General features: G+C 35.0%; 3 protein-coding genes across 5 annotated transcripts in view; all 3 read right to left on the bottom strand.

The window, feature by feature from the left end:
- The window catches only part of LOC127858713 (kelch-like protein 1), a 17,081-nt gene extending 3,277 nt beyond the window's left edge, over nucleotides 1–13,804 (bottom strand). The window contains exons 1-7 of one of the 2 annotated variants that reach the window (XM_052395946.1): nucleotides 13,782–13,804; nucleotides 12,940–13,420; nucleotides 9,258–9,763; nucleotides 7,530–7,758; nucleotides 5,285–5,425; nucleotides 3,195–3,387; nucleotides 1–413 (exon numbers count right to left, since the gene is read on the bottom strand). The exon at nucleotides 1–413 is cut by the window's left edge and continues 3,277 nt beyond it. In XM_052395946.1, the coding sequence (XP_052251906.1) occupies nucleotides 191–413; nucleotides 3,195–3,387; nucleotides 5,285–5,425; nucleotides 7,530–7,758; nucleotides 9,258–9,763; nucleotides 12,940–13,339 (1,692 nt within the window). In that variant the 5' untranslated portion in view covers nucleotides 13,340–13,420; nucleotides 13,782–13,804 and the 3' untranslated portion in view covers nucleotides 1–190. Of the gene's footprint in view, nucleotides 414–3,194; nucleotides 3,388–5,284; nucleotides 5,426–7,529; nucleotides 7,759–9,257; nucleotides 9,764–12,939; nucleotides 13,421–13,681 lie in introns of both variants that reach the window. The other variant, XM_052395945.1, reaches the window with a different exon arrangement.
- A 10,868-nt stretch (nucleotides 13,805–24,672) lies between these two features.
- Nucleotides 24,673–37,703, bottom strand: LOC127858601 (uncharacterized). 2 transcript variants are annotated; one of them, XM_052395800.1, is made up of 3 exons: nucleotides 37,561–37,703; nucleotides 32,150–32,302; nucleotides 24,673–25,457 (listed from the first exon to the last, which is right to left on the bottom strand). In XM_052395800.1, exons 2-3 carry the CDS (start codon nucleotides 32,285–32,287, stop codon nucleotides 24,837–24,839), a joined length of 759 nt encoding a protein of 252 aa, XP_052251760.1. In that variant the 5' UTR covers nucleotides 32,288–32,302; nucleotides 37,561–37,703; the 3' UTR covers nucleotides 24,673–24,836. The 2 variants fall into 2 exon arrangements, with proteins under 2 accessions (XP_052251760.1, XP_052251761.1); XM_052395801.1 differs by having other exon boundaries at nucleotides 32,150–32,299; nucleotides 37,561–37,693.
- A 28,265-nt stretch (nucleotides 37,704–65,968) lies between these two features.
- Nucleotides 65,969–72,089, bottom strand: part of LOC127858235 (D(2) dopamine receptor A-like) — a 210,249-nt gene continuing 204,128 nt past the window's right edge. Inside the window, exon 3 of the mRNA XM_052395220.1 lies at nucleotides 65,969–67,448. Within this exon, the coding sequence (XP_052251180.1) occupies nucleotides 67,004–67,448 (445 nt within the window). The 3' untranslated portion in view covers nucleotides 65,969–67,003. The remainder of the gene's footprint in view (nucleotides 67,449–72,089) is intronic.

Genomic DNA, 72,089 nt, shown 5'->3' with positions numbered 1-72,089 from the left:
TCACACCAATTAACATGATCACACCAATTAAAATGATCACACCAATTAACATGATCACACCAATTAACATGATCACACCAATTAACATGATCACACCGATTAACATGATCACACCGATTAACATGATCACACCAATTAACATGATCACACCAATTTTTAGCATAATAATAACACATAGGATAAATCATAATCACACAACTGCCGCTCCACAGCCAGCCCTGGGGACCAGCATGTTGTTAATGAAGGTCCAGAGGTTGGTCTCTATATCATAGCACTCTCCGCTGCGTAACCGATATCCCCCATCAAAACCCCCCAGCAGGTATATACGTCCATCAAACAAGGCCACACCAGCCCAGGCCCGAGGCGTGTTCATCGGTGTCAAGGTCGTCCATTGACGAGTTAACACGTTGAATCTGTAAGTATTTGAAAAAGCTTAAAAATACGGTTTAGAAATTTTAACATACCGTAAGGAAGGTCCCTTTTGCAAAAATATGACTGAATGGCCAGTTTCGGCTTAACTATGGTGAGTTGGTCATGTTTGAATATTAATTTTGTGATAAATTATATAAAAGCACATTTTTTTTCATATGAATTGCAACTAAATTAAAATTATGCTGCTATAAATATTAAGGCTAGTCAATATCTGATGATTTAAACAAAGAAAATGTTGTTCTTGGTCTGTTGATAAGTAAGAGCTTTGTCAAAGATAAAAAAGCATTTCTCACACTGATTAATTCTATCTGAGTATGAAAAGAACCCCCATAAGTTTCATGACTTAAGATACTTTTTAGTTCAGGCAGGATGCAGATTGTAATCTTTAACTATTTCTAGGTAGACAGACTGATGGACAGGCTAATAAAACGTGGACTTTTTTTACATTCAATATTGACCTGGACCTTTAAGGTTCCGGTAGGTAGACAAGTGTTACTTATAACACAAATCTTTAAACGCAGAACATTTTGGTAAATTATTTTAAACTGCATGATGAATGGCAAAGTTCTAGTGTCCTTTGACAAATCAGTCTGACCTTTACCTTTAGGTTGAGAAACTGATAAGACATGCAACACATCTTCTGATTGTGGATATGTGTTGTTAGTTATTTCAAAATCGCATGATAAATGACAGAGTTACAGTCAACACAAGCTGTTGTATAGCTAGAGTGGACTTTTGACCCTTAAGTAAGACCTTAAAAATTGAGGTAAGGAGAAAGGTGTTAAATGACAAACTTACAATCTGAAAGTTTTATTGCAAAATTTGATCTTTAAGAGTGACACTGAGTTATGGAGACACGCTCGGAAGCACCCACACACACGCATTCTTGTACATACGCTCAACCATTATAACTGCTATATGCAGCTTTTCTGACGCTGGCTGGACGAAAATAGTGTACAATTTCTTCAGAAAATTAAGCAATAATACTTGAAATTAACAATACATTTTTATTTTTTGAATGTTTGAAATTCTAATTACACATGTATATCCTATAGCATAATATTGTGTATACAAATAAACCTTTTTAACATTGAAAACAAGAGCTGTGTTCGTGAAACACAATGCCCCCTACTGCGTCGCTTTGAAGCCATAACTTTTACCTTTGACCTTGAAGGATGACTTTGACCTTTCACTACTCAAAATGTGCAGCTCCATGAGATACGCATGCATGCCAAATATGGAGTTGCTATCTTCAATATTGCAAAATTTGACCTTTGACCTTGAAGGATGACCTTGACCTTTCACCACTCAAAATGTGCAGTTCCATGAGATATGCATGCATGCCAAATATCGAGTTGCTATCTTTAATATTGCAAAATTTGACCTTTGAACTTGAAGGATGACCTTGACCTTTCACCACTCAAAATGTGCAATTCCATGAGATACACATGCATGCCAAATATCAAGTTGCTATCTTCAATATTGCAAAATTTTGACCTTTGACCTTGACGGATGACCTTGACTTTGACCTTTCACCACTCAAAATGTGCAGCTCCATGTGATACGCATGCATGCCAAATATCAAGTTGATATCTTCAATATTTCAAAATTTGACCTTTGACCTTGAAGGATGACCTTGACCTTTTACCACTCAAAATGTGCAGCTCTATGAGATACGCATACATGCACAACATCGAGTTGCTATCTTCAATATTGCAAAATTTGACCTTTGACCTTGAAGGATGACCTTGACCTTTCACCACTCAAAATGTGCAGCTCAATGAGATATGCATGAATGCCAAATATCAAGTTGCTATCTTCAATATAGCAAAATTTGACCTTGAAGGATGACCTTGACCTTTCACCACTCAAAATGTGCAGCTCCATCTTCAATATTGCAAAATTTGAGCTTTGACCTTGATCTTTCACCTTGAAAGGTGACCTTAACCTTTCACCACTCAAAATGTGCAGCTCCATGAGATGCACATGCATGCCAAATATCAAGTTGCTATCTTCAATATTGCAAAAGTTATGGGCAATGTTAATGTTTTTGGATGGGCAGACGGACGGACGGACAAATGGACGGACTGACTGACAAACAGAAAGACGGACAGTTAAAAAACTATATGCCACCCTTCAGGGGCATAAAAAAGTTATGGTGAAAGTTAAAGTTTTTGGACGGACAGACAGATGCCCTATATATTTGACCTTTGACCTTCAAGGATGACCTTGACCTTTCACCTTTCAAAATGTGCAGCTCCATGAGATACACATGCATGCCAAATATCAAGTTGCTATCTTTAATATTGAAAAAGTGGTGGCCAATGTTAAAGTTTTTGGACGGACGGACAGACGCCATATATTTGACATTTGACCTTGAAGGATGACATTGACCTTCACTTTTCACTTCTCAAAATGTGCAGCTCTTTGAGATACACATGCATGCAAAATATCAAGTTGCTATCTTAAATATTAAAAAAGTTATGGCCAATGTTAAAGTTTTCGGACGGACGGACAAACGCCATATATTTTACATTTGACCTTGAAGGATGACCTTGACCTTTCACCCCTCAAAATGTGCAGCTCCATAAGATGCACATGTATGCCAAATATCAAGTTGCGTTGTTCAATATTGAAAAAGTTATGGCCATTAAAGTTTTCGGACGGACGGACAGCCTGACACACTGACTGACTGACTGACGGACAGTTCAACTGCTATATGCCACCCTACCGGGGGCATAAAAAACTAAACTACTCAGTACCTCTCAACAAGTGCATAATACTCGTCTGAATGTCGGTATCGCCCACCAAAGGCATACACGTTCTGATCTATGGTGGCCAACAGCAGTCCGGAGCGAGCCTTCTCCATTTCTGAGACAAAGGTCCATTCATCCGTCACGGGGTCGTAGCACTCCATGCTGGCCCGGTCCATGTGCAGAGTACGATCATGGCCCCCTAGAATGGTTCAGTTTCATTAGTTCAGACCTATTTATTTAAGCTCTTTTGCATTGAAAGCCTATGGCTTATCAAAACACTCTCTATTGCATTTCCTGGGTAGAAATAGCACATGGTGTCTTTGAGATCTGCCAAAGGCTCCCACAGTGGGGATTAAACCTGTGACCTCCCAGTTGCTATTTGGACACCATATGCACTTCACCACTGCAAAATCAAAGTTTAATATTAGTTGAGGATAGGATATTTTATCAAAATATTCAGAGTCAAATTTGGAATTTCAAAGTATTTAAAGTGTCGAAAGAACAAGGGCATTCAACCAAAACGTTTCTAACCTTGTGTCCTAATTATGCTTTTTAAACAACAGTAAAGTGACTTATACAAGAATATCACTGCTTTTATATCCCTTGTAGTTTGTATGTGAAGCTTTCAGATACATTGTCCTTATTTTGGGGTAAAAAAGCAAATAGAAGATTTTATGTTAGTTTGGGTAGAAAATAAATATCAATTCATAATTGATCATAGACATTAACACTTACACAAGCTGTAGACACAAGTGAACATTTTTAGTTTCCGAATGTGTTTTCATTTATAAATAGACAATTGATTTTGTACACCATACGAAACTAATTGTACATGTATAAAGACTTATCCCAGATTGTGTTTCCGGTCAACATTGTAAAACCCCACCAATTCCTAGGTTCAAACAATGCTGACAAATTAAGTCCACCAAAGGTAGTTTCATTCAATTAATTAAGGTTGAAATGGCAACATTTTTAAAGGATTATAAATGGGCCAGATTTTTCCATGCTGCAAATTTATTTGATTATCAAAACTCTAGCGCATTCAGGGATACATCTATTGATTGTTTTTTTTTCACCAGTTTGAACAAAGCAGTTTTGATTCACTGATATCTCCCTACATTCAATACCAAAACATATAGAATACAAGGGCGTACTCACCCTTTTGTGATATATTTTTACCAACCAATTACCAATATCTTTTCATTCATATATTTCGACATGAACCAATTGAAAACATTTAATGAAACGCTTTATCTGCCTCATAAATCCTACTTTCAAACACTGAGAGATTTTTTACAGTTCTCACTATATCCATTTACAGAAAACAAGTAACCAAAGAGTTTGTGTCAATTTTGACCCCATGGGCATGATTAGAAAAAACTTATGACCTTCATACCATGTTACACACCTATTTTATTGAACTCTTGACCCATGTGGTTTTATAGATTATTTATATTTAGAAATGTAGTATATAAGTCTGTATAACACTTGTGACCTCTGTTTGCGGCTAAATTTGACCCCATGGAGATGATTGGAACAAACTTGGTAGAGGACCAACATTTGAGTATACATGCACAAGTGACAATACAAGCCTCTCATTCTTGCCTTTATATTTATAATATTGTATACCTTATCACTATAACCATATAAGGAAAACAAAGAAACCCCAGGGCAAATGTTTACCACACTGAGTCAGTCACGTTAATTCAACAAACTTTGAGGCGGACCAACAAAGGATGTAAAATAATAAATATTGAACCCCTGATTCTTGCGATTTTGAAGAAGATGTTCAAAATGTTTTTGACTATTATATATAAGTTTGTTTAAATCATTAGAGCCCTTAGGCTTGTCCACTTTTGACCCAAGCAAGACGCATGATTTGAACAAACTAAGTTAACAACCAATTAGTTCACACCAAATATTAAACCCTGACCCTTGTGATTTCAAAGAAACAAAAATAATTTGTTATCTATTATTAGCTCCATTGAATTACATACTTAACAGACCACAACAATTTGAAAATCTTAAAAGACAGACACCAAATAGTCATTCACGTGAAATTTAGATAAATTTAGCTGAAACTGCAACACATGTACCTGCCACATATATCTTCCCTTCACACACTGTGATACCGGCCCCAGCTCTCCGTCTCTTCATGCTGCCTACAAAAACCCACTGGTCTGTCCTGGGGTCAAACCTCTCCACCAGGTTATACCCGCATGATTTATCCTCGCCACCTATTACATGGAGACATACACAAATACATATATATATATATTTATATATATATATATTACAACAGAAAGCAATATTATGTTAAAAATGGAAATACAAAACTCTTCAATGGGCAACATTTTTACATATGGTATATATACATGTTGTAGCCTCAGCATTTGCTGGGACAATGCATAAGCACATAAACACATACAATACTACACCTGGGGACTTTTCTAATGCATCACTTTTCAAACTTGAATATCTCAGTTTTGAGTAAAGATATTGATTAAAAATTTTACATACAATCATTTGAGTACATTCTATGCAAGCTCACGATAAATCATTCATCCATGCCGATTGGACGCTTTAGCACGTGGGGTAGGTGTGGTTCCAAATTTTGCATGTGGAAATCCTGAAACGCGATTTAATTCTAGTTTTATTTCAAATTAATTAGTTTAGGTGGGTTCTTACACAAGGAAAACAAACAATTAATTGACAAAACAATATAGCTAGTATGAATATTCAGGAGCGCAATCGCGCACTTTGCATTTTACAGGCTACCTTTCCCACTTGCTAAAGCGTCCGATCGTCACGGATGAATGATATTATAGTTAGCTCGCACATATTGTAGTCAAATGATCACATGTGCAATTTTAAATAAAAATATTTACTCATTACTGAGATATGTAAGTTTTAATAGTGTTGGGTTAGAAAAATCACCAAGTGTAGTAAAAGGCGATATACATGTTATTCCAATTTAATTTCAATTTCATAATTCTAGGTAAGTTTTTACACAAGAATACATAACATTAATTAAAGAAAAACAATATGGCTCGTATGAATATTCAGAAGCGAAACGGCTCAATCGGCATGTTGCAAGCTGGTCAGTTATTAAGACGTGTAAGTTTATGTGGTTCACTGTTCACATTGTTATTATTTAACGTTGTACGAGTTTGCAAATTTGACTTTTGAAGTGACGTTTTAATTTGTTAAGTTTTATATTTTGTTGTTTTTCAATTTCAATTAAATTTTCAGGAATTATCAGATATGTTTTGAATTATTCTTGGTCAAAATTTCAACACGAGCCGTTCAAAAATAAGGGAGCTATATTGATATGATTAAGTGATGCGTTAGAAAAGTCTCCAAGTGGATAAAAGTAGACTGTGTTGAAATCTTTCCACCAAGTAATACCTGCATGATTTATCCTCGCCATCTGTTACATGGAGACAAAATAGAGCATATATTAAAGTAGCCATCAATATTAAGTTAAAATGAAAGGAAATCATACAAAATTATCCCAAAGGCAACAGTATTCCACATAGCCATAGCTACCTGAACACCCTCAACACATCAAAAACTATCAAATCTTTCCATTAGGTTTTACTAGCATGATCTTTCATTTCTCTGTAGCATGACTGCATCTATAATTATACAATCAATGCAAAAGTCTGTGGGTCAAGCCTTTCCAAAGAGTTACTGGAAGACATATAGGATTCATCAGCAGAAGAAATAATATATAATTCAACATACATGTAGTAAGGAGGATAATTAAGTAGGGATTCAGTCAGACTGAAAAAAAGGGAAGGGTGACCTTTTTGTCTTCACATGAATTCGTCAGAAGGTAAGATGTGTACATTCTAAGTGCTTAAATTGAGCTTTGAATCATTGCAAGTGCTAAAATTGAGCTTTGAATCATACATGACTAGGATCCACTCTTTTTATGGCAGTATGACTATCACTTTAACACTAAACTGCTTAAATTGAGCTTTGAATCATAAATGACCAGGATCCACTCTTTTTATGGCAGTATGACTATCACTTCAACACTAAACTAAATTAGCGTATCAAGTTCAACTGCTGGTAAATATTAATCAGGCTTATGCTGATTCTGAGATTTAAATAGGCAGGTCAAAAAGAATTATATTTTAATTGAATATAAATATAATTGTATTGGACCTGGCCATATAAATCTTTTGTAAACTGGACGTAAGACTGCCATGTTTGGGCGTAATTTATGCCAGGACATCCACTAATGAAAGCGCTGGTATTTCCAAGTGCTTAGACAAATTGCAAATTTCAATTACTGCCAATAACAAACAAAAGTATGATGAAATAAGGCTGTACCTATTGCATAAAGAAAGCCGTTCAATGCTGCAACAGCCACAAATGAACGCGCAATCTTCATCTCTGGTTTTGGGAGCCACTGTCGCTGAACGGGATCAAAGCACTCCATGCATCGCAGGTACAGGGTGTTCTCCTGCGTGTCAATGAGAGCACACTCCCCACCCACTGTGTACAGCATGCCGTCAAGTGTTGCCGACCCAATGGCAGTACGAGCAATGTTCATTGATGGCTGTCAAAGGGTGGACATAATTGGAGTTAAACTTAAATCCGCTTTATAAAATGATTCATACATACAAAATGTATATACAGCAAAATGTATATACAGCAAAGTAACTAGGATTAATGTTTCTTAATGATATTAACTAAGCTGCCAGCATACAAGTCAGCTAAAACATGTTATCACTAAAATATATTATTACATTGATTAAAGACATTTGGAGGTTAAAACGCATATATTAATGATGATATAGTAAAAAAACAACACATTATAATGTTATAGCTGTAATGTCAAATTGCAATTGCTTTATCCCTTTCCCACTCAGAAGCAAAGTGAAAATGTGCAAACAACATAAAACCAGAATAGCCTGCGAGTAACCCTCAGTCTGTTCAGGTTAAATGCTGTTTGCTGCTCACCAGAATCTAAGGGTTGGACATGAAGCCTTTAAATCTTGAATCCAGTAAGAAAATTGTTTAATTAAATGTAACTTTCTAAGGGACTACAAAAATGAAATGCGTCAAAATAAGTATCTAAGTGGTAAAGGGTTATGGTAGTAAATTTGCTGCATCATATTTTTCAAATATTAAATGATTTGGATTAAATATGAATCCATTTTTGATATAAAAATGTGCCATTCTGTATTAACATATGAAGAGAGACAGACACTTAAAGAAAGGGCTATTTTAAGACAAAAAAACTCCAGTCCAAGCTGACCCATAGACTCACATCTCTGAAATTGAAAACTGAATTGAGTCAAAGAAAAGCTTTAAACTTTAGTTTGAACAGTAATGCAGTTCTAAGCACCTTGCAACACTACAAGAAATTATTTAATTTACAGTATTTCATAATATAAATTGTTAATTGACGGGCGAGACATGGTGATATGCAATTTTTATGAAAAAAAAACAACAGCAATATTTTAGCCAAATCAGACTTACTGCATAAATATAGTGTCATACTCATACCATATGTATCAGAACACTTGACAAATTTTCAAGGAATTCTCTGCTTTGAGGAAGTTTTCAGGGTAGGCGAAAGGTAGTCTACTGAGGTAGTCCAAATAATTGATGTATATTGACCTCATTTTTATAGGAGTAGCGAAATGTGCTGTCCTGAATCAGGGGACTGCACAGGCTGATCTAGCTGAGCCTAGTATCAGAAACATACTAATGACACTAAGGTCAATATTTTCACTCAACTTTGAGTTTGTTCTCAATCTTTCAGCTGAGTTTAACCATCATGCTCACATTGGTGTAAAGTAAACAGATGTGTTTTTTTTAGTCTGATTAAAACCTGAGTTTGATGAAGAATGTAACCATGAATTAAGTCTGGTAGCCCATGAGACCCCTCATTTACAGCAACAGGTTTCATAAGGTTTTCAAACAGACTAGGATAACAATATACCATAGAGCTCCATATTTCATAAGGTTTTCAAACAGAAAAGGATAACTCTGTACCATACAGCTCCTGATTTCATAAGGTTTTCAAACAGAAAAAAGATAACTATGTACCATAGAACTCCAGGTGTCTGTGAGGAAATCATATCGCTCCATACTCCTCAACTGACAATCCTGGCTGTTCCTTCCTCCAACGACATAGATACAAGGGGGATGGGCCCTAGGCGTCAACAGGTCCATATTCTTTCTCTCGTATTGGCATCGAATGGCAGAACTTATAAGTGACTGACACTTATGGCAAGTTCGGAAGAAATCAGATTTTATCACAACATTTTCCAGCATAGGTAACTCCAGAAGCCCTAGTTTTATGTGTTTCAATACTGTACATGCACTCTCTGTTCGAGCAATATCATAATTGAGCCACGTGAAAGCTGCATCAAAGACCTGGGATTCAGACATCACATGAAGCTGGTCACTTCTCAAGAGATCCACGAGTCGCTCCTCGGAGAGCTGTAGGAATTCCTCAGTGTGAACCACTTCAAGAAAGTTCTGATAAATGAACTGCCTTGCTGCCTTTTCAAGTTCATTGCACATGTAAACGTCAGCAAAGTGTTGAATACCTGAAAAGAATGCTTTCTATATGAAGCAAATAAACTTGGGTTAATTTTGTGAATGATATTAATTTAGTAAGCCAGCATATATGTAAGCTGACCTATAATCACATACATTTACTGAAACAATGATTTTAAAATTTTGCTAGTTAAAAGCCATATATTTAAGATGATATAGATCCATAAAATATTTTTACTATTAGTAAAAGTAGTTTGCCTTTGAAGGTAGGAAATCTGCTGACAAGAGAAGAAATCACATCCCTGTATATCCCTGTATATATCACACAACTTAATATTTTTATAACATGTAATTACATGTGTCATAATTTCAATTCTTTTTTTCCAAAATACCCGGTAAAGAAATTTTGTATGAAGTAATGATACTGAAGTGTTAAAAGGCTAGAAATAACTTTTATAAATTGGGAGTAATAGCACATGTATAAACTTTATGGCCCCTGAATTTTGAAGTTTTTGCTCATATTGATTTAAGTTGCATTGGTGTGTTGACACCATGACTGTAATTTTGGAAGTCATGCACCATTCTTCGGTAAAATTTTAGAATTGCTGTTGTCAATTACTCCCACACACAATTCAAATCAAACCCTTGTTTTATAAAAATTAGTAAAAAAGGGTTAGATATAGAACTTCTTTCCCTCTGGACTGTCAAAACAAACCTTATATGTTCAATTATTTAAATTTGGGTATATTTTTGCATGTATTAAATGGCCAATGAATTAATAATCAGATTATTGGATTCAGCTTACATGTTATAACTATATTACAGTGCTTACCACAGGATTTTTTTCAGACGCCCAAGGCAAATGGGGTGGGTTAGGGAGGACTGTATATTTGAAACTAGACTTTGTTAAAGTCGTTTTAACATTAACATTCGGAAGTTTGTTTTGGATTACTGTAACACACTAATTACATTGTACTATTAACATTCTGGAGTGGGTTTCTGATTACAAATTTCATTATGCTAATTTGAGATTTAAACAATTATTAATTTTGTTAAAACGCATTACGAGTAGAATTAATGTTTTGACAGTATAATGAATGAAATGCACAATTTCCACTAAGGATTTATCATTACAGCCGGTTGCCATCATCAGTCTTCTTAAATTACTGGCCAAGATTTCTGTGGCAATTTAAGTCACGAGTCGTCTGCATGATTTTACTGCAGGTATTGCATGCTTTAGAGAGCTGTGGCTCATAAAGCGTGCGCTATCATTGGTCAATATTGATTGTCCATTACAATGACACTCCGCCTTTAGGCAAACTTACGTTGGGTAAAGCGATACATGTAATTGACAGAGGATCATAAATCGGCTTTCAAAATTGTCAGCAAAGAAAATACACTTTATTGTTTAGAATGGCTAATTGCAGTCACTGCAAAACTAAACTGATCTTGAAATTCAAGCGCCCCGGGGAGGGACCATTAAATGGACTGTAGAAGGCAATGCTATACTTACAGCTATTTGGTTAGTAAATTCCCTCGCTTTTAACCCTAGCCGTAGGGCTTTTTAGCAGTGCCTTTTGTGAGCCTTTATCTTTATAATTAGTGCTAAAAAATACTAATACTAATGATGCTGAAAGCAACAGCAACCGGAATTTTTGCTTCGATGTAACGGCTCATTTGGGAAAAAATTGTGAATTAATCATGCTTAAATAATTCAGTGGTTTAACAAATAAATTTGTTTTCATTTGTTATTTTGTCTTCTTTATGTAAACAGATGCAATATTGGGCATGTTCAACGTTAATTCAAGTACTGCAGTTTTGTTTTTCAGTTACAGTTACACTCTGTGATAAGAACTGAACAGTCAAAACCTTATAGCAAATATTTTTGACCAAAACAAACACTGGTTAGCAGAGCTACAGATAAGCTTTTTGGGGTAATTGGGTAATACCCTTCAAAATACATGTAAGAATGAATTGGGTAATGGAAAACGTGATTGGGTATCCAAAAGTATGATGCCCGCTCATATAAAAAATAATTGGGTATTTGTACCAAAACAAACAAGTGAATTGGGTATTTGCAATAAAACGTGAATGAAGCTTCTCAAAACCGTACCTATATAAAGTCACTGTTATGTATTCAATCGCAGTATAGGTTGTTCCATCTTTCCAAAGATCTATTAAAATATCTTTCTTCTAAGTTCTATCAGATTCAACAATCTGAAGACAAGGGAATTTCTCAACCCACTCATCGAACGTGTTTCTACTTGATTTTGTTCCAAAAATATGGGCCAGTACTTTTGTTTTAGAAACCCAACACACCCCATCATAGGGGTTTGGAACGGTATTGTGGTAGTATAATATAGTGTATTTTGACCGAAAATGCCCCAAACAAAATTCATTATAGTTATCAACTATGCCCTTTGCAATTGTTTTATATTTAGATTGATTTACCACGACAAAGGAATCTAAATGTTTTTGTATTTTTTTGCGAAACTGTTCATCTGCCTCGAGACGCCATTTTGTTTGACTCGCATTTGTTATCATCTAAACGAATGGTAAATACCTTACCAGATAAAAACAAGCGCTTGTCGATTAAGACTTGATTCAAGACAGCCAAAACAAAACGGGATTTTTCATTACACATAGAAGGCAGCTCGAATTGGGTATCGGCGATTTGTTTTGCGTACCGGTACGCACAGATTTTGAAAAAATTGCGTATCCACCTATTTTTTATAGTGTATTTACGCAAATACGCAGCTTATCTGTAGCTCTGCTGGTTAGTCAAACAAGTTATAAGACACTTCATTCTTAAAAAAAAAAAAAAAATTTTTTTTTTTTTGGAAATTGGTCATTTTTTTTATAATTTCGGTTTGGGATCGGGTCCGTTTGCTTTGGGAGTGCCTCCGTTTTCCGGAGGCGCAGACAGTGCTGAAAAACCCCTGTTATAGCAGATATATTTGACAAAAAAAAAAAATGGTTAGTCACACAAGTTATGAGACACTTCATTCTAAAAAAAAAGAAAAGAAAAAAATATTTTTTTTTGTTTTTGTTTTGGAAATTGGGATTTTTTTTATAATTTCTGTTTGGGATCGGGTCCGTTTGCTTTGGGAGTGCCTCCGTTTTCCGGAGGCGCAGACAGTGCTGAAAAACCCCTGTCACTCGACCCGGTCGACGGTCGAGCGGGTTACGGCCAAGACTGATCTAAGCAATTAAAACAAAGGTTTACCTAAGCAATTGGTTGCAGTCAACTGCAGCTGTAGAAACTGAGCACTCAGCACTCTCAACTGATGAAGGCCAAACAGGGAAGCACCTTGAAGAATGCTCTGAACATTGTTCACTGTAATTTCAATGGTACTGGTGTACATAAAATCGAGAAGATTCTGCATAGTTGCTGCATCAATTTCTCTGATCTCAACTACATCTTGATCTGTCTCTAACATGCCATTGGTAAACATTGCTTTAAGATATGGGCTCGATCCTGCCAGCACGATCTTATGGGCTGGAAACTGTTTACCATCAACACTCAATGTTACATCGCAGAGCTTTTCCTCTTTACGAAGCTCAAACATGGACTGCAAGGCACTTCTCCCATGGTTAGGTATTGAGCATGTTCTGGACTCAATCATCGTGCATTCCACCTTTTTCTGTATGTGCTTTTAAATGGGGTTTCAAATTTTGGCAAGAGACTTAGAAGTTCTGTAGAAGTTCTGTAATTGTTAGTAATGTTCAAGTTACTTAATTTCTATCAATCATGTTTTTGATGATCACAAAAATGTCTGGAATTAATTCAAGACAAAAATGTTTTATAGCGAACTGTTACAAAATTTGAAGGACCTTTTCACCAAGACACAAAATGTAAACAAACGTGAAACGATTGCGTAATGACTCATTCAGTAACTTTCTGAGAAACTATATGGAAAATAGCGGTTTAACAGGTCATTGTAAATTGAAAACGATTTTCCACTTACACATTTATACGTTTAATATTGATCAGTAGCACACTATTTTTATTTAAACAGGCGATTCAACGAAAAATTATTAATTACAAAAATACGAGTTTGTTGCAACCTTTAAAGTTAGAGTAGCCTCCCTGGTTTTATTACAAGTGTACGAAGGGAACTATCGTTATCGACGCACCCTCAAAAGTCGAGTACCGCCTAACCATGTATTAATGGAATCCCAAAGATGCCATATATCTTCCAAAAGATAGAGTGAGTAAGTGTGTGTAGATATTTGTGCAAATATTTCACATTAACAACACTTCATGTAAAGTAAAATAGTGACATTATCCATGTTCGACCAATGTTTACCACCAAATTCAATCTACAGACAAGACAACACGATAGACATTTCTTCTTCTTCTTCTTTTTCTTTTTTCTTCTTTTATGATAATAGCTATGTTCAATACTGATACATTATGGCCATGTGTGGGCAATTTAAAAAGAAATAGTTTGATAGGTTTCACGAGTTACTCAATCCACTCTGGATAATCCTAACAGTGATAAAAAAGGTGCAAAACCTAACACCTTAAGCCCTTGAGACTTAAATATATACATACACAATTGTGCATGTGGTGAGAATATTAGTAGAGTTAAAAACAGGATAAAAGCAGAATCATGTGAATTAAGGAAGGAACACTTATGTAGACAGCACTGATTTAAATCCAGGGATCGTATCAGCGCTGACTACATAAGATGGAAGTGTGTTCCATTGTACAACTGTTTTTGGAAAGAAAGAAAATTTGTGGTAATCAGCTGTACTTGGTGGTATTTGGTATGCCATGTGATGGTGATGGCGTGAGTGTCTAATGTATGGAGTGAGATAGTGAAGGGGATTGACATCAACATGATTATATACTATTTTATAGAACAAAATGAGTCTAGCTTGTTGTCTTCTTGATTGCAAGGTATTCCAATTCAAATCCTTAATTATATTTGTGACCGTGCCCGGTGTCTTGCTGTAATTATTTGTTACAATTCTGGCAGCTTGACGCTCATTGTGTCACACCGGTCTTACTGACAATAACGTAGTGACGTCACCATTTATGTATAGAATGCTTGACGCTGCACATTTTCAAATTTATCAATATCTCTCTGATGGTAAGGTTCCCACACACTAGAGCAATATTCCAAGGATGGTCTAACAATGCTGTTATATGCCGCTGCCTTAGTTTCCATTTTAGAAGAATGAATGTTTCGTTTTGAGAAACCTAAGCTCTGGCTTGCTTTACTACTAATTTTATTTACGTGAGGTGACCAGTTTAAAGTTGAGCTTACTTCAACGCAAAGATAGGTGGCTTGGTTTACTTAGTTTATTGTTGTTTACTGTCTTCATGTGAGGCCCAACATTAAAATTATGCTTTTTTGTTAACAAATTACATAAGTCAAATATAAAAGCATGTAATTGAATTAGAAACCAGAGAAACCACTATCAAATTGTTCAATAAACCTTTACTTCTGTCTGTAAAAATAATGACAAAACATACGTTTATTTCATCAACCATTTACGCCGGTTATAATCAATGCATTGGTAGACGGCCCATGAATTCACTTTCAATAAAATGATGGCTGTCCATAAGTATGTACGCAGTCGATGCTTGAAATAATGCAAAATACACCCATAAACTGAATTTTTATTTATGCACACAAACTGGAAAGGTAGTCACAAACTGGCGAATTTTCTTTCATTTATTAACTAAAATTAAATAATGGACGACAAAAGTACACTTCAAGCTACCAGGCTACACGTACCTGCACTCGAAGCCATGATTTTGCCAACAAGAGAAATACGAATCACCCACACAGATTATCATACAAAATATGCCTTTTGAAAGATCATTTAAAAAGATATTGAAATGATCTTGGTGGTGGATATGGGCCTAAAATAAATAATGTCATTATTTAACTTTACATGTTGTAAATGGCTCTTATGCCATTTGCGACCAGCGTAGTTTCAGACCAGCGTTCGCATCCACGCAGACTGTTTTCGAGCTACATTGTCCACTAAAGAGAGAAAACGTTGCGTGACTTTATATCGGACAGCGTAGCACTTGACCAGTGTGCTTCAATGAAGTCAATTAAGTAAAAGTGGTGGGTCACATTCCGGGTCCTCACATAAACCTTTTGTGCGGTTGTACCTGATAAATTTTGAACACCAGCACAAAAACAGTGCAGACAACTATTTCTTATGATGCTGAGAGAACAGGTGGCAGAAAATGGGCCAGACATTTCCTTCAACAAGGCCTTCAGCGTACGAACAATCGAACAGACAAACACTCAAACGGCTTAATTTAGTTTCGATCCATGTGTATGAATGAATGATTTAACATACGAATGAATGGATAAATGTACACTAATGAAAAAAATGAGTACTTAAATACAAAATAAATGCATAACCGAAAGATCGGATATATTTCTAAACGGATATGAATAAATTACTAATGCAAAATATACCAATGAATGAAAGAAAGAAAAAATGAATATCTATCTATATCTATCTACATATGTATATCTATCTCTCTCTATATATATTTATATCAATTTAATGAATAAAGGCATGATATTATAAATATACATATGAATACACTAAAAAATAAATCAAGCTTTTCGCACCATTGTTTTAGTTCTTTTTGAATGCTTTGAGATTTTATGATTCCATACGTACGCATACGACCCGGACGGTGTAGTAGCTGGAAGTTGGACTATTGCAAGTAACCATTGTTTCTGCCATATCACGCGACATTTATTTCCATCTGCACGATTGAAAAGCAATTGTTGTTTAAATGGACATTTTTACCGTTTGCAAAGTTTGATTAAAGTTATGTATTAAATAAGGAAGATTTGTTGCAGGCAGTATAATATAAATAGTCTTTCTGATATCGATTGCATCTTGTCAAACCCTGGTACATGTATTTATTTACGTTAAAACGCCTACCACATGGATTGTTTTAAATTTCGTGAAAAATATGTTTTACTGGCCTATTCTGTCCCTTTAAAATATTCAAAGAGCACGATTCTGGTACTTAAAATGTGTTTGCTCAACGTTCTAGAACAGGAAACAAAACATTAAGGAGGTGGTTATAATCAATACATTGGTAGACAGCCCATTAATCCACAACCAATTAAATGGTGGATGTCCAGAAGTATAACGCAGCCGATGTTTGAAATACTAGTAATGCAAACTACACCAATAAACTGAACTTTTATTTCCGCTCACAAACTGGAAAAGAAATCACAAACTGGCGAAGTGTCTGTATTATCAAAAAAAAAGTTAATATTGGACGACAAAAGCTTAATACACTTCATGTTAACAGGCTACATGTATCTGCACTCGTAGCCATGTTTTTGCCAACAAAAGACTGATAAATGAATCACCAACAGAGATTGTCATCCAAAATATGTCTTTTGAAAGAATGTTGGTCATATCATCATCACAAAAACGACTAGCGTCATTCGAACATGGGCCTAATACCATTTGCGACCAGCGCAGTTCCCGACCGGCGCGCGCATCCAAACAGATTGGTCTGGAGTTAAGCTGTTCAACTAAAGAGACAGAGAGTGTGTGATTGTATGAGTTTATATAAAGGTCATCGCTGAGTCTTCACGACTACCTTATGTGCTGTCCTGCTCCTGTGACCTATCAGGGGAAATATTTAATTTTGAGCCAAAGTAGGTCAAATTTACCCCGGCTGCCCGGATTTTCGCCGAAAAAATATTTCTTTTAAATACAAATACACCAGTGCACGGTGGCCAATAGGACCTTAATGTTCACTGGTAGTCATCATTATCATCACCATCATCGTCACCGCCATTATCATCAGTATTATAATGATTACCACTATCATTATTTTTATTCCTGATTGGTTAATGTTAGTTTGTTTATTAAATTGTGTGTGTTGGTATTGTGCTCTCCGCCCTTAGAGAGGTGTTAGTGGGGGTTCGAGCGGTATACAAGAAACGTCGCGATTCCACAGGCGTCCCTGGTTATTTTAAGTGCCCGGTGTAGAGCACCGATACAACCCCGTTTAATGTCCCTCGCGAAAATCTTTTTTGTCAGTTAACATACTATTTGCAGTATTAGTTAAACCAATGCACACAAAAGCTAACAACCATATATATTCATCAGTGAACGAAAACATAGCAATACATACTAGCATGATGAGACTAAGATGTCACGGTTTCTAAGTAATAAGAGGATGAGATTGAATTGAGTATTATTTCTGTCAGTGTCCGTCAATATAATTGAATACTCGTACAAGGATACAAATATGCAATCACATATTTCAAAAGGAGCATTTTTCCTGTTAGGTACTGACATGTAATTATATTAAACTAGTCCCGCTTTATGTCTTTTAAGAGAAAATTGCAATACGGGTATACTGTTTCTTTCATAAATTATACTGCTTACTCGTCGCCCATATAACAAATAGCATGAAGTGTAAACCAAAAATAATAAGAAAAATACGAGACAGCATTACTAGAAAAAAACAAAACCGCCCCTTTCCTTTTTTTTTGTAATATTAAGTAGGTCATGTCATCAGGGCCAAGCGCGAGTTTGATGGAAATTCGCCATGTGCGCCACTAGCGCCGCCGACATGCTATAGCGGATAAATTATAGAATATGTACCTACATTTGGAATCTAACATATAACATTCATATTTAGATGAAACACTGTGGGTAGGTTAGGGGGCGACATGTTCGCACTTATTGCACTTATTGCATCTTCAAACGATGGGTGGAAGTGTATTATACGCGCGCTTGTCCCCTATCACGTAGTCGGCAGCCGGTTACAGCTTAAGAGAGGAAAAGTTAGAGGGTCTCGCGGAACCCCGGTTTTCTTACATAAAGTGTTTTTATTAAAGTTTGACCATAGTGGTCATTCGGCCTAATGATATGCGTATTGTGAGTACCCTTCCGTCGTTTTAGTGTGTGCGTTTTGCTGTGCGTTATATCAGCCTGTCCCCGCTGTTACCATTGGTGTGTAAGCAGGGCAACGACATAAGGGCTTATGGGTAATCTCTATCAGCCCGTCATCGATGCCCTGCTCAGTTGTAATCGTAAGAAGTATTGAGTATTATAGACAACTGGGCTTATGGGTATTCCCTTTCAGCCCGTCATCACCGTCTTGTTAAATGGTTATTACAGTGAGAGAATAGTAGGGGTTATTTACAGGTCATGGTCCGGGGTACGTAAGCAAAGCACAGACACGTATGGTTATTCGTATGACTCGTTTTCAGCAAATTATCGTTGCACATATTTTTTCCTCCACGATAATTTTAGATATGTACTCATTGGTTTAATGAAGTCCTTATGGTACGAGCGGCACAGGCATATCGTACGTACGTAATAGCGATATAGAGGGAACGGTAGGGGGAATTTCCGAAGAGCTCACCGGCAGATATTATAGAGTGAATGGTGTTTAAACAGGACCCGCTAGTATCGCTATTACTACCAAAGGCAGTGCACGCGATCTCAAGAGACGAAAACCTTGCGTGACTTTATATCGGACAGCGTAGCAATTGACAAGTGTACAAGTGCGGATGCACGGTCCGTTAATGGTATAAGATCCATTTTAGCATGACGCGGGTCATATTATGAGTGCGGTTTATTTGTACTGGTACCTGGATTGTTTATGTACTTCTTTACTATGTTATTGCATCAACATCTGTCTCTGCATATCAGTAAATAAAAAATATACATCGCACAAGTTATAAGGCACCAAATTCGACATAATCATGCGATGTGAATGTTCAATTATGTTTTCAGCTACGCCTTGCTTAACGGTAAAATTTATTGTTTCATAAACAGAAAATGTGGTATATATATACAGAATCCAGTTCAGTTTCGAATAAGGAATTATTGGCGTCGCACTGAAGTGCGGCGACTCGTATGTAATACGTTTTTTTTCGCTTATGGGAGGAGAAGTTACTTTACGGATCAATGTATATCTTTTTGTTGTCAGAATACCTTGCAAAGTGGTGATTTTTTTGTGTAAATTATTGTAAATAAATACTGCATTTGTGCCTATTACATTTACTACAACATTTATTGCCAATAATGCAAAGCTAATTCTTTTAATTAATAACTGATCACAGGGACTGGGCAATAATAAAAGATCACAGGGACTGGGCAAATACGCGAACCGGTGAAACTTTCTGGTTTTGTATCAACAAAACATAATAAAAATATATTTATTTTGTGGTTTTTCTAACAATAGCGCAGACTTTTGCTGTTCGAGTTTTGGTTAACGCGTATTTTCTTCAATTTAACAAGAAGACAGCGATTACACGGTTTATTGCTTTATTGATAACCGTTACACTACAGTCACTTATTAATATCTTAGTTAGAAGGTGATTTTTCAAGCGGTTCCGTAGTGTAGTGGTTACACGCTCGCTTCACATGTGAGAGGCCCAAGGTTCGAGTCCCAGTAGAATCAAATTATTTTATTTGTGTTCTATGTTAACTTTTTGTTTTGATGTCTACATTTTTGTTCAAATAAATATGCTGTTTTATTGTAACCATTTTTGTTTTTATTATGCCCATGAAATATATGTGTGAGAGGATGGGGGGGGAGGGGGGGGGGGGGTTCGTAAACACATTAAAACTTTAACAGTGTTTTCATATCAATGAGTACTCAACCCCTATCGTAAATGAGCAACGTAAGAATAAGTTCAGAATCATCTCCCCTTGAAGTTGAGAATAATATGAAATTACGCTTACAAGATGAAGCAGATTCTTTAAAACCTACACAGTTCTGTTCCATTAATGAAAACTGCACACGTATGAAATATTTGGGGGTTACAACATAAAATCATAGATAATGGTTATTTGGGGATTATAACACAACATCATAGATATTGGTTATTTGGGGGTTATAATAAAAAATCATAGATAATGGTTATACCAGTACCTTTTTCTATTTTGTTTAAAATAATCGGCCAATATATTAATATTAACAGTAGTAAAAAAATCGTTCCATGTAACTTCATTGAGTGCCTTTTACACTGAAATTCCCGACGCACTTTGATGCTTTGCATCAATACTTATCTTGTATTATGTTGTGATTTAGATGACTGTTTATACTGTGTCGACGCTTCGTAATAACAATGTGGTCAGCATGCAGATCCAGCAATTTAGGTTATATATTATATATATTTTAAGAAAACTGCCTCATCCCCTGACTGTCAATTTTTTTAAGGAACTCGGTCGAGATATCTTTGATTGAACTGTTCTGGCAAGCTTAATGAATATTGGACTTAAAATGTGAATTATAGTGTTCAATATAGCCCCCCCCCCCCCATACCACCCAAGGCCATGTTTTTCAAAGGACCGACTGAAACCATATCCGAACTCAGATGAAAAACCGTTAGAATAAACATCAGAGACAGGAGATTATTTTTTATTTCCGACTATCCGTCCAACACTACTGATACCAATGAAACTCGTTATACAAAAATAAGTGTAACCATTTTGACGATTAAAAAACGTCAGAAAACATTTTTGATATATAAATAACGTTTGGCAAGCGAGATGAACTTGATGTACATTTACCAAAAACTAACTGCATCTATAGTTCATTAATACATCAGTGCCAAACGTGATTATTTTGCAATAACAGCGATATACTTTGGCAGTGTATAAACATATAAAAACCCGCTGGTTCAAAGCGTCTGCAGTATTGTCAGACAGATAGATATTTAACATGTATGTTTGGTCCAACATTGTACTGTATACATTTATATATGTATCAAATTCCTCATCCTCGTCAATTATTCGATCCTGGTAAGATTAAGTTGGCAACATGCACACTGGAATTGTAATAAAATAGTCTCCTTCATGTTCAAGAGTTTATGAATAAGACGTTGAAGTAACCAAGTTTGGCTTCTTTTCAACAGGGAGTGCGCATTAAGTTAATATGAGCTAGGCAAATGTCCCACTGTTGCCGATATTGCGGATTTAAACACTCAATAGATGTTGAGTTCGCAGTGCTTTCATCGAGTAAGTTTCAGTCAATAATAGTTCGCGGAAAGATACAGTATTTAAATTTATCACCGTTTTGTGTGAAATGGTCGGTAGCACTTATTGTTGACTGATTCGTGTATATTAAGTTGGATGTAATCTTTCAACTTCTTAGCCGTTATAGTGCGTTTCGGTCTTAGACGATGCAATGTTGATAGCCGGTACATTCCCTTCCACTACCTTGTACAAGAACGTCAATCTCTGGTTGCGCCAATCTATGAAGAACCTAACATAGTCAACCTATTTAAATACATAACCGAGAATACAGCGCTTATGCATTTTCACGTAAGTTAACATTAAATTACTTTCCCAAGAATCGAACCCGAAACAAGGTTAACAAACCCAATACTATCCTGATTAATCCGTAGTGTGCCACAACCAATCGACCATAAAGACTAACAAACAATAGGCCAAGATGAGCGTACATCGCTCGACTGTTCATGACCAGTTTCGCCTCAGGGGCATTATTACATTCTTTGTAGAGAAACTAAATATGATGCCACATGCCAAATGTTAATGCTGTGTGCTTTGTGAGGAAATACCTTTTAAAATTAACAGGCATTAATAGCACATGTGTCTCTCATAAAAAATTCACGCTACAATCCCAAACACAGCCAATTTTGACGCTATGGACATGGTTTGAAAAGCGTAGTAAAGAATCACTTTGTGTTGTGTTTTTTAATTCCAAAAATTACACCAGATCGCCTTGTTTTTTTATATAGATATTTAAGTTTTCACTACATTAGTCAGTATATATTATGTGACCCAGTTTTACCATGGTTGAATTAATTGAACGTACTTTATAGAGGCTAATTACCTACGTGTACCTAGTGTTTTTAAGATTTCATTATTAGTGCATGCTACATGTTTATAATAGATTATACTATATAAATCATGTGACCCCCGGATCGTCGCCAATTTGGACCGCGTGGCATGATTTGAAAAACCTTTGTATAGGGCCTATATCTGATGTCACATTCCAACTATCAATGCTCTGGGACTTGTATTCTCAGAGATATTTAAAGTTATTTTGCTAAATAAAAATCATGTGACCACTGGGGCGTGGCAAGTTTAAACACCTGGGTCATGATTTTAACAAACTTAACAGAGCACCACTTTTAAATGTTACCCACACAATATTAAACCCCTAACCTTACTATTTCAGAGATTTTTAATTATTTTGTGAGATACCTGAAAACAAATGGAGTGATCCAGGCAAGATTTTACCAATGGTAAAAATTTGAATTAATTTAGAAGAGGAACACTGACTATTTCAATACCAACAAGGGCTGTTTGTAAAACATGCATGCCCCCCATATGGGCTGTCAGTTGTAGTGGCAGCCATTGTGTGAATACGTTTTTTGTCACTGTGATCATGACCTTTGACCTAGTGACCTGAAAATCAATAGGGGTCATCTGCGAGTATTGATCAATGTACCTATGAAGTTTCATGATCCTAAGAATAAGCGTTCTTAAGTTATCATCCGGAAACCATTTTACTGGTTCGAGTCACCATGATCTTGGACCTAGTGACCTGAAAATCAATAGGGGTCATCTGCGAGTCATGATCAATGTACCTATGAAGTTTCATGATCCTAGGCGTAAGCGTTCTTGAATTATCATCCGGAAACCATTTTTTTGTGTCTAGTCACCGTGACCTTTGACCTAGTGACCTGAAAATCAATAGGGGTCATCTGCCAGTCATGATCAATGTACCTATCAAGTTTCATGATCCTAGGCGTAAGCATTCTTGAGTTATCATCCGGAAACCATTTTACTATTTCTAGTCACTGTGACCTTGACCTTTGACCTGAAAATCAATAAGGGTCATCTGCCAGTCATGATCAATGTACCAAGGAAGTTTCATGATCCTAGGCCTAAGCATTCTTGAGTTATAATCCGGAAACCATTTTACCATTTCAAGTCACTGTGACCTTGACCTTTGACCTAGTGACCTGAAAATCTATAGGGGTCATCTGCCAGTCATGATCAATGTACCTATGAAGTTTCATTATCCTAGGCCTAAGCATTCTTGAGTTATCATCCGGAAACCATCTGGTGGACGGACCGACCGACTGACCGACGGACATGTGAAAACAATATAGGGGGGCATAAAAATAAAACCTTTCGGTTTCAGTTATTCAAGTTTTCATTTTCATAATCTATTTTAGACAACGTAATGGATCAGATTGATTAAACAACTTAGAAAATGTGGTCAGCCAAGGATCACTCTTGTGAAGTTTCTTAAAAATATGCCCAGTATATTATAAGGGATGTGGTTTCAATGAAAAGATTACAGATCAAAGGCGATCTCAAACAGCAAAGACAAAGCATCTCGTGCACAGGTGAGCGAGCTAATAACGTAAATTGCAACACCATGGATGGGAGATTGAATATTTTCCAAAATACTGTTAAAACAAGAGATGTGTTTGTCAGAAACACAATGCCCCCTATTGTGCCGCGTTGAAGCCATATATTTGACCTTGAAGGATGACCTTGACCTTTCACCACTCAAAATGTGCAGCTCCATGAGATACACATGCATGCCAAATATCAAGTTGCTATCTTCAATAATGCAAAAGATATTGCAAAACTTTAACCAAGTTTAAAGTTTTGGGACACACAATGAATGAATGAATGACAGACAGACAGGCCAAAAACAATATGCCCCCGATCTTTCGATCCGGGGGCATAAAAAGATTCAAAACCTTAAAAATAATTGTATCTGCTTCAAATAAAGCTTATTCATAATTCATACTATCTAATATATATATTACTTCCTTGATAGTTTTATATCAATACCCGGTAGTTTAAAGCTTTTTTTCGCTCTCAAGATCTCAGATAACAATATTAAAATTTGCCCATTCATCAATCTGTAAAAATTCAAATTTACATCTATTAACTGGAAAATATTTTGGTATTGAATAACAACGTCACAAAATGTGAAGCAAGGAAAACCTTGTTTATTATTGCAAAATACTCAGAAATAAGTTAATCTCCTCATAACTTCAATATAATAAGCCAATACATTGAAAAAAGGGTCAACATATAATCACAACCACATATTGAAACAAAACAACAGAAACATCAACAACAAAGTTTTTGTTATGTGTCTGAGACATTTAAGTTTTTAATGCCACTAGCAACATTGTCAATATCAGGTCTCTCCAGGCTCCCACTGATGAAGAACGAAGAGAAGTCGAGATTGTCGAGTGACCTTGATCTCGGCAAAGATTCTGGATTTATAGGTTTCACCGGGGAAGATGAATTTGACTTTGATTCTTGGGGATCATTTGGCTTCAGGAGGAGACCCTCCTGGAAAGACTGGGTCAACCGCCATGGAACTTCGTACGGTTGCTGAGCACGCTTTCGAGCCAACATTCTTCGACTTCGAGCCGAAAAGTCTGTCTGCCTGTGCTTCATTCGCATCATTCTCGTTCTTCTGTTGTTCTCAATGGAAGAATCAATATCCTCACGCGGGTTTCTGTACTCCTTACTGTGATCTACGAATACTTCATCATTGCGTTGATCTGGCTCATGAGATGAACCAGCCTCGTTGCTGGAATTTACACGTGTTTGCGTGTCCGAAAACCCGGTCACGTATTTAGTGTCAATGTGTAGAATGTGATAGTTTGACATGGAAGAACTCACTGGTAGACTGTGGGCCTTGGGCCTACTTGAATGCTTTGTCAGTATGGCGCTTTCACTTCTTGTTCGTCCCCTCTCCTGCGCAAATACAAGGAGATCAAAGTTACGAGACTTAATAGGTATGTATATATGCATGTTACCCATTACCACTTAGACATGTATTTTCACGCATGTGTAGTCCCTTAGAAAGTTATATTTAATTTAAGACCTTTCTAACTGGATTCAAGTTTTTAAGGTTTCATTTCAAACCCTTAGATACTGATGAGCAGAAAACAGCATAAACCTGAACAGACTGCAAGTTACTCACAGGCTGTTCTGGTTTAATGCTGTTTGCACATAGCCATTTTCACATTGCTTTAAAGTGGGAAAGGGTTAATATATATACATTTAATACATAATTGCATTATTCATAATCTCCATTCCGCTATTGCATTTGATCTGCGAAATACATGATTGTATAAACATCCCTTAAGAGAAATTTATTACTTGGCTATGAAACTGAAAAGTTGAGATACTAAAATACTAGGCAAGTATTGAATATATAAAAGCTTATCTTTTGAGTCTTAGAACACTGGCAATTGAAGTCTTGTTGAGTGTTTTAACTGTTCCAGCTCAGAAAAGAGAAACATTTATACATTCAAACCTTTAATCCTAGTAATCTATTTACAACATCATTTCAATCATTGACTACAAAAAATGTTAACAATGCACAAAGGACAACAAACAAAAAGTGATCACAAAAGCTTGCAATGAGCACGTTGTGCCTAGGTGAGCTAAAAAACATTTAATCAATGAAAAACACACAATAATGTCATAATTTACTATACAAGAGCAACGCATAACAGGTGCCACGCTCGGCTGCGAAAGCTTGTCAGAAATTATTATTATTTTTTTTTTTTAAGAGGTCACAGTGACCTTGACCTTTGACCTAGTGACCCAACAAGAGATGTGTTTGTCAGAAACACAATGCCCCCTACTGCGCCACTTTGAAATAAAATTTCTATTTATCATTTGGCAGGTATAGAAATCATCTGCCTTTAAAGCTTATTACTTCCCTTGGATTTTGTCCAATCCAACCGAGGGGGGGGGGTCTGTAGACAGTAAAAAATGACCAAGTTAGACATCACCGACAACCAAGGCCTGTGGTTTAACAAAGAGATCATAGCCAGAGTTCATCATGTATCTATGGACATAAGTCCACAAGTATGTAATGAACACTCCTATTAACAAGTAAGTACATGAAAGAAATGATAATTATATCATAAAAAAAAACCTTTGACAAATCAATCATTTGAGTTATAAATAATCAAAATAATAAATCTGTACAGTTACTGTGAAAAGAGTTTCAGTTCTTGGTAAGGAAATATATAATATGAGATTTATAAATATATAAATTACTTCCCTTGAAAATAATTGTCTCTAACAAATCTCTATTTTTAGTAGCAAATAATTAAAAGCCACTACCGTGACTGTAGATTCACCACTCAAAATGTGCAGCTCCATGAGATACACATGCATGCCAAATATATAAAGTGGCCATGTTCAATATTGAATTATTATCTCCCTTTAAAGCTTATTACTTCCCTTAAATGTGTTTATTTTACCGTAGACCTTGAAGGATGACCTTGAAGGATGACCTTGACGTTGACCTTTTACAACAAAGTGTTTGTCAGAAACACAATGCCGCCTACTGCGCCGCTTTGATTTATTTAACAAAAATATATACGTGGGCAGGTCAGATAATTATGTCCATTTAAAGCTTATTACTTCCCTTGACTTTGTTTTTTTGACCCTAGACCTTGAAGGATGATGTTCACCTTGAAATTTTACCACTCAAAATGTGCAGCTCCATGAGATACACATGCATGCAAAATATCAAGTTGCTATCTTCAATATTTTAAAAGTTATGGCCAACGTTAAGGTGTTAGCACGACGCCTACGGCGCATGGCAGACAACGAGCTGGCTATGACAATAACTCGGGTTTTCTCCGAAAACAGCCGAGCTAAAAATAATGGCATTATTATACTGGCAGACTGCACATGCTTGCTGTTTCTAACAGAGGGAAAACAGTTTATCCATAGGGACATCATTTTATCAATGATATGAGTCAATAGAATAAATACAGAATAAATAAATACAGAATAAATACAGATTATTAGCTAGTGTATTGTTCTAAGAACTTATACTAGGCAAGTTTCCTGTTTTCATTATCTCATAATGCACTATGAAAACCATTATTGTGTAATAATCGGTCTAAAATTAGTAAATATTTCAATATTAACTAGAAATGGCGCGGCAGAGGCCGACGCCTATCCCCACGCCGCATGTTTGACTCAGGGGCGCCCCAGGGTTGGTAATGGGGCCATGCATAGTTGAGATTGACTGTATTGTCATAAGAGATGTTCAGTATAAATTTGAAGTAATTCGGTGTAGAAATGAAGAAGTATGTAAAATAACCTTAAAAATGAGTGAAAATCTATACCCTAATTTCTCCTCCTCATCCTGCTCTCCTAACAAATCTAATAATGAAATAACTTCACTGTAGTCAATTATGTACATGTCATCCTAATTGGAATGACTTATGAGATGGCTGAACATGCTCTCTTATAGCCAATCTTCTTGCTTCTGTTTTTGAAAAGTTATGTTTTGAGGTAAAATGTTTGACTAAATAGTAGCGTCTCAGAAATTTTCTATCGCAATCTTGTACACAACAATGAATATGCTGAATTTCATGTCTGTCTTTGATGTGCCTGTTCAAAGTCCATCTTGCTTTAAATTGTTTCTCACACTTTTCCCACTTGAACATTTTGACAGATTTTCAGTAATGAGTATAAAATTGTAATTGATTGAACAAAGTGAAAGTTTCAGCCCTGTTCTTGAGGCTCTATTCCATGAGTTTCTCATGCTTTTTATGCTTGACTGCATTATATTTCTTCTGTCATATACAGGTGTACCTTTGCGCCAATATTTTATAATCCCTTGTATAAACATTAGATGGATGAGCTAAACCATTTCACAGATGAATTAACACAAACAATTGAATACTAAATACATCTCTGCGCCACTACTGTGTAACTCTATGCACCGCTTTGATTTTTTTATATTTTTTTTATCATTTGGCAGGTTATTTACTTACCTCCCTTTAAAGCTTATTACTTCCCTTGGATTTGTTTTTTTGACCCTTGACCTTGAAGTATGACCTTGACCTTAACCTTTAGCCACTCAAAATGTGCAGCTCCATGAGATACACATGCATGCCAAATATCAAGTTGCTATCTTCAATATTGCAAAAGTTATGGCCAATGCACCATACCGGGGGCATAAAAATAAGTGAAAATCTCTGACCTGTCTCCACCCAACCCCCCATAACTTTTGACCCAGGGGTCAGATCAAAATTCCGAATAGTGCAGGGTCGCACATATGCTCATAGCTACCATGTGTGTAAGTTTCAAGGTTCTAGTGCTTATAGTGTATGAGGAGATAGTGGCCAGGATGGACAGACAGACAGACGGACAGACAGACGGACGGCGGAGATAACCACAATATCCCCACGCTTTTCAAAAGCGTGGGGATAAAATCACTTTAAACTAGAAATGGCGCGGCAGAGGCCGACGCGTATCCCCACGCCGAATGTTTGACCTAGGTGTGCCCCAGGGTTGGTAATGGGGCCATTTATAGCTGAGATTGACCGTATTGTCATAAGAGAAGTTCATCATCAATTAGAAGTGAATTGGTGTAGAAATGAAGAAGTTATAGTAAAAGGCAATTTTGGGTGGGTGTGACATATGTGGGCAGGGCGCCCCAGGGTTGGTAATTGTGCCATGCATAGTTGAGATTGACCGTATTGTCATAAGAGAAGTTCAGTATCAATTTGAAGTGAATCGGTGTAGAAAAGAAGAAATTATAGTAAAAGGCAATTTTGGGTGGGTGTGGTCTATGTGGGCGGGGCCCCAGGGTTGGTAATGGGGCCATGCATAGTTGAGATTGACCGTATTGTCATAAGAGAGGTTCAGTATCAATTTGAAGTGAATCGGTGTAGAAATGAAGAAATAATAGTAAAAGGCAATTTTGGGTGGGTGTGGTCTATGTGGGCGGGGCGCCCCAGGGTTGGTAATGGGGCCATGCATAGTTGAGATTGACTGTATTGTCATAAGAGAAGTTCAATATCAATTTGAAGTGAATCGGTGTAGAAATGAAGAAATTATAGTAAAGGCAATTTTGGGTGGGTGTGGTCTATGTGGGCGGGGCCCCAGGGTTGGTTATGGGGCCATGCATAGTTGAGATTGACCCTAATGTCATAAGAGAAGTTCAGTATCAATTTGAAGTGAATCCGTGTAGAAATGAAAAAATTATAGTAAATGGAATTTTTTGGTGGGTGTGGCCTATGTGGGCGGGCGCCCCAGGGTTGGGATTGGGGCCATGCATAGTTGAGATTGACCCTAATGTCATAACAAAAGTTCAGTATCAATTTGAAGTGAATCCGTGTAGAAATGAAAAAATTATAGTAAATGGAAATTTTTGGTGGGTGCGGCCTATGTGGGCGGGGCGCCCCAGGGTTGGGAATGGGGCCATGCATGGTTGAGATTGACCGTATTGTCATAAGAGAGGTCCAGTATCAATTTGAAGTGAATCGGTGTAGAAATAAAGAAGTAAATGTAAAATAACCTAAAAAAATGAGTGATAATTTCTGACGTGACCCCACCCCAACCGCTATAACTTTTGACCCAGGGGTCAGATCAAAATTCCAAATAGTGCAGGGTCGCACATATTCTCATAGCTACCATGTGTGTAAGTTTCAAGGTTCTAGTGCTTTTAGTGTAGGAGGAGATAGTGGCCAGGACGGACGGACAGACAGACAGACGGACGGACGGACGGCGGAGATAACCACAATATCCCCACCTTTTTTTCAAAAAGCGTGGGGATAACTAGAAATGGCGCGGCAGAGGCCAACGCATATCCCCACGCCGCATGTTTGACCCAGAGGCGCCCCAGGGTTGGTAATGGGGCCATGCATTGTTGAGATTGACCGTATTGTCATAAGAGAAGTTCAGTATCAATTAGAAGTGAATTGGTGTAGAAATAAAGAAATTATAGTAAAAGGCAATTTTGGGTGGGCATGGCCTATGTGGGCGGGGCGCCCCAGGGTTGGTAATGGGGCCATACATAGTTGAGATCAACCGTATTGTCATAAGAGAGGTTCAGTATCAATTTGAAGTAAATGGGTGTAGAAATGAAGAAATTATAGTAAAAGTCAATTTTGGGTGGGTGTAGCCTATGTGGGCTGGGCGCCCCAGGGTTGGTAATGGGGCAATGCATAATTGAGATTGACTGTATTGTCATAAGAGAGGTTCAGTATCAATTTGAAGTGAATCCATGTCGAAATGAAGAAATTATAGTAAAAGTCAATTTTGGGTGGGCGTGGCCTATGTGGGCGGGGCGCCCCAGGGTTGGTAATGGGGCATTGCATAGTTGAGATTAACCGTATTGTCATAAGAGAGGTTCAGTATCAATTTGAAGTGAATCGGTGTAGAAATGAAGAAATTATAGTAAAAGGCAATTTTAGGTGGGCGTGGCCTATGTGGGTAGGGCCCCAGGGTTGGTAATGGGACCATGCATAGCTGAGATTGACCATATTGTCATAAGAGAAGTTCAGTATCAATTTGAAGTGAATCGTTGTAGAAATGAAGAAATTATAGTAAAATGCAATTTTGGGTGGGCGTGGCCTATGTGGGCGGGGCGCCCCAGGGTTGGTAATGGAGCCATGCATTGTTGAGATTGACCGTATTGTCATAGGAGAGGTTCAGTATCAATTTGAAGTAAATGGGTGTTGAAATGAAGAAATTATAGTAAAAGGGCATTTTGGGTGGGCGTGGCCTTTGTGGGCGGGGCTCCCCAGGGTTGGTAATGGGGCCATGCATAGTTGAGATTAACCCTATTGTCATAAGAGAGGTTCAGTATCAATTTGAAGTGAATCGGTGTAGAAATGAAGAAATTATAGTAAAAGGCAATTTTAGGTGGGTGTGGCCTATGTGGGCGGGGCGCCCCAGGGTTGGTTATGGGGCCATGCATAGTTTAGATTGACCATATTGTCACAAGAGAGGTTCAATATCAATTTGAAGACAATCGGTGTAGAAATGAAGAAAATATAGTAAAATAACCTAAAAAAATGTGTAAAAATCTCTGACCCGGCCCCACCCCAACCCCCATAACTTTTGACCCAGGGGTCAGATCAAAATTCCAAATAGTGCAGGGTCGCTCATATGCTCATAGCTACCATGTGTGCAAGTTTCAAGTTTCTAGTGCTAAAAGTGTAGGAGGAGATAGTGGCGAGGACGGACGGACGGACAGACAGACGGCGGAGATAACCACAATATCCCCACGCTTTTCAAAAAGCGTGGGGATAATTAATAAACAATGTATCGGTAGCAGAAAATGTTCATGTTATATAGAAAAAGATTCAACAAAAGAATTAAAATCTGCTTTATTTTAAAATATTCTCCGATATTGAAGTAACCACTTTGAAGTTTTAGTAGCTGATTCGAGATGGCTGCAGAAGGCAGTTTTTGCAACTGGTTAAAATATCATATGGACTAACAAGTCCTCCTTGAGAAAAGCTGTTTGTTAATTGTTCATAAAGCAATTATTGTAAACAAATTTCTTTAAAATTTGCATTGTCCATTATGCTTAGAGACAACACCAACTTTACCACCAATAAATGTTGCCAACCCTGCTTTAAGTGTACATACATACAAGTTTTAGTATTGTTTACCTGTAAATACTGTCTTCTGCTGTCTGTGACAGAGCTGAGCATGCCAAGCTCGTTGAGTGCAGCGTCAATGTCCATGAGGGAGGGGGTGACACGTTCACAGCAATAGCACTGGCTGGGAGGACCTGGGTTCACCTCCATACTGCAGACCAGCTACTGTAAGCAGACACAAGCAATCTCCATAAATGCAGTTGCCAAAAAAAAACAGGCCTTTTCATGGCCATTTTGGTAAAAATGCACTTCCAGGATTGGGAAAGTTTTTGATGCAAAAGGTTCACTGATATGGGAAGAACTAATTTAATATATCTGTTTATAATAATTCAAATTATAAGAAACAGTCAGATCAATTACAGTAATATAATTTGCTAGATGTAATTGAAATTAAATTGAGATATAATAATCATTTTACACTTATTTGAAAAAACAGTTGCTTTTTTTCGATTGGAAATATTTTACCAATTCATATTTTGTTCAACATTTGCTTTTGGAATGGGTCCATTTAACAGACCTGTAGATAAACCAGTAAAACGCCTGAATTATTACTGCCTTTTTCTACTTATAGCTGCTTACCGTTAAGCCCTCACTCAGTTACATTAAGTTGCAATTTGTGTGTCATACAGAATTTAAGTAAAACAGTGCTATGTGATTGGCTTATCAGAGAGTTTGATTGACAGCTGATGAGGGGTCAATTAGGTTGCAAACACATGTTGAAAGCAAGGTTAATTTATATTTATTGTGGTGTAAAAAAGCACATGCTTACATTATTTGATATCAAAATTGATTTACTTCAAACCCCTGGACAAACAACAGGGTAGAAATGCTGGCTTTGTCAATTAATACAACCATAATGGCTTTGTCAATAAATAAAACAATGTATGTATTTATTTATAACAATCACAAATGTCATAAACAAAAAAAAAAATTTAATGCAAATTTGTAAAACCCACTAGTTTTCCTTCCTTGAATATTTAAAGCATTCATATAATTTTACAATCATTGATATATATGTTACCATTTGGATTGTTCAACTTCTCCACTTAAAATGGGCGAGATGTCACTGTGTATTTAGTATCTATCTGTGGCAGGGATTTGGCCTCATCTACCATATTAAATGTCTTAATTCTATAGTGAACCCAATATTTATTTAAATAATGAAATTCTCATCAGTAATTTATCTTTAATTTAACAAATTGGTTTACTTATAATGAATACTAGTTGTGTACATAATTACATACTAGTCTGTTTGAATAAACTTTAAACCAACATTTAGTCCTACAGAAGTTGTGATGTTTTTGTTCTTGTTTTTTTTTTCAAAATGAAATTGCAAGACATGCACTTATGTGTTTTAATTAGACTTTCGAAAAAATGGCAAGTGTCAATTGATGGTAAGGCATGAGGAGTTGGAATGGTTACTACTAGGACACTGAGAAGACAGGTATTAGTTCTTCTTGAATGCTCTGAGCTTTTATAAGCACAGGTCAGACCCGGAGGGTCAATATCTGGGAGTTGGATTATTGCAACTACCCGGAGGGTCCATAGCTGGGAGTTGGATTATTGCAACTAAGACAGGTATCTACCGCTTTGACATTTATTATTTTTGTTATCAATAATGTCATTGAAAATGATAGAAGTTTTCAATACTGTTTGTAACATATCTCCCCTTTGGTGCAAAAAGGTACCAGGTGACATGGAAATTAGAAGGCACATGGTACCAGGTGACATGGAAATTAGAAGGCACATGGTACCAGGTGACATGGAAATTAGAAGGTACATGGTACCTTTTTGCACCAATGGGGCAAATCAATACCTAGAATGTTGAATCAATAAGAAATTTTCTTAATGCAGAAATTGAATAAACCAAATAAGATATGCCAAACAGGTTTATATACATCAGCATGATAGATACATGTGTCTTTCATATCAATGGAGCAGTTTTGAATATGTGACTTTGACCATTCTAATAATCAAAAAGCAATGGTTACAATCTGAAGCCAAAATTGTCAGATACATGCTTAAACAGTATAAATACCCTAAGAGAGTCTTGGCTGAGAGCCCACCTTTAATATAAGCTTGTGTCGTTCAATGCAAGACATCATCAGTGTACTGATGGAGATTAAGTTGCTATAAAATTGTATTATCCATTCAATTCTATCTTTTGGAACCTCAAAATTTGCCACAGGTCAAAAGTAAACAATGACATCCCTGTGATTTTCTCTACATAGTGCAAGCTAAGTAGTTTTATGCATGACATAAATGTGTTTCAACTTTGGTGACGGTCCATTTTTATTGAAAAGGAAATGACCTAAAAATGGTCTCCTGTCCATGACTTTTTTCCAGGTCATAACTTTCATAAACATACATTTTATAAACTACATGTACTGGTATTACTTTTTACTGGTTGATGAAGACAGACAACAGAAAATAACGCATCAAAAAGATTATCATTAAATTTACCAGTCCTGAAAGATTTTCAATGATAAATGCATAACTTTTCTCTGCAACTTCACTATAAAATTTCATGTTCAAATATTGGTCCTCTATTTAGCTGTTATGGTATAATTTAGTGCCTCCATAATGGACCTCATTAAAATCTCAAATCTACATCTGGGAATTCAATTAAAATAAAATAAGAAACACATTGGTAGACCTTGTTAAAGTTCCATTTTTATATAAGAAATATCAGGCAGATGGCTGTTGTATTTTCCTTAAGCTGTCTTATCTCCATTAATATATCTTTAGAGTCCGGTACTTTTATTAACCCTTTGGCAGTGGCTAGTCGTACGGTCCCATACGGCTAGCCTATTGGCTAGTTGTACGGCTCTGTAGTGTACGTATCGCCTTTCCTATAGGGACTGTCTGGCCGTATGGCTGTTATAACAAATAAATATATTGATTATTTATTGATCTACGTGCAAATTGTTTCGACATGTGTCATGAGAAAATGTGCTAATACAAGTACTTAAAATTGTGTGCTACCACGCAGCCTGATTATATGATAATTGTTTTTCGCTACATGAATGTCCCGCAAGATAATCAGTGCATTTGTTTCAGCTACTTAGATAGTGAAATTCCAAAATGTCTAGCCTTTTGACTAGTTTGTGTAGTCGTCGTTACAGAATTTGCAGTCTGATTTATGTTTTGCATACATGCCATACGTCCCGATCTCGGCGGGACAGTCCCGCTTTTGGGCCCTTTGTCCCGCCGTCCCGATATGAGACGATTTGTCCCGACATTCGTAAAAAACGATGTAAGGTCTATAGGTTCCCAATAAAATTCGCTATTCAGGCTCTGTTTCGCTAACACTTACCCCCGCTAATCCCTTTATTGCCCCAAATTAACAATCCGATTCTACTTGTCGTGTGTACCAGTGTTGTTTATGACACCTTATCAGCGATTTATCGGCTAATTATTGATTTCATCAGGCATTCACACCATGGTGGTCTTCAAGATAGTGGTCGCTTATTGCTATCGATAGTTGTATTATAATGAAATAAATGTTGAAAATGTGTTTATTTTTGTATTTGTTTGAAACGGTTTACAAAACAATTGTTTTGTAAAATTAACTCTACGTCAGTAATGAGTCTTTTACATTCAATGTTTAGTTCATAAATAGCGGGATAATCCGAATGTGTAATATACCAAAATCGCAACAAACAGTCCAATAAGTGATACCCATCCTGTCTAGTGTAATTGGGTGTAATTGTAATAAAAACAACGAGGTGCTATGCATGACCGTTTGACCCTACTCCAATTAAGCTAAAAACCACGAGGTGCTATGCATGACAGTTTGACCCTACTCCAATTAAGCCGCGACAATTGACAAGTAACAAACTGCGCATGGATACATGCTTAAAAAAACATCGTAACAAACAGTAAAAGTGGTACCCATCTTGTCTTGTGTTATTGTAATAAAAACAACGTGTTGTTATTCATGACAGTTTGACACTACCCCAATACAGCCCCTGACAATTCACAATTCAGTTTAATCTGTGTATATAAGAAGAAAACAAAATATGATTATTAACATTAGAGAAAAATAATTCGAGTAAAGCATCCACATCCTTCTTTTGTCCTTTTGTTTTTGTTGGTGTAAAAACGGTTGAGGCGTTGTTGAGAGTTAAAATGAACACAAAGACGGTTTGCTTCCACCAAAAACCTACCTCTGAATTGTGTACGGCCGCGCATTCCATGTGTAACTGATGTAACTGTTCGGTAGATAGTTTACTGTAACCCGTACTTTCAGTGTACTGGATAGCCTCCCCTGCGTTAATGTTTGCCATTGAAAGTAATATAATGAGTATTGTTGTCGTAATGTTCTAGATTTTGTACTCTAAAAAGATGAATATTATCCTCGTTGTTTGCTATTGTCTTATTTTATAAAACTGTTATTGTTATGTTTTAGATTCCATGCTTCATATTAGATGTTTTATGTCTTGAATAAAAGTATCAAGAGTATTTGTTAGTACTATACTGACTACAGTAAAGGTGGAATGATAAATCGTTTTAGGTGTCCCGCTTTTGGGTCAAATGTCCGGACAATTTTTTATGGAATGTCCCGCTTTGGACCTAAAAAATTATGGCATGTATGATGTTTTGTCGTGGTTGGAAATCCGATTTGTGAATTAGAAACTCAGGGCTTTTCACCCTTGTATAACAGGGGCCAAAATTCGGCCCCTTCCCAATTGAAAATTAGGTCATTTTTTCCCAAAATTGATAGAGGAATTTCCCAAATTGTAAAAAAAAAAATATTTTTTTTTTTACTAAGACATATTGGGCATTTCCCAATTTGAAAGCAATGAGCTCTAATATGATTAAGAATGCACCACAATGTGTCTTTTAATACTTCTGCACAATGAAAAGACTTGCTTGTATGAAACCATCTATTTATCAATGGTCTAAAAGATCATTAAATTATTTGTGTAACTCAATTTATTAGACCTACCTTTGATGGCTGCCGTCATTGAATTTCATAATATCGATGCCGCAACTCATTGAAAAAGTTTTTCACACATTACTTAGGAACGTCAACTAATTAAAGAATCAAATTAGAAACCGTATTACATGAAAGGAAGCCCAAACAGATGAAGAATTTGTGTACTTCTATGAGCTTAAACAAACTAATTACTGATTAACAGCACTGAATGACAATTCTATACTTTATTAAGCCGTACGGCTAGACAATCCCCACAAGAAAGGCTAGCCAACACAGCCAACAACGGGGCCTTAATATTTTTAAAAGCTATAAATCACATGTTGATCGAAGGCCGAAACGAAATTAATGTTTTTAGCAAATTTTATTAGGTAGCTATGGCAAAATTTGGCAGTGAAAACATACATTTGTCAGTAGCTAATAACACAGTTCGTGTCATTCACTATTTTAAATGAAATTGTTGAAAATTAACTGCTCATGTTACCTTTTGTGAAGTTCACTGATGCTGCCTTTCGTATTTTTAACAATTTTATTACTTTTCATTGACGTTTTGTTTTCTTTACCGGGAATTCGATTTTGTAAACATAATGCCGACATTCATTTACGTTTGCATGTTGTGATAACCGCAAGGTAGGTTAGGAGATACTAATTATGATCAATACGAACGCTCTTGCTAGTCAGCTTGAAATCAACCGATTGTTTGTCGAATAAACAAGCGGATTAAACAGTATTGCAGAAACAAAGCCTTTCATGCTTTGATACATAAGTTTCAAAATGCCATCTTTGTGTTGTGACTGTTGTCATTGGATGCTTAAAATGTACTCTCGCCTGAATATCCGAAATACAAACATGTCTGTTTCAGCTTACTACAAGGATATGCGAATACAGAGACAAAGACATTGAAATGACACGCCTGTTACTTTATTTATTTTAAGAGTGAATCATAATTTTTCATCCTAAATAATGTAATGATCAAATGCAAGATTGCTGTGATGTAAAATCTTTACTCCATAAATCTGTTGATACAATAAAGTTCTGTAAATCATTATATTTTTGTCAGAAATATCCTATAATAAATAAAAGCTTCTGTAAATGCACTGGAGTTTTTGGCAGTTAATGGCATGTCCTTATTCTTTTTAAAGCTTTAGATTTATTGTCACAATTTACACATTACTCACGGTTGAAATATACCTTTGAAAAAAAAAAAGTTGTTTTGATCGTTAAAAATAAGTTTACCTCCGAAGGCAGTATTTTAAAACAAGATGGAAACTAATTTTCAACCAACAATAGGGAGGGAGATAAATGGCATAACAAAAAAGAAAATTAAGAAATTATTACACCCACTTAAAGGATGGTGCATTGGGTCTTTAGGGACATATTTTGTATTGGAAGTTGGTTCCTATCATGAAAAATATCTCACACAAAAGCAAAAAACTGAATCAACATGTTGTTGTTTTAACCTTTTAACCTATTTCATCATAAAACATCAGACTACATTTGGAAAGAACACTTTTTACACCTGTCAGATGTTGAAAAGTTCTTATGACGTTTTTTGTAAAAACATTTACATAAAAAGTAATTATGTTATCGCAAGCAAACTGTAAACAACCCCAAAAACAGGACCATATTCAACACACTTTAAGACAAGCAGTTACACAGTGCACGCAGGTATTTTAGTTCCTTTTTAATGCAAAATATTTACATTAGTTATACTAATGTAATTATACTGAAATGTACCTTGGTTTGTGCAAGATTCCATCAAAATTAGTCATTTTTTTAGCTTTAAGGTCTGAATAATTAAAATTATTAATCTTTTTTCCAGCAAATTTATATTAGGACTTATATTCTATCATCAAGCATGACGGAGTCAAGAAGCATGTGTTAAACACGATCTAGCGGAACTATAATTCATATATTGACTTTCCCCGAGTAAGAACCTCCAATCCCGCACACAAATCTCTATACTCCAGAGTGTCACGTGCATGATAAGTTACCACCTTGACATGGGCAATGGGAGAATGGGAAGCAGCATGGGAAGTTGCATAACAGGTCTACGCCAAGTACTACCATCACGCTGATTTCTGTGTATCTTTGGGCACTATCCAGAGAAAGTAAGAACATGTCTGTAAACAATTAAGTCTAGGCAAAAAAAGGTATGGGACGAAATGTAAAAAAGTCAGTTGGTGTTCAACAATACAAATAGTTATTTCATATTTGATGTATTTGCCATGAGCCTATACGCCGGCAATCACCGGAGAAAGAATGCCGTGTAAGCAAGAGTTAGATGGAACACATGATGGATACAGTTCCGAGTCCTAGAAGCATAAGAGCAGCTCTATAACAAATTGAGGCTCAAAGTATGTGTCCAGTTGTGGAAAAGCTGGAGCAGGGAAAATCAAGAGGAAAATGACCATGCATATAGAGAACCCTCATGTATAGGGTTAGGCAAGTTCAAAGGTTACATGTGGGTCAAGACTGCCCATTTCCTCTTCTAAACTGACCCATCCATCAAGAGACAACTGAAGACAAATCAATTCAAGTATATATTGGGTTCACAATACTGATATTAGTCAGAGGAGTAAGTGTGGAGGATGTGCATACACTTGCAGATTCACATAACACAACAAAGGGCTTTTTGCCGAGATGTACAATTTGGAAACACCAGACTGGCATATCTTTTGCGGCACTCACGCTACACTGGGCTTCAGCATTGCTATGAATAAAATGATGCGGTTGGTGAAGGCTGAAATGAATATTGAGCAAGTAATACAGAGTTTCATGGTTGATCTGGATGTATACATGAAGAATGCCAGTATGGCTGTCTAGGCATTTGACATGTGTCTGAAGTTAGTGGCTCTCGAGTGGCCACACACCCTAGAACCGATACATGGAAATTTTACTCTTCCTTGAGAACAGGCAGTATTCAGTGCGCTGTTTTTCCTGCAAGACAGTAGGTTTAGGTGTTTCTTTAGGGCAGCAGCAGTCCTAATATACCATTTTTGCCCTTAATCAGAGGTCCTGAGCTAAACCCTCACGTTAACATTTGCCTGGACGACATTGTCACCTATCTGATAGCTTCCCTATCTCAAGGTGGCCCTCGTGGTGTTTGCCTGCCTGATTGTGCATTTGGTGGAGAGCTTCTATGGCCGAACCATACAAAAGACGCTACTCATTTTCATAATTATAATTCTGACTGCATACTTAAATGTTCAAATCCATTCCATGTCATCGTGACTGAATAAAACCTTTTTACCTGTTTTTTTGTTGAAAATAAATATTTTACAACGTTTTCCAATATTATTCTCTTAGTATAAACAGACTGTAAGATTGGCAGACCATGGGTATCGTTAAACAATATTTAGGCAAGCAGCAAGAATAGCCTAAAAAAAAACAACAAATAGCCTATGCACACTAGGCGGAATGTACAAACAATTATAATGTGTGTGTTCAATTGTTGTTCAATTTCAGGGGGGGGGGGAGGCGGGATATTTACAAGGTACAGAGGTACTTAAAGTGTAACATTTATAATGTTATTAATGTTGAATAAATCCTAAATGAGTATGAAAGCATTTATTCAACAGCAAACAGTATGACAATCATATAATTATCAGACGGAATGTGCAGGAAATACCACTTTTTGTGTTCCTTTTTTCATTTTCAAAGGGTGGGGGGGGGGGGTATTTTCAAGATACAAACGTACTTTTGGTGTCAAAGTTCTTGGATTTATATTGTTAATCAAGTTGCCAATGGGTGCATTTAAATTTTGAACTTGATGATTATCCCCCATCCCTACCAACAAGAATTTGACATGCGTTTCATGCTTGTGTTTAATCGTTTTCTTGTTTCATTGCCCATCCCACCATCTAATTTGTTAACAGTGATAAATGATCTACTTTGCTGATTTTGTGTGGAATGGCAAACCAAGAATTTGATACAATATTGTAATAAAAGAATAGACAGAAGATGGTTTAACTATGATTAATCCGTTTGCTTTCGTAACATCCCTTAAGTGCTCAATGATCCGTATAATTGTTTTTGGAGTAGAAAATGGAAAAATATTGTCAATACGTACTATGATTGATTTTCAAATTATACGACTGCGACAGTCACTATACCAAAAACTTAATTAACAAGATACAAAATGAATTTTGGAAAGTTACATTGAAATCATTTGTTGAACTTTGTTGAAAACAACCATTTAAAAATCATCTTTTGCTCCAAAACCCAATACTCTATAACCTAAAGATTACAATTGGTAGCAAAAGTTTTTTATAAATCATGGTTCGAAAAGGCATTCATTTTGTTTGGAGATTTGATGCACAACACTGAAGTTTTAACATTTTCAGTTATAATGAGTTTTGCAAAGTACATCAATTCCATCCAAAGTACTTTTTCCGATGAATTGTAAACCAGTGACACGATACATGATGCTCAGAAGCTCATGTGACACAAGCTTTATGAATCCGTTTATCCCCACTAGCCTACGGCCTATCTTGGTTAACACAAAAGATACAAAACGTGTGTATTAGCAAATTTCCGAATAAGTCTTCACCAGTGTGTTTAGATAAATGGTTGAACATTTCACTATTATTTACTAAGTAGAATGGCGACATATTTTTGATATGCCTTTTCGTATTACACGGGATACCAATTTACAGCGGTTTCAATTAAGAATTTTACATAGAATTATTGGTACAATTTCGATTTTATTTAAAATAGATTATGCCATTTCAGCCAACTGTACTTGTTGTGAAATTGAATGTGAAACTATTCAACATTTATTTTGGCAATGTAAGCATTCAGTCAGTTAAAGGAAGAATTGTTTTCGCAACGTTGTCATCTGTCCAACTCTCTAAATATGTTTTCCATTATAAAGGGACATGCAAACAAATGGATGTTTAAACTTATTTATTTTTCTGTTGATAAAAATGCATATTTATATTTTTGAAATGAACAAAACTAACCCACTCTTAAAGCTGTAAAATCGTACCTGTCCTTGTAATGTCATGTTGTAAATGAAATTAATTATTGTAATGATTTGTAATGTTATATGAAATAATGGAAAATACTGTTATTTCTTCTCCAATATGTAAGATATGGGACTGGAAGTATTGTATTGTTAACTGTAAAAAATTATTGATTTTCTAAATGTTTAAAATGTGGTACAATATGCACATATACCTTGAAACTATTTACGGTATGGAGTGAGGTGCCCTCAACCAACACATACCTATTGACAAGGGAAATAAAATATGTTGAACGGAAAAAAATCCGAACATAACTGTAGATACACGGTCCATGTACCAGTTCCGGATGATGCTGTCGTGAAGGGGGCGTTTTAAACATCGTGTCTTGACTTAAGCAATGCAGAGCGATCTATTTATCGATAATTAACCAGATTTTTATTGAAATATTATACGCTACTCCGCACAAACAATTGTAAGGTTGGTATGGGATTCACATGGTCCGTGTATCAGTCCATTAGTCTGCCCAAATATAAATCATTATATTTTTTAATTACTCATAACTATGAGCATGTGTGGCATATTTGGCAATATGCGGTATTTTGCTACAATTTGGTGTCGTTGGGGACATTGTTGCCAAATGAATATTTTATAAACGTAATATTAAGTGAATGGTATAAGATTACCAGCGTCTTTACTTTTTTTACAAATACGATATAAGTGACGATGATAACAAAGACAGTAAAGACCTTATCTTACCAATCCCGTCCAGGTTAATACAATATTTTGGTAGATAAAAGTTGAATTTGAGTTTTCATTAACTAATTTGGTTTCCATTTTACTTACATAACTATTAATTAAAATCCAAGATTAAGTGGAACTTTAAAAACATAGCAATATAAGCAAGTAATTATATGAGGTTTGTCATGTGTATATTTCTCTCAATTATCTGAAACTTTTGGCGACATTTATTGAAACCGCTATACCATCTATTTATATGTGTATTGACTTACATGTAGTCACTCGTCATTTGGGACATTATGGTTGTTTCATATTAAATATTCTATTATTTTTTCATGACTTTTGATGTTGCTTTTATATTGTTTTATTGTTATAAAGCTTTTTCTTAAATTATCTGAAACTGTTTGCAAGATTTATTGCAACCGCTATACAAGCAATTTATATGAGTATTGACTTCACTTCTTTATATTGAATTACACAAAAATTTGATGTGTGCTGCGTGGATGAACTAGCGTGTATCCACGTACACATCTTCGATGTTGTTATATTTACAGCCTTCATAGTCTAGTAGCAGTATTGTTATTTTTATTTTATTTAAGGTATATAATGAGAATGCAATACTGCTCCAGCAGCTGGAGTTTCACTTCTTTATATTGAATTGCAAAACAGTTTGATGAGTGCTGCGTGGATGCAGTAGCGTGTATCCACGTACATGTACACATCTTCGATGTTGTTATATTTACAGCCTTCATAGTCTAGTAGCAGTATTGTTATTTTTATTATTTTTAGGTATATAATGCGAATTCAATACTGCTCCAGCAGCTAGAGTTTCACTTCTTTATATTGAATTGCACAACAGTTTGATGTGTGCTGCGCGGGTGCAGTAGAGTGTATCCCCGTTCACATCTTCGATGTTGTTATATTTACAGCCTTCAGAGGCTGGTAGCGGTATTGTTATTTTTATTATTATCCCCCGCCATCTGCGGAGGGATATTGTTTTGGCGTTGTCCGTCCATCCGTCTTTCCGTCCGTCCGGAGCCATATCTTAAAAGTGCTTTGGCGGATTTCATTGAAACTTAGTATGAGTATAAACATGGATAAGAGGATGATGCACGCCAAATGGCATTGTACACCATCTGTTAATAACAGAGTTATGGCCCTTTGTATCTGGAAAAAATGCTTTTTTGAGTGTCAAATGTAACATTTTTGTGTCCAGAAGCATATTGGCGGCGCAAATCAATTCAACGACTTTGCTTGTTTTTTTTAGGTATATAATGAGAATGCAATACTGCTCCAGCAGCTGGTGTTTCATTTCTTTATATTACATATAATTACTTACCATTTGAGACATAATGCTTGCTTCATAATATGTATTTTAATATTTTGCATGGGTGTTGATGTTATTTTGATATCTTTTATCGTTATAAATCATCCTCTCTTCAAATATAAATTACTAACATGTCTGTCGACTAATTATGCAAACAATATGTGTCAATCAGAGCATGTTGATGCTGAGTGTAAATGTTTGAACCAGTTTACATTGTTGACGTTCGTGTCTTTACTTTAGGGACATACAGACTTTTCTGTTCATATTGATATCTTGTTAATTACACGTATAAATGTCATTTTGTGTAGCCTGACTAGTAAGTAAGGAAACATGTTTGTGTTACTTTTATTGATGAATTCGGTGTCTTTGGTTGTCTGCAACTCATACTTTTGGAGTAATGCTCTGTTTTAGCTGACCATAGCACGATGCGCACATGGTGAGCTATTGTAATCACATTATGTCAGAGGTAAATCATCAACATTTAAAACGCTATGGCACTAGAGGAGATCGTTACGGCCTATGTTGATTCAATTAGCGCGAACTTGTAGGCTGATTTCGAATCTGGGTCACGTGGGTCCATAAACTTGGTCATGAGATAAGATCTTAGAAAATCTATGTAACTTATATGAAGGCCACTTGTATAATTGAACTTAATGCAAATAGGTCACTATGTTCACCGTGATAATATGTTGGCTAATTTTGAATTTGGGTCAAAAGCATCTAAACCTAGGTCAACAGGCTAATTCTAGTCTAATAATTGCTACCACTTTGGAGGCCACATTTATGACTCAATCTTAATGAAACTTTCTCAGAAAGTTTAAATTGTCTATATATAATCAGAGCATGATTCATGGTAAAACGCGACCAATAACAATGTAACTTTGTCAAACGTTAGGAAAACCTTGTTATCACAATTGAAGGTACATTTATGATTCAATCTTGATGAAACTTGATCAGAACATTAACCTTTACAAAATAAAGACCAAAACTGAGATTTGTTCTACCTAAAACTAGGTCACTCGATCTCATTTTAGAAACACTTTGTTGTTACTTAGGGTGTTACATTTATTACTAAGTTTGAAGAAAATTGAGTGATTTTTTTTGGACCATGCCTATGGCATGTCTCATGTGTCATAACAACTAGGTCCTCAGGCTCAGATCAAGTTTCGCCAATTGGTTGACACAGTGTACAGATGAGCGATTCATGGATATCATGGCTATCTTGTTTGTATGTAAAGAGTATAATTCCAAGACTTCTTATTGTGTTTTAAAGTTGTATTTGGCAGCATACTCGTTCATTTTTGGAGTAAGCTATCCGTTGTCAGGCGAGTTCAAGTAACTGGTAAGTTTTTACGATGTAACAACATTTTGTATGTTTTGTAAGTGCAACATTACAGCTTTTTCATTCTTTTTGTATATATGAAATACTCATCATTTGTATAAGTATTTGATTTCTAATCTAACTTTCATCAGAATTATAAATAAACTTCCATCAAAAATGCACGATGCTTAATCTGGTTTTGATTTATTATATTTAGATTGTTGAATTCACGTAATACCGATGAATCTGTATAGGGCATTATGCGCTGTAGATGTTCAGTTTTTGTTTACAGATTGTTGGACTATGATTGTGTCTCCCGGCACATGTGCGCTTGGTATTTGGTCCCCATATTGGACAGGTGGCGCTTATACCGGGCACAAGTCTAGACCAAAATTAGAACATATTTCAGTAGAAATATTAAAGATGGAATTTTCAGCTGTATTTTAAAATAATTTAATTCGTGAAACCTTTTACGAATCTTATATTAAATTATGAGTGCCGGGTCTACATATAATGCAGCCTCAGGCGCAAAAGAAGATCAACATATTACAAAGCATACACATGCACACAAACACACAGGTTGAGCGATACGTTTCGGTTTACTGGTTAATTGTAATTGTTTCTTGTCCCCTGTTCCTAGGTTTCCGCTCCAGTATTGATAAGTTTATACTGTTTTTTGGACAAGTTGGAGGGGTGGGTCAACTTAAGTTTGGTTTAATTTATATTTGATTCTCTGAGTCTTGGAGATGCAATGTAAAAATGGAGCATTGTTTATTTTTGTCGCACGCAATAAACGTACAACATTTAAAGCAAAGGCTTATTGCGATGTTTTTTAACGCGCATGATTTGGGTACATTATTAATAATTGCTCTGAGTAAATTCCACACGGTCTGATTATATGGAAAAGTAAAATAAACGTCAAAACATAAACATGCAAACTAAAGCGAAACATATAATACATGGTAATAAGTGTTTCATTATTAAAAACCACTATTATCGACTTAAACAAACTCCCTTCCCATTCGATCCAATCGAATGTGTAACAAAGTGTGTACATGTACTATTAAACACAACGTGAGTACACGCTGTAAACATAACATCTGAGTATTACTATGTTAATATCATCTGTTTGATTGTTGTAAATTAAACCTGTTCATGATCCCATTCTTAACTACGACAAGTTTGAATGCGTGGTGACAACGAAAATAGATGGTCATATGTATACATATGTCTTTCATATTCCATTTATCTTCAGTCTGATGAGCTATCGTGTGCTTATATATCTCAAGCACGGTCACTTAGTAACAGCGAATGCGGAAGTAGATACTTTAATATGAGTTGTAACCGAAAAGTTTACACGACTGTACTTATATGAAATTTATCAGAAATGCTCGTCCCATGTATCTGGAAATATGAAAAATAAACCACATGCTTATGCAATTTGAATTCGGTTTTGCGCATGATGGGTTTTAACCGGAAGTAATATTGTGCCGTTGTCCGTCCAGATTTCTATTTTTCGTTGGTTATGTATCATTTGCCTAGGCACATTGGCTCTTCGATTTAGATACTTGGGCGTGCTTTCTGATTTAGATTAAGTTAAGAAGTTGATGGCGTTTTCAGAGAACGAATCTCTTTTCAAACGAAGTTGTTTGTGATCTAACACAATTAATATTTGTAATTGATTTGTGTTAACAGAATCAATATATGTGCAGACTTCTCTAAGAAGTTTACGGCCTAAACTTTAAATACGACCATATTTAAAATACATATTAAACGTTTGTAGGTACGTTTTACCAGTATCAATAGGTTCATGATTAAATCGTTTCGAAATATCAGAAACAATGTCCCAATTTACTTTTCTATACAAGGTTCAAATAGTTTTCAAAATAACATAGACACAGACCGCACATTAAAATAATAAGCATTGTCCATGCATTTCATTTATTTTACCCAGTTGTTACGGAAAAATATCTCGTTTATTAAACTACAACTACAACATAAAAAGCGACGAAGACCATGATGTTCTAACGATGAAAGCATCTAGACTTGTAAATGAGAAATCAAATGAATTGATTCCAAAAACGACTAGGGCTTACAGAGAAAACAAGAACGCAAAGATTCAAAGGGTCATAATTCTTTGCGAATATCACGCTCGCTATTAACAGAACGTTGATGATATGCTCTGCTAAAGTTGTAACCACGAAGTATTTTTAGTTTCATTAATAAGTGACTAACGAATCTAACACAGAATTGCATGTTATGTGAAAAACTTAAACGTGGCATAACCCCAATACATTTTCCACGAAGGCGTGATACATACGATAGACATAATACAAACATGCCTCTGATGTTTCGTAAAAATCCGACCCTGAGTGTTAAAATTTAACCAACACGAGGTCAAGTGTCTAAATAAATTAAAGAGCCATAACTTGCAAACACGTCCATGACAACATGCCGACCGCATGCACAACAAGATCTTTTACCGATTATTTCATACATGACACTATGCCGATCACAAGCCCAACTAGATCGTTTACCGATCAGTTTTGCGAGGTGTTATGAAGTCAGACAAGGTTTACGAAGAAGAAGCAAAAACAAGTTCTTATTTGGGAAAAAAGTTACTGTTTTTATCGGATTGATTTTACAATTTCTAAATATCATACTTTGAGAATTCATTGGGGGTGTTTTTTTTTTCAAATTAATTAACACAATGTGTATGAGTTGTAACATTATTTTCTTGGAATTGTATAATTCAAAATTCAATTCATATCTTGAAATACTCTGTTGATGCAATGTTAAGTCCTACCACTTTAAGTTGGTCAAGTTTAAGGCTACTTTTCTGTCCAAAGCTTCATTTCGGAATCTGCATTTCCGCGACGTGTATCTGCATTACCGCGACGTGTATTCGCATCGAAAAAGAGGTGGAGCCATTGTAAACAGTCGCTGAGGTTGTAAGGGAGAGAACACTTCGAATGCTTTTAAATGTCAAACATTTGAAAATGAAATTTTATACTTTACCAAACATATAGTTCTTCAACATTGAAGACAGACAGACATTTTTAAACTTAAGTACACCAACACAAACACCTAAGACGGTGTGACAACCTATAATCAATGGGATATTGTGGTGCACATACGAAGGAGCAAGACAAATCAGTACCAGTCAAGGACTTTTAATATCTTGCAGCGCGACTTAAGCAGACTTGGCTGTACAATGTGCATGCTTTAATCCACGCCGCAAAACTTTCTGAGCTAACGAGAATTGATGGTCCAGCCTTTGTTTATTAATAGGACGGCTATGCTCAGTTTCCATGGACCGGATTGGTTAGTGTTTGCAGGCGAGTGGGATTTTTCCAAATGAGATTTCGTCGCATTCATTCAGGCGCGGTGGTGCTGCTATGTCATCGGATTTCAGCCAGATGCAATAAAATTTCTTGGCGATGGGCGTTCAAGTTTCTATCAGAACTACATGTACTTATCTAATGATATTCATACTAGGTACCATGTTATTCCATCCATGCAAAAGGCATGTCCGAAATATGTATGCACTTCTAGTGTAAACCTACTATTTACCCGTAGTTTAGTTTTTTAATAACATTATCTTGTTTGTTTTATATTGACGCTTATCTTCAAATATTTAACCATGCTTGAAAATAATACCAAATTAGTAGCATGTAAATATCTTTTTAATTATTTTATTACCCTCAGCGTGCATTTACTTTGATTTGATTTACTTTGTTATAACGCGCTATTTTAGTTTTGGAGTCATAGAACATAACATAAATTTATATCGACTTAAATATCGTACATCCGAAAGCTTAACCTTATTATAATAAATATAACAAACGATCATGTGAAAAAGAATATATTGATAATGCATATTGATATCTAACATAATTCGTTACAGGGGAGGGTAAACAAAAACATAACCTCATTTTTCAAAGTATTTATGTGACAGAGTGGCGATTAGCTATTGTTCTGTTAATATTTATGGAATATAAACGTAAATGAAAATTGATAATTGAATGTATACCATATGGATTATTATGCTAATAACAATTAGAAAGAATTACCCAATATCCTTTGCATGAATCAAATAAAATAATTAAAGTATCGAATATCAGAACGTAATTACACTTACTATGAACTCTTTTTAATAGAAGCTGTATTTGAATTGTCAATACATACAGATTCTCGTAATAACCCTTTTATATATTTATTATGAATACGGCGTAATAAGTGACAGTTTCGGGTAACGTTAACCGGTTGAAACCCTCAATGCCGTGCATTGACCTTTCCATAGCGGTTACCGTAATATGAATGAGTGTTTGTATCGTTTGGAGCTCGTTGCTTGATGCGAATTTGGTACAGTCGCTTTTAATCCAGATCAGCAATATCGTCCTCAAAGGTATCTATGTATTGAATCGAATAGTGACAACCGTAATTGCGCTAAATATTTAAACGAAAAGTTGAGAATAATTTTAGTCACGAAAAATACATGCATAAATAGCTTTAAATGTAAAGGAAGAACAATGCCTGTTCTTGTTTCATTTTATCGAGTTATAAATAAACATCCTGTGTATGCATTACATAATCGCGAATTAAATACATTATACTGACCAAGGATCATCTTATTTAGAAAACAGCTACAATCGTATTACACTAATGATCACATGTACAAATAATGTTCAGGTTAAGCTTTTAGGATAATCTTGGTTCGTCGTGCGTTTCGCGTCACCAGAGGTAAAATATATTTTAAAATGAATATTTCAGAATATTATCGCGTGGAGCCGCAATTCTTAGAGGTTGACTATCTGTAACATTGTACAATTTTCACATACACAGTTTGTCCAAATCAGAGTCACTACAGGTCATGTGCAAGGAGACAAATGATTTCAAAGGAGTTATTTAATCAAACACACTTTACTATAATGCCATCTCTGACACTACATGGTTTACATATTTAGTATGCATCATCCAATAGTAGTACACTCTAGTAACTTTGCTTAATTAATGTCTACTTTGTAAAAATATCCACGCCTAAAGAGTTGCATGTATTATATCAATCTCTGAAAAAATATTTTTAAACATGATATGAATCATGGACTAGTGCACGCTATTATGTTTGCTCAATAACGTCATCATATAACTTTAGACACATTATCAGAAGGGTACGTTGTGTCGGCGTCAGCTTGTATTATTATGTTAGATAGGAACATCGTTAAACAAAGCACAATAACCGCTTTGGATCTGTCAAGTCATGTCAGTACGGCAAAACTGGCTATGCTCCATGGGTCTCTTTGATTGTTTTCACTTACAAAGCAAAATTACTTTAAAAAAAAACTGACAACAATTTAGTCTGTAAAACTAAATGACTCATATGTGTGACATGAGTTATCTAACATCGTCCTGGTTCTTCAATAAAGTGGGTTAAAATCATGCCTCTTGGGTCAAACGTGTTCATACACCAGGAAAACTTAGTTTTTAGAGACTGTATAAGCCATTATATTCTTTCCATAAACATTGCATTGATGAGCGATATATTGATATAGCCATTTTGGCTGTCCTGTCAACACTGATTCAACTTGACTCGACTCAGATAGCGTTTAACAGCGGTGGATAAGAAAGACACGGTGCGTATTAGTATTTTGTCATTACGTTGTTTAATTGTTCAAGTGCTTAACAAATAGTAAATGCATACATGTGTAATTGCATTCTATAAGAAGATGGTATTGGTCATTTACATCCGTGGGGTTTCATTTGTAGTATGTAAATGATAAACTACCCTATGAGCGTAATTATGGATCCATGAATGTTTAATCGTTTGAGTGTTTCGTATTATTGCATATTAGATAATAGTGTGTCTTACTGTTCTCATATGCATTAGCATGGACTGATTTTATTATGTTTTTTTTCATCTATCTACGTATTACATCATATTGCTAATAAAGCATACTCCTGTTGTAATAAGTGGCGTTTGCTTTTCATTATCAGCAATTCCCAGCTGCATACAACGAAAGTACCGTTCTTAATGTGTGCCTCATCTTTCTGGCAAATAAATGGTCTCACTATATGCAGATCACAAGGAAATAAATGGAATAATTATGTCTTTAGATAAATAAGACGCGTTGATGATATTTGTATTAATGAGTTTTATTTAAGCACTAATTTCTATGTTATGACGTGAAGTGTAAATATAGGAAAAACATTTTATTTTCCTAGACAATACCACATTCCTCACGGTAAGAAAACTATTAAGATATTATGACCAAAGCATCACAAACGCACTCAATAAGAACGACATGGAAAGAAATAACAGTTCCTTTTCCCCTTATTTGACAACTTGTACAGTGCGTTTTTTGTTAATTTCTATTTTAACAAAGTTCATTATTTAGACTTTTGTAACATTGAGCAATTATAGCATTTAGCGCATCCGATCTTAAGTCGACAAAAGGTGTTTAATCAAAGGAAAGTGACCGAATGCGAAACAACATTTCAGCACAATGTAAAGTCTCATAGTAAACACAATAAAACGTTTGCTTTAACAGAACCATACAAAGCGCTTGCGTTTTGTCTCACTCTGACCGGTTACCGAACATCGGACTAACACATTATTATTCATTGTACAAATAAAAAAAAATACAATTTAGTAGTTGAATTCCAAGTTTTATAGGCACGTTTGTTTTTTTTAAGCTGCAGCACGTGAAATATTAAAAATACAATTATATGGTCGAGAACAAAATTTCAATATCTCTTGGTTAAATATCTTTGCGTTGCACTTGTCGTATGCATGAATATATGAAACAGCACACATGTACTGAGTGTAAAAGACAACACTTCTTCTTCCTCGTATTCGAAACTCTAATGTAATTAAATTCAGTCCTTAATAGACATTTATGTATTATGTTATGTTATGTTATGTATTATGTGTAAGATAACAAGAAAAGCACTTTCTATAATACTTTGGAAATATCTTATAGCAAACGCATATCTGTTTATAAAACACACCATACTATGTGGATTATTATGATAATGATCAGCGTCAAATTATTAATAATAAGTGGTACGACCATCTAATACAAATAATTTCTAGTCTATTTCATTAGGATCATATACGTTTCTTCATGAAATTACTAATTGGTACATAGCTAATATACTGTTATACATTTGCAGCACCTGCTCTTAATATCCTCCTCACGAACTCGTATTCGATTGAAGATGTTTGCGAGTGCAGAAATTAATGACTCGTAAAGCAAAATGTTCTACATCGAAGACATCTAGATAATTATCTGTTTACGAATACAACAGTTGCAAACATACGATATTAAGCCCCTGGAAAGACTGTCGATTGTTTTCGATTCACATTCGATCGGTTTATTGAGCGCCGTTGGTAAAAGCGACATAAATTAATAAAGTTAATCACCGTTTTCAAACAGAACAGTAAAACAGTTCGTGAAAAATGTAGATTACCGGTATTAATAAAAGAAAAATTTATCTTTATTTATTATCAATTTTTATAATGCTGAATCTGTATCATGTTATAATGTGTTGAATGTGATGATATCTCACGTTTCCATAACTAATTTTAGCACTTCTTCAGATTTCATTCAGTATAAAAAATCCTTTCATGTGATATTGACAAGATAAACAATACAAAAAACGCACATTCATTCAAAGATTTTTTTTCAGGGGTTCCTATCTTTTAAATACTTTCACTCGTCTTCTTCGACATTTATCTTTGGACATATTTTCGTATACGTTTACTGATAACCGACGCGCAGACAATCATAATTCTCAGAAGACTTCAGAATTCTTCGACGGAGATCGGTTAACGAGCGAAATGTAAGCACACACACGTTTCAACGCCCGAGACCGATATACAATTACACACTTTTACTTTTTTGAGACGACATAAATCCATTTTTATCATTTTGCAGATTTTGCATTTGTAATGTGACATAAGACATGCACTGTAAATATGTGCATACTGTCGTTGCACCAAAACATAAATTGCTTACAGAAGTAATTGAGACATCGTTCCACGTCAGCTTAAAATAATTAAACTCACGTTATTATTTTGTTGTACTTTTACAAACATTTATACTATCAATTTTGTAAATTAATAAATATAAAGCAAGAGTAAGATAGTAAGACATGTTTTGTCATTGAACAATTCATACATACATCAAGTCGAAATGCGAAATTGTGAACAAGTGTGAATGTTCACATAATTATTTGATGTTCTTGCAGTTTTCTTTTTGTATACACATACTATGAAAATCAGTTATGAATAAGTGTTCTTCAATTGCTTTGCTATCACACTTGTTCACATTTCCATAACATGGCTGATTGAATATAAAGTAACGATGTACACGTTTTATTAGCTGTTTACAGTGGTTATAATCAATGAAACACAATTTAGAATCATTAACGTACTCCGTCATGTTTATGTTATAACACGAGCTAACAAGCAATCAAAAATAAATTTCAGGGATTGCACACATTTATACCAAACCACGAATGGAAGCATCTGTTTAAAATTTTCTGATGTGCTCTTCATACGAAAACAAAGAAAAGAGATTTTTGTATCCGTTTTTATCCTTTCAAAAACACACATAATTTAAACAACTGTCTCTATGTCTAATTAAAACAATATCCAAAAAAACTTAGGGATGATTAAGTATACGATTAATAGCTATATAAAAAAGGCCTAACTTAATATAATGTTTGTATGCGTTTTGGTCATCCTACTAATTAAATGAATGAATGAATGTAAGCTCTCATTATGGAATTATACATGAAAATTGCTTCATTAAAAATTTGTATTTGAATTTTAAATAATTTATAATTGTAGCTGGTCGTAAGCGTTTGGTAAAATCCTAATAGAGCCTTTGGCATATAAATAGGAACAACAAGCGATAAAGAGGGAATTTTAATTTAAGCACTAGAATTTATTTTAAATATGTAAACAAGACATACATTATAGCAAGCAGATCAGCATTGACAGAACAAGTGCCAATGGAATACTTACTACACGGATTAATATTTGTAAATAATTTAACTAACAATTTAATTCTTATACAAATAGTTTGCGAAATGTTGCCTGTACTTTTGGAGTTCACTCTGACACGTATAATTTTTAGCACATTGTTTTAAAAATGAATTTTAAGTAATATAATAATGCCTTTTGTGTTTCTTTTATTGAAACATTAAAATCAGAAGAAGGACTATACGCAATTCGTTTTAATAGCTCCGTTTCAAAATGGTTAACAAAGGAGTTTATTCGCAAGCAAAGACTATTACCAAGGCTCACAAAATAGTAAGATTTTATATCAGACATTGACTTATTTGGTTGCTAATAGATTTATTGGGCAAATGTTTTTTTTCAACCGCTCGATGAATGAACTAATGCACTGCTTCAAGAACATATGCAACGTTTTTCTGACAACTGAGATACTGTTTAACCAACGTAAATTCAGCAGATAAATAAACCATTCAGATGACTCGTTTATCTAATATGAAGCAACAAACATTCAAGAGAACATGAACATGTTTGGAGAACGTCACATGAAACCTGATCTTTTTTGTCTTTCTTATCGATATTTTCGCAGTTTTACCCAAGAGATAGGACGCTGTTTCCTTTAATAATGTAACTGATGCCTACACTACGTCAATGAGAGGGAGCTCTCATTAACAAAACAACGATCTCTTCTCAAAGGAAAAGCTTACGAAGCAAAACATGAACAGCAACACAGGTAACACACTGTACAAAAACAAATAAACGGTTCGGGAGAAAGGTCGAGAGAAAGGTCTATGCAATGTTCAGCAATTTGGTTTACGACTGAGTGCAAATCTAACTAATCCCAAAATGCAAATAAAATGTTGTATAAAAATACAAACTTACAGAGATTCCATGAGGTGCAAGTGTTTTCAGTTTATGCTAAAAAACAGGTCTACCTTGATACAATTTTGCACACATCAAAGAAAATAAAAAAAATAATGCGTGAATTATGATCATAATGATCTTTATTTGTTTTGTTATCGACACATGTAGAACGGGGGAACCTAACATTTGCATATTTATAACAACCAGTATGAACTACTTTAACAATGTATTGATCTATTTAAGTATAAATTGTGTAATTAAAAACTCCCTTTCTAGCAACGCCTATTCGGCGCACATTGCTAATATGCCAGAAATAATCGAGCAAAAATGGTTCATGCTCCACGACAGCTTGTCGATAAAGATGTCTTGTATGATGGGAGATGTTGGTGCGTTTAAAACTCACTTAGCATGTACATGTACTTTAAGACAATTGATAACTTTTTCAAATAAAAATAACGTAAACCATGAATCATTTCTTAAAAAGTAAAAGATTGTTATAAATGATTAAGTCTTAACATTCGTATGTCTCACTTAGATTGATTCTATATTTTACTAAACCTAATGTTATTTTACGAATAGTTAATCTGATTGAAACAAAAACTCACACCAAACATACTTCACATGCCAACCCAGCTAACCTCTTGGCAAAATAACAATGGCTGCATCTTACATAACACTGCCAGTCCGCACAGAAATATATACTTGTGTATATCATGTATAATTTTTAATATAATTTATTACCATTACGATTTTATGTTTTAACATGCTTTAAAAAGTGATTTATTAACAAAATAAAATAAATAATGCAATAATAATCTACCGAATGTGAATATACATATAAGTTGTATAACCAATTAATCATAAAACTTTACCACATCTTTCTTTTTTTTACAGATTAAAATTGTAAATGTATAAGACAATCAATCTATTTATGTAGATTACTAAACATTGCAATGCATATTGAATCGAAAACCCACTTCCAATACAATGATATACGTTAGTTAAGACGTTTGTAGCATTTTGTTTAATTAAATTGGCAAAGAAGAATAAGAAAATAAATCTTATGTATTTAATACATTGATCATCCTTTAAAACAAGATTGCATACTTACTGTTATTATTATCGCAATAAATGAAAGTAAATTGATAAATAGGCCTATTTGTTTCAAGGCAATCGATTACTCATTTGTGTTACAAATACGAAAGACAGAACTTACTATTCTGATAACCACATATATGCCTAACACTATTCACTAACTATTTTACAACACACATAAAAACGGGACGAGAGCTTATGTACAATAATAGGGTTCATACCTAATCATAAGTATTGATTTATCTCATTCGTTGTTTGCAATAATCCAATTCAACAATTACACAACTTCGTTATATTACAATATTAGCATTATTTGCATATTGACTAGAATTATGATTAATACGTATTGTATCGTATTCAATGTGAAGACACGTTATTTTCAGCATAATATAATTTATATGGAATATATGTGCTCGTTATTTCATACAAAAATGTAAAGATTTATCATAATAAATATTGGTGTATTTTTGGGAGAGTTACTTAAACTTTGTTTGGGACAATTATGATTTGGTTTTCGAAAATAGAACAACGGAAAATCCCTTTAAACATGCTAGCGACCTCTCTTATAAATTTCACGTCCATGAAACTGTAAATAATCGGATTGGCAATGTTATTTAGAAGATAGAGCCTCAAGATAGAATCATAGAGCACTTCTTCATAGCCCGGCAAGCCATCCCAGAAATCGTAAACTAACGTAGTAACCACCGAGAGTACCATAAACGGTAGATAGGTAACAATAAAAACTATCGTTATTGTAAGCATCATACGCGTAATTTTCCGTTTATGTTTTTCTTTGCACTTTATTCCTGAAACAGTATTGCGGACAAGCGTATTCGAGTCTTTCTTACTGAAAGGAGCTTTATTGAATCGTCTATCTCGATTACTAAACGTAGGTCTCGATTCAACCAAGATTTCTGGCGTAGCCAAGGTTTCCTCCTCGTCAAGAGCGATCACATGATTACCTGACGCATTATTTGTCGGTATAAACCGAGTTTCAGCATCAGCTAGTCCTTTCGTTGGCCCGCATTCTTCATCTGTATTTTCATCCGCGTAATCGATGCTTTCCGAATTTATTACACAGCAACATCTATATTTCGAATTGTGAAGAGTAATATTAATTTCGTCCATTCTTCGAATTTTGCGGCAAATGAGCCCATACACTATGAAAAGATATATTATCGAAACAACAAAAATGAGAACATTGAAACCAAAATATTCAGTCCCTAAAATATTAGATTCAATGTACATGTCGTCGATGAAGCAGTCACTTCCTGTAATGTTAAAGCCTTCCACGGTCTTTGATACCGAATGATTTCCATAGATAAACACATATGGCAAGGAGAAAAGGGTTGCAAGAATGGCGGCAATAATACAGGCCTTTCTGTCCCCAAAATCTACTATTTGCTTTTTCAATGGACGACATACTTTCAAATAACGGTCCAATCCAACAACGAGCAATATTAATACCGAGCATAAAGTACACGAGCCTATTTAAAAGGATAAAATCTTACATGTGACAACACTTGGGTAATTGAAAGGAAACGTCAGATCTATGATATGGTACGGTAAACCCACTAAACACACTGACATATCAGCCAGGGCCAGGGATATAATGTACACCCTTGCATTTGACCTTTTAAACTTCAGTGTGTAGACCACAGCTACGCACGCATTTCCGAGTATTCCAATTGTCATTAAGATGACAACACTGACCAGTGTTGGGAGAAACATGGCCCTTTGGCGATCGTTTTCTTTATCGATGAGCACAGATGTTGCATTACTTTGCGTTGAAGCGGTTGTATTATACATTGCATTGTTTGATATTTGTATGATGTTTAATAAAGTTCGCTTTCATTAGTTGTGAATGAATACGGATATATTTAAATTTGACATTTTCTTAAATCGGTTTTAAGCTGTTCAATGTACATTTTGTTTTCCGATGAACGATCCCACAGTTAAGCAACAACACGCTAAAATAGTAAAGGTTTAGCTTCCTTAACGTAGCGAGACGCACTAGTTCAATAGAAAGCCCTTTCATCGTAGTACCAGAATATTTAATTGTATCACTGTGTTCTGGAAAATATATATTTCGCCCCAGATTACGTATTAACCGCTAGAAATCCACGGAATCTTTAGTGTTTAGAAATAGCTTAATCAACAGCTAACGAAATGCAATTCTTCATCCGTAACTGTCTACATCTGTATTCTTGTTTATATCTGAAATAAAACAATTATTTAAGTGTCTGCAATATATGAGCAGAAAGGTTGACTTAAATCTATGGCATTATTATTTGGCATTATTTAAAATACTTTTACTATCTTATGAGAGTTACGAAAGAAAAATTATTGTGAATCTGATTATCACATGACGATAATGTTGAAGTTATTACTGTTAGAAGCGATAATTATCAAGCGTATGATGTATACAATATCGAATTATAAATCACACTTAATATAAATCTTTAAATTGTACGATATTTTAAAAAACGCAAAACATCTACCAATTGATGTAAATACGATGGTTTGTGTGGATGCGTGGACGCTGCAAGAAACAAATGTCGATCTTATGAAGAAATGCATGATTCTATATTCAAATGAAGTACGTTTGACGTAATTGTGTTGTTGCTTTTATTCATCGTTCGAAGTTTAAACGTAAATATCCTGAACAATATATATATATTTTTACATTTGTAAGTAACTGTAAGTAATACGTAGCTGTATAAAGATAAGTATCCTACCTACTTTGCATGCTGAGATATGAGTAACTTCTAGAGATTATTATATTGATATTATGTGTCTCTGTTATTATATCTTAGCTAAGCAACTACCTAAACTGGTATATGGGTCTCTGACAGTGATACGTAGCTTATTTGCGATTCCCACGGATGGTAACTGTTATTCAAAAGTTCCTTGCGTACATTACACACGGATTTGTAAGTCTGGTCGCGATACGTTACTTACCTTTTATCCTGACACAAGCGTCACTTCTGTTGATACGAAGCTTACATAATATCCACTTTGACATCAGAGTCAATGTTTGATGCATTACATATACACCCGTAAATTTAGCGCTTTTTTAAAATGCGATCTTTCCCAAGAAGATAATCGAGTTAATAATGTACACATAATTATAACTGAAAACTATAAATTTACTAACAAATTACAAATTTAACAATCGTACGTGGCCGCTAAATCCTTTTCGCTTTGTAAGTTGAATACTATATACTATATTTAAACAACTGTTGTAGAAGTCCATGGTGTGGTACGTTTGAGAAAGTCCTGTTGAAAACACTCTGAAGTATTGTTGCATCATGGTAACAAACTATGAAACCATTACAATAATTCCCTCATATTCAAAATAATTGTTTATCTATTTGCATGTATTTTATTGAATACTCTGTATGATTAGACTGCTTGCAAGTATGCAGCTAAAGTTCAATCTGGAAAGCGGTTGCCCTTATATATAGACTGTATCGCAGCCGAAGACTCCCCATAGAGCCTTGAATAATGAACATCAGAATCTCGAGCATTAACAGGTAACGATCTAATGTACTTCATAGTTTCATCAGTCTGTACTTTTGTTTTAGCAAATTTTTCAGCGTAATTGAACTTCAACATCTTCTGTACAAGAAGTGGTGGATTTACAGCGGGAATACATCACTAAAAGGCTTTAAACAAAGCGTATTATGATAACATCGCATCGTTTGTTTTAATGAAAACAGACATCTTTCTTGTAACAAAACAGCAAATCAACTGCATATTCGAGTCGCGCATTAAAATAAAAACTGCTTAATTTATGCTAACTGCGCTTGCGTTAAAATCGTTCTGCTGATATAAATGATAAAGGTTATACGCCGTACGATCTTGTCCTCACCAACATCTGAATAGCATTGGAGAGTCGTCGACAGTATTGAAAATGGTTGACAAACGTTGTCAAAATCTTGAATTTCATGTTCATAAATCCTTCGAACTGAATGGCGAAAAATTCAAAAATATACAAGCGTTGTTCGAATATAAATGTAAAGATAAGTATTGACAGCGTAAATTCGACGTGATATTTGTCTAAACAAGATTATATGATGACACGCATACATTTAATTAGAGAATGACAATATTCTGCGAGGATACATGCAACGCCAGCATATCGATGTTTCTTATTTCTATGTATCGCTTGTATTCGAGTGGGATAACACCAATTACTTCACTATGAACAAATTATGAACTTGAGCTGCATCTACATAAGATAACTATAACAAGGTTTGTCATGAAAGGCAAGGGATAAATTGCAAATGCAAAACATCTATACGGTTTGCTATAACTGAACAAAGCACGCAATGTCATTTTGCGTTCGGTTTACGGTTGACCGAACATTGAACTCAAACATAATAAGATGTATATGGGAAATTTTATTTAGTAGTTTAAGGTCAACTAACAAACGCACGATAAGTTGTAAAAAACAGCTTTACACGCGACATGTTATCAACATTGTTTTAAACAGAAAAAAGAACAAGATCACTTGGTCTAAAGTTTTTAAATTATTTGTAAAATACATAAACATTTAAACAGCACATGCATACTGGTTGTGCACGACAAATTCAAAGATGTATTGAAACAAAGGTTAGCACTAAATATAAATAATACGTTTCCAGTTTGTGTGCAATAAGAATGTAATCCCGGATTTCGTGCGCACTAACACAACACACTCATATTAATTTAAATGATAGAACCTCACATGTTATTTATCATCATAATTATCTGTATATAAACTATTATTTTTATACTACATATTTTTAGCAACCAGTATGCACAGGTAGTCTAGCTTCAAAGTATGTATGTCATCTAAAAAATGATAAATTGCACATATTTTTCATGAATATTTTTGTAGGTAGCTTAAATACTGATTTAAATAGAGTAATAAATCTTTCTTGCCTACAGAATATTTTCGCAAAGCAGATCTTAATGGACTGGATATGTTTGCGAGTAAAACATAATTTATTCATTTAGCCACATGTTTATCCCGGTAAAAGGTCTTTATGATACCCAGTTTACAAACGTGATATAGAATTATGCGTTATGAAGCCCCTGAAAACACAGTCGATCATTTTAGATTAGCATTCGACCGGTTTCTTATACGACCCAGTTAAAAGCAATCTCAATGACTCACGTTAATCACATTTTTCGAACAGATACAATTGTCTTTATTTAAAAAATAAAATAATGTAGAAATATAATAACAGAAAAATATTGTTTGTAATGCATCGCGTGTATTTTATTTTTTCGAGTTATTGTAACTCGTTCAAAACTTTTTTTTTTCAAAACGCAAATAAATAATGAAGACGGTTTCTCTTAAACATGCTGAATCTGTACCATTTAGAACTATTTCGGTATACAATATAATCTTGGCACTGTTTTAAATTTAATGAAACCTATTAATTAGCATTGGCAAAAAAACAACATAACAAAAGACCTGCGATACATTCCTGTCTTTTTTTAAATGGTGACTCGCCGGCTTTGCCAATTATCTCCGGAAATAATTCAGTATATCAGTAATCGTATACCATTGGACCACTCGCATTTGCAAAACATACAGGAATTCATCGACGGTAATCGTGTAAAAACATATAAAAGTACATGTTGACGGGTATAATTTACAATTTACAAAGACTTGAACACAGTAAAGTTTTGAGATGACTTTATATTTTTTTTTTTTTTAACGGGTACGAGATCATTTGCAAACTAATGGATTTTGTTTTTAAATCTTCAATGGGACTTAGGAGATATGCTGTAAAAATAGCATATACTTATTATTATTATTATTATTATTATGTTTATTATTATGTTTATTATTATTATGTTTATCATTATCATTATTATTATTATCATTATATTTATTATTATTATCATATTCCAGATTTATTAAGCGCCCTTTGCATGAAATAATACACGTTCAAAGCTGTACAATTAATGAATACATTTCATAATATCGTAAAAGCAAAACTTTCCATAACATAGTAAAAAAAATAATTTAAGATCTTACTAAGCATATGGTAACAAAAAAACATGTAGCCTGGTAAAACAATAGAATCAATTAAAGTCGTCAAATGAAACATTACTATTATAAATGGGATTAAAAACAAAACAAAGAACAACACAACCTTTTTGGACTATCCAAGTTATAGTAATAATTAAAAAAAATAAAATAATACCAATTGCTTCAGGTCAGACTCACACCAAACAGGACTGCGCTCATTTGCCGACATAAAAATAAGTGTCTGTTAACCTTACTGAAAACCAAAAGTAGATTTGAGTAAAATTGTGTACGCGTAATTACGCTTCTCCTCGATAAAAGTACACACGCCTTACAATTTGGTTTACCCTTCCCTTTGTACAGGAATCGACCATAGGCGCTCGATGTCAATGACAATGTTTTTTTTTATTTGTTGATTTATTTATTCTTTAGTTACCCGTTGTTTATTATAATGCATACACATATTAAATTAATAAAAATCTTCCGACAAAACGTCTTCTTAAAAAAAGATAGTTCGACCATGTATGTATAGATATTGACATGGTAAATCGCTCGCCATTTTCTAAAGCAACGGAAGTGCGTCATTATGCAGAATTAAATCGCTGTCACCCCGCTCGCTAATTCAAATGCGCGCGCAGGCCGGGAACCTCGCTCTTTATATACACAATAACAGCCACTAAACACTATGGGCGCCAGATTTGATTTTTGACGTGCTGATTTTATTCTGGAAATCACCATGGCAGACGAAATCAAGTTAAACAATTGGTAAGGAATGATTCATGTGTATGCAATTTACAATATCTTGTGTTGATTGCCCCATTAATTGAGTGAAACAATAGTTACAAGGATTTATCACATCGTCTGTGAATGTTTCTGTTGAAACTGAAAGTAGATAGAGAAAGAGCGAGGTTCCCGGCATGCGCGCGCATTTCAATAAGCGAGCGGGATGACAGCGATTTAATTATGCATAATGACGCACTTCCGTTGCTTTAGAAAATGGCGAGTGATTTACCTTGTGAATATCTATGTACATAGTCGAACTATCTTTTTTTTTAAAAGACGTTTTATCGGAAGATTTGTATTAATTTAGGTTGTGTATGCATTATAATAAACAACGGGTAACTAAAAAATAAATAAATTAATTAGTTAAAAAAACAACAACATTGGCATTGACATCGAGCGCCTATGGAATCGACCTACAAAGGAGCAACAAGAGAGAGAGAGAGAGAGAGAGAGAGAGAGAGAGAGAGAGAGAGAGAGAGAGAGAGAGAGAGAGAGAGAGAGAGAGAGAGAGAGAGAGAGAGAGAGAGATTATTTTTTTATTTTTTGTGTGTGAAAAAGTTGGTTTTTCGTTATAATTTGAAAAATGTTCATTTCAAATGATGTTTTTACTAATAAGTATCATAGCCGCACGCTAACCATCTATGGTCCTCATTAGCTTCATATCAAGACTTACAAGTGTTTTAAGTTTAAAGAGTGCATTTTATTTGTGAAACCATCGCTATTTTTTTAACACGTTGCTTACAGCATTACCTGATACTATATAGGTTTACAAGCCCGTTACGGCGTTGATATGGACGTCGACAATAATACGCTTTATGTTAATACTTTACATGTTCAACATTAGGTTGCTTTAAATGACGTAAAGGGTCAGTTGAGAGATTTAACAGATTAAAATATGAATTGTTCCCCTTCGTGGATATCACTTGATACGAGTTGTATCACACATGACGGTATCAACACACGTCGTATTGCTGAGTGTTAGTCACTGTTGTTAATCGTAAACGCTTAGAAACAATCGCACGTTGTTTCCCTTGGATTTCCACTATAATTGTAAAACCGTACGTAGAACACTTTGCGTTAGTTTATACAATAGAATGTGCTCTCTTTAGGTTTGGAAATGGAATCTTAATGACCCGTCCTCCGTGAAAAGGGGGTTTAATAATGCATGTGCGTAAAGTGTCGTCCCAGATTTGTCTGTTTAGTTCGCACAGGCGAATAAGGAACGACACTTTCCGCCTTAAACTGATTTTCGCTCCAAGGGCTAATCTGGGACGGCACTTTACGCGCATGAAATAAACCCCCTTTTCACAGAGCACGGTCCAAATATATAATGGCCTGAGTCATGCACAAAAATACATTATTTACGCCATTTTAACGATGAAGTCTAATACCGAGAAAGTATTCATAGCGAGTTCCACGAATAGTAAGGTTTTGTCCGCCAAGTGAACCAGTGAAATTGCATGCCAGCATGAACTGATGGGAGTATTTATTGACGTCGTAAATGTTGGCTAATGTTCGGCGCAATTATCCAGCTGTTTTTTATCAACGTTTCTGAAAGGTATTTTAAATAAATAGTTTTTGAATATTGTGTTTGTTTTCGTCTTACTGTTTGCATCGTGTTGAAACCACTATACATAAACGTTCGCTCTGGAATCACCAATAGTTTTATATTCAATGTTATTTTACGATTCGTAATAGATACTTGGATGATGTCAATTTTGCATCTGATGAACATCCCTTATGTAGCATTAATTATAAATAGATGAGTTATAGCCACTAAAGATGTATACCCAACTGAGTGTGTAAAAATAACTTAATGTTTGACGAAATTTCATGTTATCCTTTATTTAATTCACGTTCTATATGTGTATGCCACTTACGATATGCTGTTGCGTTATTGTTTTTTATTTGGTTTTGAAGTCCTACTTTAGTAAAATTATCAGAGAAGCATACCTAACGCTTGTCTTGTAGAAATATTTATTATATACCTGTCTAATGCTTTTAACAAAATACAGGTTGTATCAATCGTTGAAATAAAAAATCCCGTATTACGCTACTCGCTGTTTCCAAATCCGTACTACCGTACTAGCCGGACTACTTTCTTACCATTTAATGACGTTACATTACGCGCACCGAAAATAGGAAACCCCTATAGACTATTATATTACGAAATATATTACGTAGTACATCGTATGACGTCATTTCTGTGACGAAACAGTTTTATTGAAACTCGTTGGAATTTAAGGACCTGTCAGACGTGGTGTTTTTTAACACTTAACTATTTGTTTAAAACATCGAACGAATGAAAAACGTATTTTGGAGTGTGTGTTTATCGTGCAAAAATGTAAATTTCGATAGAAATACAAAAAAAACGTTTGGTTTAAACTAAGTTTCGATAAAGACATGGAATAATAGAAGTGAAAGTGAATATCGTTTCAACGCTTTTGTAAACATCGGATCAAAGTTGTCAACTTTATTGTTATAAACATTTGATTAACGATGTCATTAAGGTAAGCGTGTCGGAATCCTGTGTTTACCCGGTTCAAATGTTTACACGGTAATTTACATAAACTGTATTCATACGCGTCTTAAATAAACTATGGAGTACCATTATAGTCGTTGTTTTGTCAGTTTTGTTAAAGCAAAAAATACAGTTGTTAATTGTTTTCGTTAGTTGTTGTATATAATAAAAGGAATACTACGCTAGCCAATTGTTCCAAGAGTTTGTATTCAGTCTCATGAAGAGATTTTAAATATACATCATTGAATTTAATTGCGTTAAAATATGTTCAATAACAAAGCGTCGTACATACAATTCCAATACAACGATATAACCTAGTTTAAACTTATGTTGAAATATATTTGTGCAGAACTTAAAGGGACCTTTTTACGTTTTGGTTATTGACAATTGTTTCAGAATCGCAAATTTGCGTTGAAGTTATGATATTTTCGAGGAAACAGTAATACTGAACGTTAACCATGCTCTAAAAATCTATTATATGCATCGTTGGATTAATTGGTTATTAAAAAAAATGAAAATAATAAAGCCAACGCAAACGATTGAATAATTTAGAAAGTTCTGTTGTTATCGTTATATTTTGTGGCACTTCAAGGATTGCTTATATAAATTTGAAAATACACAATTGGCTGTATGAGAACGGATGGCCGATTGTTTTAAGTGGTATACTCTTACTCCAAGGGTGAGTGGCTCGAGCCCAATTTTTCTGTCTTTAATTGTATTCTTGTTTTTTTTTACTGGGGCTATTTAGTTGTAATGTTTACATTTATCAATTTTTACATTCAATGACAAACTTCAATACATACAAAAATCGGTAAAAAAGTCCCTTTAATCTCATTGTCGTGCACATGTGTTCATAAGCAGTCATTGCATTATTCATGTGACAAATGGATACGGCAGAACGTACAATTTTAATTAATACAAATGTAAAGCACTATTCATTATAAATAAAAGGACATACAAAGCAAGCGTCTTAACTTGTTATTATATATTTACAAGTTCTAGAGCTTGTTAAAATGACACGAGGCTCGTGATACTGTATAAATAATATTTGTACACGCATTATACCCACTATTTGATTGCATACATTCACTACAACTATATAATAACTTAATGAAATTACAATATGTTAATTATCTGCATAATGACTAGAATTATAAGAACACGTAATTGCATCATGTTATATGTCAATCAATGTATAGTCAGCGTCAAATACTGTAGATGGTAGATATTTACACGATATTGATAAACACAGGTTAAAGCACTATTTCAAAATGAAAGTTGTTGTATGTTGGGGACTGTTACTTGAGCTATGTTCAGTCCCTTGTTGATTCGATTTATCGCAGACTGTACACCCGAAAATCCCTTTAAATATTTTAACGACCTCTCTTCTAAATTTCACGTCCATGAAACTGTAGATGATCGGATTGGCGATATTATTTAGAAGATAAATTCTTAGGATCAGATCATAGAACACGACTTCAAAGTCCGACAAAGCATTCCAAAAGTCATCATCTATTCCGTCCACCATAGAGATTGCTATAAACGGTAAATATGTAACAATAAAAACTATCGTTATCGTTAGCATCATAGAAGTAATTTTTCGTGTATGTTTCTCTTTGCCCTTTGTTCCTGATATAGTATGGCGGACAAGGGTATTAGACGTGGTCTTACTGATTGTAGGATTTTTGAATCGCCTATCAACAGTTCTGTAACGCAAATCTCTGTTCAACTGTGCTTCCAGTCGTACCCAAGGCCTCCTTCTCTGCTAGAGCGTTCACATCATTATTTGTAGGAGCATATGTCGATACCACATGGGAATCATCATGAACTGTTTCTATTGTTGTCCCACATTCGTATCCGTAGCTCTAGATTCAACAGACCTGGCAGACGTAACAGAGGCCGCCTTCAAATCATTATCTGTATCATTATATGATGGTAACAACTGTGTTTCAACATGAACTGCTTCTATTTTTGCCACACATTCGTCATCCGCATTTTCATCTGAGTCATCGATGCTTTCCGAATATACTCTACAGCAACAAATGTCTTTCGCTTTATGAAGAGTAATATCATTTCGTCCATTCTTCGAATAGTGCGAAATATTAGGCCATACATCACGAGCAGATAAAGAACCGAAAGAACGAAGAGGAGGATAATAAAACTGAGATATCCAATCCCAAAAGCGGACTCCTTTGATTCACTGTACGCGTCGTCAATGAAGCATTCACTTCCGGTTATGTTAAAGCCGTCCACGCTCATTAGAACCGAGCTGTTGCCATAAATAAACGCATACGGCAAGGAGAAAAGCGTTGCTATGATTGCAGCTATTACACACGCTTTTCTGTCCCCGAAATCTACAATTTGCTTTTTTAATGGACGACACACTTTCAAATAACGGTCCAATCCAACTACAAGTAATATTAATATCGAGCTTAAAGTACATGAACTTATTAGAAAGCTTAAAATCTTACATGTTACAACACTTTGGTAATAAAAAGGATACGTCAGATCTATGATGTGGTACGGTAAACCCACTAAACACACTGACATATCAGCCAGGGCCAGGGATATAATGTACACCCTGGCACTTGACCTTTTGAACTTCAGTTTGTAGACCACAACTACGCACGCGTTCCCAAGCAAACCAATCATTATTAAGATTACAAGAATGACCAATGTTGGAAGATATAATACTCTTTGTCGATCGTTTTCCTTTTTCTATGAGCAGAAATGTTGCATTGCTTTGTATTGATCCGGTTTGATTATACATTGTGGTGGTTGAGGTTGACATTTTTATGAGGGTTGCATGATCAACTATTGTAACCTTATATATTTCAATACTTAACATTAATATAGTGTCTTGAAATCGTGTTAAATTTTGCCAATACCGACGATCTTTGTTAAGTCACCTGATAGAAACACGTACATTCAATACAATGTGCTAACAAAAGTTCAAAGCTTCCTTAACGCACTGGTTCAATTAAAAGTGCTGTTATCATGGTATCCACAGAATAAACACTCATCACAAAGAATTTGGTTTCCTTTCCAGATTATGAACAGTTGGAAGCCCATCTGATCTTGAGTGCTGGAACACAACGTTTTAACAGTTAACGAAACGCAATGCTGCATGCGGTCCAAGGCAAATATCTGCACGATAGTCTATATCTGAAATGAAACAAATATGAGTTCAGTGGCAGAAATTTAGCCTTTTCATCATAAATTGAAATGGCTTACATGTTTTGTGTATTTTAATTAAACGCATGACAGTATACTAATTTATATATTACTAGTCGATCATATGAATTAACATTAAATTAATGTGAATCGGATCACGATACTACTGATGTAATGGTGGTCAATGCCATTGTTAAATGCAAATAATTAATCGAATGTCAATTAAACATGGTGAAATATAGATTAAAATATATAACACATCGTAAAAATCATACAAAACAAAACATGAAATATTTAAATATTATTTAGACATGTGATTTTTTGGTTAATAATATAAAGCAACATTTTGAGGTGTAAACACCAGTATATTCTATTAATTTAATTACAATACGTAATCGAACATAAATTCGGACGAACTCATTTGACTTTAATAGGGTGCCATACGAAATCATGTATTGCAATCTACATCATACGTTTGTGTACACCTTATACTTTGATACATTAGACACGATATTACTGTGAAGAAAGAAATAATTGTGTTTTATTGTTATCGTCTGCTTTTAAATAAAGTATTTGTGTTATAATCGCTATACATTGTTTTAGGTTTCAATGTAAAAAAAACTAACCCACATAGATACTTGAGATACAAAATAATCTATACACGTTACGGGTATTTTAGGCTATGATTGCTGTTGTAAATACATGTATCTATATATAGAGAGAGATTAAGGTTATGATATGAAGAAGTCTATTGATACTACTCCTATTTTGGGTCAATAATTGAGAAGTAAACGATTGGCGTTTCTTCTATGCAAACATTCCAACACAAACAGAGCAAAGATTTTAAGTCATCAATGTTTCGATGTTTGTAATTTATAGTGATAAAACTGTATCGATCTATATACGTCTTATTACATTAAAAAAAATAACTACTTAAAATTCACAATTCAAAATGCTCTACATCTTTGTTTTATTGTAAATCGTTACATATGGTAAGCGGTTTTTACAATAAGGGATTTATATTAGCGCAATACCGCATCCTTAAGTATCATTAGATATTAAGTACTTACTAGACCATGCATGTAAAATAGTTTCCTACTTTAACAATTGAGGTATTTGTATCATTTTTAAAATAAACAAACAACCTGCAAAACAAAACGTTTACATACCTTTATGATTATTGCAGATTTACTTCCGGAATAAACATATAATGCGTAAATAGTTATTATTATATTCCCACACGTTCAGGTAGTACACCCGTTAACTTAACCTCGACAGAAAACCGATACAGGCTGTTTCAATAAAAATATTAATCACAAACAGCCACAAACCATTAGTGCTCTTCATTTTCCACCCGCTTAGCTCGACGTGGAGATCCCATATGTTTTCACAATCACTGATTCATCCGGATCAGCGAACAGCATGCTACAACTGCCTGAGCTCAAGAAATTGATAACACCCATCATACGTTAAATAAACAGTTTCAATAGACACTCTTACTGACAAGTGGAGATAATGTTACCCAATGCTAGCCCAACTTGTGTTATAACTGTTTTAGATGATCATGAAGATTCGTAAAACATATTTGGTGTAGGTATTTTAACCCATTTATGCCCAATGGACTCTCCCATCCTTCTAAATTGGATCAATTTATTTCTGAAATTAGGGATGTCTGGTATATTTGTTTCTAAATTTAGACTATTTCTTAAAGAAAGTCCTTTAAGCAAACAGCGCAGACCCAGATGAGACGCCGCATTATGCGGCGTCTCATCTGGGTCTACGCTGTCTGCAATGTCCTTTTTTCAGGACGCTAGACATGAATGGGTTAAAGTGTTTATTCATAAACGACTAAAAGATATTATTTTACGAGTAAACGTACATTTATTGTTTATTTTCGAGATATGTATGTTCAATCGCGTGTTAGTACCAGAGATGTTCTTACTTAAAAACAACTTAAAGGATGAACACTTTGACCCCCTATGTACATTCTTTACGCATGTAGTTTGCCTGAAATTCAATAAGTACCCTTCGAGTTCACTAGATGGTAACTATTACCTTAAACATAATTAAACGTACAAACATGGTATAAATGTACGTAGCTTATACAGTTACAACTGAGTCACGTTGTTCCAAACAACGATTAGAACGAAAAATCAAGATCTTACATGGTTCTTCGCCATTATGGAGAATGCTAACTATTCTTCCGGACGTGTCAAAACGAAAATTTGAACCTTCGATTTTCCGTTCCTACGTGAATTACCTTAAGCCTAGTCTAGGGCAGCAGTAAATTGTAATAAATATAGTAACTATAGCATAAGTAATTATGATAATAATAACTATTAAAGAGGTAGAACACGCTTGCTTTAAAATTATTACCCAGCCTTAAACGACATTTACTTATGTCAAAATACTAATTGGCTTATCATTTCGGAGATGTTTTATTGCATTTATACCTATTAATATATACCCGTTAAATAATTAAATATGTAAATAATATATACTACCCAAAATTTGCCATTGATCACTTTTTATAGTATGTGTAATTCGAAGTTCACCCCTAGCTAGATTCAGCCAGCGTCACGCATCAATGATTAATCAATACATAAAAATAAAATCAAAAACACACATTCTAATATCAAAACCTGAAAAATAACAATTTAAATTAAATACAATTAAAATCAAGATAATGTAAAATATAAAAGTGATCTTTAGTTAATTTTAAGAAGTATTTAATTTAAAGCTTTCCTACTACATGTATTTACATTAAGAAAGGAATATCGGGGATTATTATCTGACTAACTTTTCACTCTGTTACATGAGTACACAGATAAGACTGATATCAAGTATTCAGCATAATTTAAATCTGGTTATAGCGATTGCCATCTTCGTATCAGTCTGTACTGTATTTGAAGCTGGTATATCTGCACACGTGTTGGTGGTAATAAAGGCAAATTAGCACATAGCAATGATAAAATTAGTTTCAAACTAAGAGTAATATTTTGATAACCAGCGATCATGTAGCGTTGCATTTTCTATGAAAGCTTTGTGGCTCATATACAAATTAACATCGCTCCGTGAAAAGGGGGCTTAGTGTATGTGCGTAAAGTGTCGTCATGGATTAGCCTGTGTAGCCCGCACAGGCTAATTTCGGACAACACTTTCCGCTTAAACTT

This window comes from Dreissena polymorpha, chromosome 14 (genome assembly GCF_020536995.1).
Source record: "Dreissena polymorpha isolate Duluth1 chromosome 14, UMN_Dpol_1.0, whole genome shotgun sequence".
Lineage (NCBI taxonomy): Eukaryota > Metazoa > Mollusca > Bivalvia > Myida > Dreissenidae > Dreissena > Dreissena polymorpha.
Note: the sequence above shows the minus strand (reverse complement) of the source record. Positions and strands in the feature narration are given on the sequence as shown.

Excerpts from the sequence above, each read along its gene's own strand:
- LOC127858601 (XM_052395800.1), bottom strand. The coding sequence starts at position 32,287 with ATGGAGGTGAACCCAGGTCCTCCCAGCCAGTGCTATTGCTGTGAACGT. Across the intron at positions 25,458-32,149 it reads GCAGAAGACAGTATTTACAG|GAGAGGGGACGAACAAGAAG; the intron begins GTAAACAATACT and ends GTATTTGCGCAG.